The sequence below is a fragment of the Stegodyphus dumicola genome, chromosome 2 (assembly GCF_044657685.1).
Source record: "Stegodyphus dumicola isolate Sdum_Otavi_A_Nest chromosome 2, ASM4465768v1".
NCBI lineage: Eukaryota > Metazoa > Arthropoda > Arachnida > Araneae > Eresidae > Stegodyphus > Stegodyphus dumicola.
The window spans coordinates 226,663,744-226,725,735 of record NC_140769.1 but is presented as its reverse complement, the minus strand read 5'-3'; the positions used below and the strand labels follow the sequence as shown (position 1 = coordinate 226,725,735).

The following is a 61,992-nucleotide window of genomic DNA, read 5'->3' as shown; positions in this document are numbered from 1 at the left end:
TAGTACTCATGTTCCAGCTAAACTAGACTTAAAACATATTCCCCAAAGTTGTATAATAATGCAAGAAATTTATTCTTAAGAGACAAATTGTCATCAGACATTTTCCATAGCATGAGTGTCATCTGGCCTATGTCTAAAGTAAAAAAACATTGTAGCCTGTTTCTTGATAACTGATACAATGTGTATAGGTTATTAAAATTTTAAGACATTGAATAAATTTCTTTAAGTAGTTTTAAAATAACATATAATAAATTTTAAGCCTCATTTACATATAATAAAATAAGTGTCTATCATTATGATACTAAACTTACGATTGAAGGTTGCCACTTTAATAAAGATTTTAACAATTTTTTTATTAGGTCCACATTATTTTTGATATCTTCATCATACATATGCATTAAGAGATCCGTTTGTGTAATAACAGGATAGTCTTTTTTTTTTTTTTTTAATGAAGCACTGAATTACATGTATAAATAATTATGTAGCAGTACATCTCTATATATGTTTTTATTATTTAGAAAATGTTTACTTCATATTTCAAATAGTTGAGGAAGAGAAATATTACTTAATCTTAATATTATTAATAATAATTATTATTTGAAATATTTTTACTGAAGAATAATGGGGGTTTATCAGGCTAACAGAAAAAAGCAAGATGCTAAGGAAATTATTCTGCTATCAATTATACTCACAAAAATAGATGTATTTTATTCCCCAACTTGATGAATGAATTTGCAAAAATAGTAATTTGTACTCAGTTTAGGGTAATTCAAATTAAAAACGTTTATCGCAGAAAATGCAAATTTCTAATATCTTACCTTCATATGTATTAAATGTCATTTCAACGGAGTTAAGAGTGTATCCATGTTGATCTCTTGCATGATTTCTTAACTCTTCAAACGTTCTACATGAAAAATTGCAGGCATTAATAGGACATTTCAAATTTCCTTCAGCCACAACAGGTACTTTATGTACTTCCCGAATGTGTTCATATAAAACCTTTTTCTTTTTGTACTTTTTGCAGCAGTACATACATTCAAATACTGCTATCTTTTCATATTCCATTGTTATAACAAAAAGTTATGTACTACAATAGAAAATAAAAAACTTATTTTGTCGTCAGAAATATTAAAAAAATGAATAAAAACTGTAGCATATATTAAAATATTTAATGTTTGACACAAAAAAATGGTAGCATATGATATTAAAATATTTAATGTTTGACACAAAAAATGGTATAAAATATTTAATGTTTGACTGAAACTAACACGGTTTGCTATTCTGAAACATTTTTCTTTTTCCTTTGTTCAACAAAGGAAATTTCAGCTAAATTTATCTGTTCTCAAAAGGCAATATATGAAAAATAAATAGATTACAAAAAGTTTGTCTCAAAAATAAATACTTTACAATAATTTGTAATCACGTGTTTAATTACAAGCAAACAATATCTAAATTACCAATTAAAATATTTTATCAAAAAATTCTTTTAGCTCACCAAAAAATATCACTGCAGAGCTCAGAAAACAAGCAACCGAAAATGGCAGGTAATCCTGTGGGGTAAATCTAAAACACCCGCTTTTGACGTCACATGTGACGTGTACCGTTGACCAATCAAATTTTCCTGCCGAGTTGAAATTTAGTCGCTCCCGAAGTATAGATGTCGCTTCGAATGGTCGTCTGCTGAACATATGAAAAACATTACTGAAATGGAATTTGTGTGGGTGATTGTCCATTAATTTTTTTTAAATTTATTTTCTTGTTAAATTGTACCGTTTCACACCCGGAATTACTCTTGCAGTCTAGTCTGTGTTATCAAGTCAATGTACATGCATTAAAAAATGAATATTTTAAACCAAAATTTGTTCCTTGTTGCAGTTTTTTTCACAGTTGATGGATTGGTTATACCAAAATATGATGGATCGTCTAAGAGAGTCCATGAAAATGTAAGTGTCTGTTTTTTCTAAAAACATTTAATTTAAAAGATTTTTAAGTATTATATTGGAACTTTGCATTTCATCGTTGAATTTCCGCTTTCTAGTTTATAATGGAAAGTACCGTCCAAAATCAAAAGAAATATTACGTTAATATGTTATTGTATGCCCGATTTTTCAAGTTATTGGATAACAAAAAAGAAGCATATCTAACACTGTATCTGAAGATTTCAGGGTTTCCTGAACAGCTTTTAATGCATATAAATTGTGCTAATGCATATTTTTCTTCAGTCAGTGTGTTTAAAATATTTTCTTTTACTATACATTTGCTGAAACTTAAGCAAATGTTTGAATCCGTATCGATTCTGTGTATCATCATACGCATCATACAGTGTCTCACAAAAGTGATGGGACACTTGTGCTTTACAAAAGGAAACTGTAGTAAATTAAATTAAAAAAAAACATGTAAAAATTTTTTGTGGGTTAGTTTCATATTTTAATTTAGTAACAATTATTACATAACATACATTTTCTTAAAATATTAATTTAATAAAAATACAATTGTTTAGAACTGAGCAAAAAATGGCTCACATAAGTGATGGGATACTTACTTTTCCATCAAATATTTATCCAAAAATTTTACTTTTTAAAAGGTTTTAATATTTTGTTGGATTTCCTTTTACTTTTAAAACATGATTTAATCTTCTTCGGATGAATTCGGCTAATTTTTTTGTGATTTTACCCCATTTTTCTTGAAGCACCGATTTTAATTGTTGTTTTGAAGAAATGGTATGTTTGCGAATTCTTGATTCCAATTCTTGCCAAATATTCTCTATGGGATTTAAGTCTGGAGATTGTGGTGGTGTTTTTATTATTTCAGGACAGTTATACAGCAGCCAGAGTCTAACGTTCAAAGCAGTGTGCTTGGGGGTCATTGTCCTGATAGAATTTAAAATCGTTATGAAGGTTCAATTTTCGTGCTGAAGATTTCAAATTTAGATTTAAAATGTCAATATACTTGTACCGATCCATTATATTGTCAATAAAAACAAGATTACCAACTCCAGCGGACAACATACACTTCCATACCATAACACCTCCTACAACCATGTTTTACTGTTGGCACCAAGTTCTGTTTGCGAAATTCTTCCCTGGGTTTTCTCCACACCAAGATCCTACCGTCAGAACGAAATATATTAAATTTGCTCTCATCAGCAAATATAACTTCATTCCAGTAATCAGAATTCTTATTTATGTTGGATTTTGCGAAAGCCAGTCTGAGTTTTCTATTCTTTTCACTTACAAAGAATTTTTTCCTGGCTGCGCTACCATGATATCCAGCAGATCGAATTACTCTTCTAATAGACTCAGGATTAACAATTACTCCATATAATGCCTGTAAATCAGCAGCAACTTTAGGAGCACTCATTCTTGGATTTTTTTTAATGTTTCGAACGATAATTCGCTTTATTCCATTGGATAGCTTTGATGGTCGGCAAGGTCTTCTTTTATCCTGAACCATATGATTCTTTTTATATGATTTAATGATATTGAAAACTGTTGAATGACTCAAGTTAACTGTTTCAGTAGTTTCTCTAATAAATTTTCTACGTTCAATATGCAAATTAATAACTGATTTTTGAATTTCAGGCAAAGTTTCTTTTCGTTTAGCATTCATGGCTGCACAGAGCTAAAAAACACAAAAATTCCAAAACAAACTGGAGAGAAATACTACAGACGATTTTATAAATTATTGCCCATTGCTTTTGAGTAAAAATACCCCACCCCCCAAATTTTTAATTGCATTACGTAGTAGTATCTACCATCACTTATGTGAGCCATTTTTTCCTCCGTTTTAAACAAACGTTTTAAACATTTATTAAATTCATATTTTAATATTTTGAGAAAATGTATGTTATGTAATAATTGTTACTGAATTTAAGTATGAAACACACCCACAAAAAATTTTTACATGTTTTTTTAATTTATTTTATTATAGTTTCCTTTTGTAAAGCACATGTGTCCCATCACTTTTGTGAGACACTGTATATTTATTTAAATCATATATACCAAATCAAAATATGTATTATCACAAAATTTTCTAGTAGATTTTATTTTTCTACATTTTAATCTTGCATTCTGTAAAAGAATAAGCTTTACATTATTTACTTTTATCAAATTTGGGATTTTTTCATTTGGATGTGTTTTTAATATTTTTAATTACTGGATTGCTTCTTCGTACTCTGAGTAAGTTTTAAATTCATATTCTCAGTTTATATTTTTTTTAATTTTCGTGTTTGTACTTTATTTCAATTTAAATTAGTAAAAAATGTCTTAAGTAAATTCTTTTGCTTGATATGAAATTCAAATTTTTATCCTGTGTCGGGGAGGACTTCAGAATTTTCAGATGAACTATGATAATTAATATTAGTTTATAAGCTAATTTTGAATACAGAAACACAGTGGTTTTCTATTGGAAGGGGGATTGTAATTGAATCTAATGTATCCTCCTCTTGATAATGTTGTACCAGATGTAATTCTTATTTTGCATATTTATAGGATATTCTGATATCTTCTTTTAGGTCTTTGTGTAAAATTGATTCTAAATTTCTTACCTTTTATCTATACTTATGTATATATCTATCTATAAATATGTTTCATAAGAGTAAATTGAATTTAATTAAATAAATTTAATTTAAATACAAATTTAGTTAAAAATTCTTTGCGCCATTGCTGCAAGGAATGAAATTTAAATTTAAACAAATTTTAATTTTAATTTTAACAAACACATATAAATAGATAGTATGAGGAATTTTTATTTAAAAAGAAAATTATCCCAAATTACTTCTCTGCAATATGCTGCTGAAAATCAATCAGTATGAAAAAAAAGTAAGAAATTTAGATCCAATTCCGCAAAGACCCAAAGAAGTGAAATTCAGTACCAGTAAATTTCAAAATTTTCCATAAATATGTAAAATAAACCTAAGTCAGAAGAATTAAAGAAATACAAAACCTCCCCAAAATATAAAAAATCACAGAAATAAATACATAGGAAGAGGAATGCAATCAAATCTGATATAATATTATCAAGAGGAGGTACATCAGACTCAATTAAACCCCCTCCCTTCCAAAGACCACTGCATTTCTGTTATCCAAAATTAGCTGATGAACCATTCTAAATTATGTTTTGTCTCTCTCTATATATATATCTATATATATGTGTGTGCCATAAAAACAAACTGAGAAGTACTGATGTAGGAACACTGAGACTTAAAAATGTACAGTATTGTTGGCCATAGAACATAGATCCATATTAAAGAGGAAGAATACTGATTGCATAGAATACTGAAATGCCAATACACAATGAAAAGAAAACTGGCGGCCGAGGCAGATTAAATCTTCATTTTATTTTCAGTAAACATGTTGCGGCCACAGACAACTTGGCAGGTTATTTGTACCTATTTAAAAATGTTTATATTTTTGATAGATTTGTGATTACAAGAGAACAACAGACCGTAGTCCAGCTAGGCTGAAGAGTAAAAAAGGAGTGCAAGTGCTTCAAAATGAAATCTTAATTCAGAGTTAGTTTTGCTTCTCAATGCATTTTGATTGATTAATTAATACTGCTATAAAATCATTATTGGCTGTTTGAGTATTAGTTCCATTTACATCACCAGAATTAATATATGACATGGATTAATATTAGTGCAGTCATTGTCATATTATTCTAAATTTTTTTAATAAAAAATTCTTTAAAATTTTACAAAATATGAAATAGAAAATAAAACAAATTTGAAATTCAAAATTTGTGTCCCCAAGTGCTCATATTCGCGTGGAAGGCTACGTTATTCTAAATTTGATGGCTCTAGGTACCGTTGTTTTTTCATAAAAAACATGTATACACTCATGTAGATTCTTCATTATTTAGTTTCTTTAAATACAATACAGGGCGATAGCTACTGGCGTAGCCCGTATAGGGTCATAGAGCAAACTTTGTTATGCAAGGTGGACCGGGCTGCACGCTAACAAAACAAAACAGGGCAATAACATTTGGTGGCAACAATCTAAAAAGTTATTTGGACATTTAATGTGATTCGACGCAAAATGCAGTTTTGAGACTAATAATTAATTCTGGTCTGGGTTATTTAATTAATCTAAGAACATGAGTGTATTACATGAAAGTAGCATTCCTTCCTCAAAGATAATTAGACAGAATTCTCGATTATCTGTGTGAGAAATACGCATTTTGCAATTTTTTTTTTTTTTTTTTTTTTTTCATTGCTTCTCAAAATTATTAACAAAGGCAAAAAGTTTACAATTTTGTAAAAGAAATTCACATATTTGATGCACTGAATAGTAACACGAAATTTAGTTCATTCTTGGCTGAAACTATAATCTGGTTTCGTTAAAAGAAGAAAATAGCATCGGGTTTCTTTGAAATTACTTGTAGTGTTGAAGATTTGCAACTATAAATAAAGAAATGCAAGTATTGATTTAAAAAAAAAAAAAAAAAAAATCAGGAAAAATAAGTGTATAGGTTTATTTGAGAGGAAGACTGGTGATGCAGTAACTCAGAACAAAATAGTCTGGAAGTGGTGTTGTACTCAAGAAGGAAAATGAAATAGAAACGATGGTCACAATGAGGTTCTAAAATGTGTAGAGAAGTTGTTAAACTGCATAAAAGATTAAATTAGATTCAAATTCAATGGTATCATGACTTTGTTGAGTGGTCTCATAAGTAGTGTTTGTTCAGTGCTCCTTATAGTATGAAAGAATATCAACATTGAGTCTGGAAAAGGAGAGAAAGAAAATGATAGAACATTTTGCACAAGAAAAATTGAAAGCAATCTTTATAAATTTTTTATCTATTTTAATTAAATCCTGCTTTGAAGAGAACATGGTATGCTTTGTAAAATAAATTTGATTAAAATTTTTTTCTGTATATAGTACTCATATGTCAACTACGATTTCTCAAAACCATTTTCTAATCCATGTATGTGTATGCATTAATCAGCTAAAACGTCGTAAATATTCAAGGCCTGGATTCAATATAAAATGTTTGATTACTATTGTATAACTTCGTGAATATGTGATTTTACTGGAAAGAGAGTTAAATGTTTGGTAAAAGTATATTTTAGGGTACCCCTTGGCGATTTTTGGCAGTATAACTTTGTGAATATGTGATTTTACTGGAAAGAGAGTTAAATGTTTGGTAAAAGTATATTTTAGGGTACCCCTTGGCGATTTTTGGCAGTATGTGGATACCGAGTTTGTACAGTTCATTGACTTGTTATTTTGGCCTGCATAGTGGTGATTTTCGGTGCAAAAATTGCTACTACGCAAGCCAAAATAACTAGTCCAAGATTGCACAAACTCGGTATCTATGTACACATCGACCTATTTTCACTGTAAAAAAAAATCCCCAAATTGCACAACATGTAGACTGTCTGAAGAAGATATTTGAAACTTTTCATGTGGCAAGGGTGAAGGTTCTCCACACATAACCATTAAGGAAATGACGAAGAAATGGCAACTTCTAATTTTAATAATGGAATGTTTAGGGTAATGCTGCCTGCGAAGAAACTTGTTTTTTAACTCAATACTCAGAGGTAAAAGCTTTCACTCCAAACTGTACAGAAACTTCAAATTAATCTTACTACATTAGGCCATTCTACCCTCTAAAGAATCAAACCAACACACGCCACAAAAATACTTACAAAACATCCCATGATTCAAAATTTCCCAGTATCTTGCACTAGGGTTTCCATAACATTCAACTACTCAGGCTACCATAAATGAAACAACAACTTGGCTATAAATCAAACAACAACTTCGCCATAATACACAAGGGGTACCTTAAAGTCTACTCTACCCGTTAAATCTTTTAATAAACTCACGAATCAATATTCTGTAAATTTTAAATGCAATGACATACAGCATTTAATTCTCTCCCTTAATTTATTAGCCCAAAGGGGCAATTTGCCCAGAAGAGCTATTAATTTCATTTTGGTATTTAGTGTTGGTTCACTATAAAATTCTGAATCACTTTTCAAAGTGTTGCCACCAAATGTTAGAGCACTGCGTTATATTTAAAGAAATTAAATCATGCAAAATCTGCATAATTGTATATATGTTTCTCGCATTGTGAAAAAACAACGGTACCTAGAGACATCAAATTTTGAATAATAGTCCTCCACTCAAATGTGGGCATTTGGAAGCCCAAATTGGAATTTCGGATTTGTTTTATTATATATTTCATATTTTGTAAAACTTTAACAAATTTTTGATTAACAAACTCAAACGATTTCAAAGAGTTCCATTAACATTATCATCATGTGTATCTTCAAGTACGGATATTTTATGTGTGAGGTTTCTTTACATTTCTTACTGATACTGTTTTGGTAGCGTAGCAGCATAAAGATGCTACAGTGTAATGGTAATTTGTGTCGAATAACTGTGAATGTGTGAATCACTCTTTAAATCTTGTTTTGAATCTCCCGTGAAAAACGCCCTTTTGGGCGTTATATAAAATCTGAAAGCTTTCAAATTTCTTTCAATTACAGTTCAGTCATTCAGATTTCAAGAAGCAATATCATCTTCTCTAAATGTCATTTGTAAAATGTAGTTAGGTCCTCAAAGATGTTGTTGCTTTCATTCTAGAATTTATCTTGCCTAATTAATATTTGTATATTTTCAAAATGGAAAAACCTAATCGTAAAAAATTTCTAAATTATGCTCATTACACATGTATTGCACTGCACGTAAAATTATAAGATCATAGAATTTCATAAAACCATGCATAAATTTGACTTCATTTTATTTTTTACATGAAAAAGATGTTGATTATGTATATTAATTTAGTTATATAATATATTTTCAGTGTTAAATATGCACTAATATATAACCTGCATGAAAATATCTCTGTCATGAAATCAGCCCGAATTCATGAATGTTATTAAAATGAATAAAGACAATATTCAATAAAGGAAGGACTGTATACAGAATGAATATACATCTCCTCACGTATATGCATCATCACCACAACACTTTATATAAAAATTAAACATGTTGCATAAAATGAAAAACAAAATCCAAGAGGGAGTTTGAGCAATCCAATACTTAAAAAAAGCACGTGATCCGAGTATATACAACTATAAATGTATAACATGAATCACAACCAACATATTAATTAAGCCTTGCATGAATATTAAAAGAGAGCACATATTAAAATATGAAAAATGATTTACTCCATAAGTTATAAATTTATATAAAAGATTATATCCCTTTTATTACAAGCAGATGTAATAATGAAATGATGAGAAAAAGAGGTAGACAAGCTGCTTTTTCCCCTTTGAAATGTAAGGTGAACGAAATGTTTTACCATGCGAGTGGTTTGGTGAGGTATAGGAATAATGTAAGAAAATAGTATATTTGTTGTTCGCAGTGGTGTAGCTGGGTAAAACAGAATTCTAAATTTGCTTAACAGTATGTCTCACAATAATTCAGCTGATTACGACCATATCTTTGTTCATTAATATGAAATGAAAAACTAAAACTACAGTTAATTACAGGTAAAAAAAATAACAAAATCTGTAAATTTACTAAAAAAAGATTTTTTTTTTTTTCTATTTAAAATGAAAATCAGTATGTCTTCTTTAAAAATACCTTTTTTCAAAATATCTAGGTTCTTTTAGTTTAATGCATAACAGCACTAAATAGTTCATTCTACTGAAAAAGAATTTGTTCCGATCACTTTAATTAAAAAATAATCATGCAGGAAGCGAACTCGGTTGTTAATTTTTAGTTATGGTTGACACTCAAAATCATATACTTATAAAATATTTAAAACGATTCATAAAAAGATAAAAATAATAGCATTTTCTTACTTCAAACAACTGGCATTTAAATATGTAAAAATTGTACTTAAAACACTTGATTCATTGCAAATAGCAATCAAGGTACAATATGTAGCTCACAAGCGGCTGAGCAGTAAAGTCCCTGAGCACTAGTAGTTCGGTACCAGGTTCGAAACCCGCGAATGGGCTTGCTGCATGGATGTTTTCATGGTCTTCCCCATGTGTAACGTGTTATGATGAGCCAGTTTCCCTTAGGAAGCTCTCCACGAAGGCATAACTCCCTTCAGTGTAGTGCCTTAGGGCGGAACACGTTAATAATAATTCTAATAATAATGTAAAATATGTGCAGTTTTTCTCCTAGAAAACTGTCTACTCTAAGGGCAGTCTGATGAAGTTTTTATTTTATTAAATTTTAATTAAAAATTTTTATTGACAAATAATAGCTTCAAAATTGCTTGTTAAAAAATTCCGAGGGCAAAGAGTTGCCACAAAATAAAATCTCACTCAAATACACTTAAGTGCCACTGAATTGGGGATAGCTAGTCAATAACGAGTTGGGCCTCCTCTGGCCTTTATAATGGCTGCCAAATGACGAAGAATAGATTCAATAAGTTTCTGGAAGCATTCTGTGGGAATGACTTGCGAAACATCTGATAGAGCTGTCTATAATTTAGGAAGAGTCGCTAGTGTTGTGTGATGAGGTTTCAAAGCTTTCTCCAAAACGTCCGACAGATGCTCAGTAGAATTTAAATCACGGCTTTTAAGTAGACAATTTATGACAGAGAAGTTAGAAGAATGCTCATCCAGCCAGACAGTAGCCAACTAGGACCTGTGAGAGGTAGTTATCTTGCTGGGATACTCCATTTCCGTGTGAATGACAGGATAACATAAATGGATGGAGATCATCGCCCAGCAACTCTACGTACTGAATCATATTTAAAGAGGTTGGTACAAGTACCAAAGATCCCAAACACTGCCTAGAGAAAACATCCCAGACCATGTTTAAGCCAACATGGCCTTGTCTGTCATACAGGATTCATGCCTCTATGAGTCTGACATCATATTCTCAGCCTCTCATCGGTATTTATTAGAATCAGGATTCATCACTCCTTGCTATTCATTTCAAGTTCTATTCTCTGTATTCTCTTGCCCAGGCAAGAAGTGCAGCTTGATGGCAGGCATTCAGCAAAGGTATTTTAACATATAACGTAAATATAGGCCAGTTCCTGAGAAAGTACTCTACGAAAGCATCCCTCCTCTTAGGCAGGTAGCCCTAGTGCATTTTGGCATAATCCAATAAAGTCAGATTCCATACTGACATATTATGGAACTTACTTTCTTCATAACTAACAAATCGACATCCAAATAATTGATTACACGCCATACATGAAAATGTTAACGACACTTTAAGAATAAACGGAAATGAAACAACATGTAATTTTCACTAAAACAATAATCGGATTAAGAAATGTGAAAGAAAATAATTTTATAATTAACAAAGCAATTTTTTAGAGGTAATTTCATGCTGTTATTTATATTTCGTATTCTGAACATTTTTAGACTATATTTTTCATGAAATATTATTAGTAAAACATTATAAAAAAACATTACTTTATTAATGACCTTTGTTAAATAACTATGTAAATTTTTATTTTTATTAAGTGCTATAAGTTGCATTAATTTTCTACTCATTTTCAATTTTTAAATTCTTAAGTTGCCTTCTTACTTTTTCAACAAAAATTTAATAGTTCATTCAAAAATATGAAATATAGTACAAAGTCCAAAATCTGGACGTCCATTATCCGGAATGATCTAAAATCCGGACCTCAAAACCACCAATAACAGTTTTCTCGTAGGCTTTACACATGCGCAATTGATCCTCCCCCCCCCCTCTGTGCAATATAGAACATCTAGAGAGTTTCGATTCTTAATTTCACTTCGACACTAATAAAATACCTTGTTATTGAAGAAGCAGTCATTTTAGCATAAATTTGTACAATCAGTAATTTGTCTCTGTTGCTGCGTATCTACTTGGCATACATCTCGAACCAAAACATTCCACATAGATACATCGTTGATATGACGCCAGCCTGAAAAATAATTATTTATTGTACTTTCCTTTCATCACCGCATGTTTATCAAAACATGACAGCTTGAGTAATGACTCATGTAGCGATGCCTAAACATTTTTTTTTTATGTTAGTAATTCACTAATGAAGGACTATGGTAACTTTTTATGTTGACATTACACTTGGTGATGATTACAGATAAGTTAAATGCGCTAAAAATGTTGATGAGGAAAAATTTACCAAAAATTTTTCATACGCTAAAAATAGATTTTGTTGATAATACTCATAGATCCAAAGATTACATTTAGGGCTATTTGAAATAAGAATAACTGATTTGTTATTCACATAAACCCAAAACCAGCACCAGGTCTTGTATGGATGCACCAGAATTTAGGACCCACATAGATTGCATCAGGCGGTAAAATATTTACTGCCAGCTCTCAATAAGGCTTAAGTATACGTAGGAATTTATTTATTCAGAACTCTGATAAGCCTTAAGCATGTGCAAGAAATAAGTATAATAAATAACTAAACTAATGCAATTCAGGCTTAACTGTCAAATTAACTGTTAAATTAGGATAACGCAAAACAGAGGAGAAATTTTCCAATTAACGGATTTTGTAAAGAAATGTGGAGAAGAGGTAATAAATAAAGATGATATAAGAGAAGTTTTTCATTGTGGTAACAATGCTTCTCAATCATCAATCAATTAATGAATGGCAATCTGTCGTATGGTTCTAAATCCAGAAAATACTTCTAATGATAGTGAAGAAAGTTACTGAAAACGAAAATATTTCAATTGACAAGTTAATCGGAATTCTCAAAACAGCAGTTACAGGACTTCAACAATGTAATTGAACAAGAGATTATGTCTGTCTACAGAATTAAAGAGAAAGTATTAGCACAAAAAAACAAAGCAACTTAAACAACTTATATTGAAAGAAATGTTTAATAAGGTAAACAAATAAATATTAAGCCCTTTTTTTTTTTTTTTTTTTGGTAAATTTTGATACCCTTTAGATCATAAATACTTCATTATTTCATAAATCATGATTTCATATTTTTAATTTTATAACTTCTACATGCCATCTTACTAGATTTAAACTGATGATCTAATATCCGGAAAAATCCCAAATCTGGATTCGCCGAAGTCCCGACGAATCCGAATTTCGGACTTTGTACTGTATAGAAAATAAAAATATACCTCTATCCTTCCTGCACTCCCAAATCATTATGTGATTATGCATTTACAGCTTTTAAAACCAAAAGTATCATGTGTGCGATGTTATCATCATGCGATGATTTGTAGTAAAGACTTTATCGACTTTATTTTTTACCACGATATTTTCGACGATGATGTTTTTAAACCACAAAGTTTTTTAAACGTATTATTTTTTATCACGATATTTTGTACCACGATGTTTTAGAACTGTAATGTTTTCTCTTTGCTTTATTTTGTACCATGATGTTTTCGCCTTGCATTGTTTTCTCCGCGAGGTTTTTGCTGCAATGCTTTCGACAGACACCGGTGAATATAATGTGTATACTGGTGGGTCTAGTGTTGGTGAGAACATCACCTTTGCAGTTTTTTATTGTGTAGCTGAGATATATAATTGAGAAATATAAATTAATATAATTCAGTATATCAGGTAGAGGCAAGTGCTATTTCCTATGCTTTAAAGTGAATACAAATATGCCTAAAAATCGGGAATATAATCAGTGTATATAATACTGAAGTTTATCAACTTTACAGGCATTCTCCTGCCCAGACCAAACAAGTGAACTGATATTAGATAGAGAACTTTATTTTGAATTCCTAGAGAGGCATAAAGTTAATTTGAATTGGGTAAAAGCACATGCAGGTTTAACTGGAAATAAGACAGCGGACGAATTGGCCAAAGAGACTATTTACACAAAATGACATGGAAATCATTGAGCTGACGGGATCAAAGAAGGCTGTGACCCTTGTGAAGAATTATACTGTTGAACCTCAAGATACGAGCACTTCTATATATGAAAAATTTGAGATGCAAGGAAAGTATGAGCGGAAAATTCATCTCTAAATACAAGCATTGACTCGAGTGATGAGTAACGAACCAGGCTGTTGGTATACATGGCGTGTTTCCCAATCCAATTTGACTCGGGAAATACCCTTCTCAGATCACTAAGTGTTCTTTGATGTACATGTTTTGTGTGCTTATAAGTTAATTGCTTTTTACATTTAATGTGAAAATAATTATTTCATCATGAGGGGGCCCACCAGCGGCTGAGCGGTGAACACTGGTAGTTCGCTCCGAGGTTCGAATCCCGCGAACGGGCTGGCTGCATGGGTGTTTTCGTGGTTTTCCCCATGTGTAACGTGTATACGAGCCAGTTTCCCTTAGAAAGTCCTCCACGAAGGCACCCCTCCCTTTAGGCAGATAGCCCTCGAGGCTTTGCCGTAATTAAATAAACCAAACCAAAAACCTTTCATGATGAAAGTTTAGTTGATGTCATATGAAAATTGTGCTGTAAGTAGCAGCCAATGTTTGTCTATGTTTCTTTAGATTCCATTCCCAAAAAACCAAACATAAGTAGGTCTGTCAAATTCTCAGTTGAAATTCAATGACATTTTAATTAAAAGTCTTTGAATTTAAATATACATTTATGTCATTCAGGAGGGATTTCTGCAAAAATAACATTTCACTTCTGTTTGTCTTCTTTTTGGATCCATAGTCTCCATAGGATAGCTACCGTTATGAAAGACTGTATATGTAGAACTAGCATGTATTCCTTTACACACATAGAAAATTATAAATGTCCTATTCAACGAGCCCATTTTTTGAGAACTGAAACTGGGACCAACTAAATCGGGAACAACAAAAGAAGTATTCAGAACGCAAACCTGTATGTTGCTAAAATAGTTATGCTGCAACTCACGATATCACTAAAAAATGTTTATCTGGTAACCCATGTATGCATGCATATATAGCACATCTGTATTTTGCCTGTGTTCAATGAAGAAGTTATATCGAGCAGAGTTTGTCCAATTCCCTGATGTTCTTTTACGTGAAATGTGATAACTGCATAAATAGAAAGAATAACAGCACAGAAAAGGAAGTTTTTTTTTTTTTTTTTTTCCAAGTTAAGTGTTTTATTACGTTGCTTTTTAAATTTTATAGGTTAATGCCTCTTGTATGGAATTCTTAGTGCCCTGCCGTTTTGAAACTGCCTGTTGCCTTTTGTGCATGGCAAAAAATTAGTTATCTCTTCCATGAGAGATGTGAATAATCATAAAGTAGGCCCTTTCTTTAAGGAAAACAAAGTGCATTGTTATAATGAATGTTCTACAAAATCAGTAAAACTACTTCTTATTTGGGCTTCCTTTTAAAGTGACTATTACGACCAGTTTTTGAAACTAACTGCTTTGGCTGTTTTAAATTAATCTGTTGCACATTAAAGAGGTGGCTGCTTTAAAGAGGATGAGTTGGTGCTTGAATGTATATGAATCTGCTGTTATTTGATATGTAACTAGATAAATACCTGCTGTTCCTTGTTTTTAGGAACTTATTGAGTAGGTAGAAAACATGCTTTTTAATTTTTTTTCTCTCTAAAATGATTGACTTTTATTTATTTCCAGTTCCTAAGTGATGAAGATCATTATAATTCTGAGGAGCTTCATAATCCTGAGTATGACCATGAAGCTTTTCTTGGAGAAAATGAAGCAAAAAAATTTGATGATCTTTCTCCAGAAGAGAGCAAACGTCGGTTGGGTAAAATAGTCGACAAAATTGATGCGGACAAGGTAAATGTTGTTAGACTATATTTTTTGAAAAAATATTTAAAATATTGTTTCTTAAATATATTTTTATCTTTGTTATAAGTAATACAGTACAAAGTCTGAAATGTGGATTTCCAGTATCCGAAGTCTTGACCATAAGTAAATTGTTTTCCCTCTTATAGGTTGGTTATTTTAGCATGTACACTTGAAAATACACAAACACAATAATTTTACTGCATGTTGAAATTGGGAATGCAGATGGTACAGTAGAACTGCAATTATCTGAATGAATTGGCACCAGACTCAGATAATCAAAAATACAGATAATTGGATTTTTCCCGAAGAAAGGGTCTACATACACTTTAATTAATTGCTGTATATACTGTATGTTTGAAATGGGAGAAAAAAAAAACTATTTTTAAAGAAAAAAAGGTTTTAATTAATTAAAATGTAAAGGCAACACTTTTACATACATGTCCTAGAAAACTTTCTTTACTATAAATTCTAAGTTTTCTAAAATTCAAGGAAAAAGGTTTCACTTACCTTTGTTCCTTTCAAAGTGTTGCTCGGATCTGAGCTCGCCGATTCCTGTTTTTGATTTCTATATTCAATGAATACTACATCTTATGAAGAAGGAAAAAAAAACTTTTAATTTCATAATAATTCAGTGTTAAGATATACAGAAAAACTAAAAATACAGCGGAACGTCTATCATCTCTTCTGACTGCAAACCATCCCCCTCTTCTACTTGCCCAAAGTTCATAGCAAAATTAAAGTCTTTACATTTTGTTGCGCGCCATCTAGTAACTGTTTATTAATTTGCTTTATAGATTTTCCTTTATATCCATTATCAGCACATGTTATGTAGCATTCTGTATGGTATTTACAAGTGCTAAAAGTTATGACTTGCGCCAGCCAAGCCGTGCATCCGCTTGACAATGAGAAGTTGCATGTGGTCACATTTGGGCTGACACTTCATCTACTTCAAGGCCGGAAAATGCTTAATGATAATCCCATGTCTGCTTCATCTTCCGTATTAAGGTCATCTTCTTCCTCAACACTTTCAATAAGTTCTTTATCATTTAGAATTTGAAACTCCAGGTCTGACGAACCATACATTCTGCTGTATCCTCAGCACTAACTTCCCTCAGCACTAACTTCTGAACATCCAGGAATTTTCAAAATAATGTTTCATAATTCCTCAAGTGACACATCATCTTTATCTTCTCCAGTCTTTTCCTTTTCTTGACCTTCTTTTCCCTTTTTCTCCTATTCCTTCTCTTCTTCAGTTGATTCTGAAAAGTTCTGAAATTCTAAAAGCTATTCGAATAATTAGAGTTTTACTGACATATTATCCTAGTGACCCAGTCCACCAGTGGCTGAGTAGTAAAGTGAACACTGGTAGTTTGACCTGGATTCGATTCCAGGCAAACAGGTTGGCCACATAGATGTTTTTGTAGCTTTCCCTATATGTAGCATGGATACAAGACAGTTCCCTTAGAAAAATCTCCACAAAGGCATCCCTCCACTTAGACAGATAGCCCCCATATGCTTTGCCATTATCAAATGAACCAAACCACTAGCTCATTGACTGTCAAAGTTGTCTACCATTGAACCATGAAAGCTGGTAGATGTCCTGTCAAAATTGTACAAAGTAATACCTCTTTATTGAATAAAAAGTCAGTATTCGACTTGCTTCATTTCTTTGTTTTGTAAAAAGATTTTTATCAATGTCTACTATTTTTTCGAGCTATTTCATTTTACAGGGAGTTATGCTTAGATGACTATAAGTACACTTTGTAAAAAAAAAAAAAAAAAAAAAAAAGACAGTTCTGTAGCTCCCGTTTTACTGGGACAATTGTCGAAATTTAACTTGTGTTTTCCATGTCTCAAAAGCACGACTTAGGATATGTATTAGATTTATTTATAGCATTTAATTAAATTTGTATTTAAATTAAATTTATTTAATTAAATTCAATTTATTCTTATGAAACAATTGCTCTAATATGGGTATATTTACACAAAATCAGACTTTTTCTGAAATAACATCCCTCCCATTTCAATTCTACGACTTAAATAATGCCAAACTACCAAATTTTGTAAAAATCGCACAACTAGTTTTTAAAAAATTAGCTCTCAAAATTTTAGCTCCTCAATATATTTATTAATATCTCTTTTTTTTATTAAAATTATTTGATTCTTCCTTTCACATTTCAAAATTTAGGTTCATTCCAAATAAAATTTACCTATTTTTTATGATTTATTTTTACCCTAGAAGGCCTATTAATTTCGTTTTGGCATTTTGCGCCAATTCACTATGAATGGCGAATCACTTTTCAAATTGTTGCCACCAAATATTAGAGCCGTGTTTTATACTTAAAGAAATTAAATAATGAAGAATCTGCATAAATGTATGTATGTTTCTCGCACTGTGAAAAAACAACTGTTCCTAGAGACATCCAGTTTTGAATAACTTAATCTTCCACCAAATATGGGCATGGGGGGAGCCCTAATTCGGAATTTGTTCTATTATCAATTTCATATTTTGTAACTTTTTAGCAAACTTTTGATTAACAAACTTGCCGATTTCGATTTCCAAAGATATAAGTGAATTTATATATTGCCATGTTTTGAAATTTGGCATATTTTTTTAAAACGGTAATAATATCAAATGTAGTTTAAACACTTTGTTAAAATTATTTGAAATTGGGAACAGTGTGACTTTTTTCCGCTCATGCACAATGTAAAGAGATAGGAATGATGTGACTTTTTTCACTCCTGCACAATGGAAGGGAAAGGAAAAATAGGTTGCCATATATTAAAAAATTCGCCAAGTGGTAAACTGAATTCTTTACGCAAACTGAAAACAATGTGCCCAGGTAAATTTTTTAATTTCTCCATACATTTTGCACCAAATTTTACAAAATTTAATATTTAGGCATATAATTTGAATCGTAGAATCCAAATATGGGAAAATATTGGTATGTTATTTCAGTACAAGACTGATTTTTTGTCAAAATAGCTATGTTAGAACAATGCTATATATAATTCTAATATATATCCTAAGTTGTGCTTTCGAGACATGAAAAACGCAATTTGAATTTTGTCAATCGGCCCAGTAAAATGGGCGATATAAAACTGTCTCTTTTTTTGGGGGGGGAGCGCAGTGTAGGAATTTCCCTGCAGATATTTTTTCAATCTGTTACCCATTTTTGTCAGTTGTATTGAGTTGAACATTCCGTATCCATTAATACAATCTGATTTTGATTGTAGGATTCTATAATTTTGGAAAATAATCTACTGTTTTGTGGAAGGCAGGTCCTAAATTTTAATTATTTTTCTTATTAGAAGAAATACAGCAATAACAGTTAGTTTATATCCTTGTTCATAAAAACAAAAGTTGGCTTATCAAGAACCAGTCACGTTACATCAAACAAAAGCACAAATGCTGTAAGTGTATTGTTGCGTTATGCTAAGCTGGCACTAAATCCCATTGCTTGAGGACAGTATTATAGAGATGTTGAAAACATCTTACACTGAATGCTAAAATGTTTCATCATTACTCAATTAAATAATATTCCATATATTTTTGTGGTTTACTAGTTTCATTAATTTATAATTTTGTTACATTTGGTATGTTGAAAAAATTTTCACACAAATTATTTATAAGTTAACAAAATGTAAAAATGTATTATTAATATTTTCAGGAATTATTCTAATTTAGTTTTACTAAAGAATCATAATCTGGCATCTGTACAAAAAATTCATTAAACTAAAAATAATTTCTATTTTTAATGAATTTATATAGTAAATATGATATATTTTTTGATAAAATTTATACTGATCAACACTTTTCATAATGATTTGCTGAACAATGCCCATTATTTAATCTATTAACAAAAGAAATATATTTTTAACTTTTTTTTTTTTTTGTGTGTGTACAAATGCAAACATTTCAGTGTTAAATTGTATGTACACTCTTTGGATATCATCACTAAATTTAAAATGAAGTATCTTGGTCATTTTTTTGTCAAACTAGAGTCACACTTTTTGTATTTTATTTTTTATAATGAGTATGCAGTTTTCCTATACCTAAGTGTAGGGGCCACGGAAATGTATAAAAAGTTCTGAGTAGCTGCCACATCATGTTGTCATGCTGGCAATAATATTAACAGGTTGACTGCCACGTGTATTTTATGTGGTTTGCCCATGACACCAATTTGAAATTTTTATTATGCAACATATATTCTATTGAAATATTATCTACAGAAGATAATGCGAGTTATATAATCATGCTTAATGCATTTTTCGTGGTGGAGGTCACCGGTGACCCAAACCATTATTGAAATTTATAATTAAAATTTTTACAACTTATTATTTTTCAAACCATTATAGTAACAATGGTACTATTTAAAAATTTATCAGTATTGATATTTACTCTAATTTTGTATTTTGCTATTGGTCAAGTCGCCGATCACTGGTGGCACACACAGCGATGTAGCCAAATCGAGTGCTGGTGACCCCCACGGCAGTCAACGTGTTAACCACAGTTTGGGGAATTAAATTCCAGTCATCCAGTAATATGGCTTCGGGGCATTTACATCTCTATGAGGAAGATATCCCCTGCAACTGCTTTTTCAGTTTAGTCTCTGAGTTCTCTATCAGAATAATATCAGAAGATTTTATTGGCCACGATATTCATTCAATGACTTTCACTTTCAAAGAATTCATCAACAAAATTTTCTCAATGTGGGCAACCATTTTCAACCATAAATAAAAAGTCAAATCCGTATGTACTGAAAAATGTTGCATAAGCTTCTAAAACCTCACCCAGATATCTCTGGCCTTTGACAGATTAGCTGTTGAAAATATATAGGGTCGTATGTCCATCGATCATTATTCCCTTTCCTACCATCAGACCTGCATGGCTGTTTCTTAATGTTTGAAGCAAGATTTCATGTTTGTAATTCCTTACAGATTGAAATCAGATATTAAACTAAACCTTGGCTTATCAGTAAAGAGAACATGGAACCACTGGCGTTCATTCCAGTTCCAAAATAATTTGCACCAGTTAAAGTGAACCCTCTTTTGTTGTGAAGAAAGTGAAACACATAGCTTTGACTTTCTAGCATAAAGGCCTTTTTCATTAAGCCTTCTGTATGCAGTTTTGCAGTGATACAGTACAAAGTCTGTAATCCGGATGTCCATAATCCAGAATGATCTATAATCCGGACCTCAAAGCTACAAACTTTATGCGCATGCGCATATGCACGTTTAATGTATAACAGACTGTATAAGCTAGGCTAAAATTATCTAAGGCATTTCAGTTAATGTTGCAGATTGCGAAGTTCCTTAATCTTCTTATTGGATCCGGCTTATTATTTTTTGCAGACTGTTAGAACAATTTTATAAAAATTAAGCTTGAACTTTCGATTATGTCAAAAAGAGTTATCAATTCTGGAGCTGCCAAAGGATCTACAAAACGAAAGCATGTTTCGATGTCTATTAAACAAAAAGTGGAATTACTGCAAAAAAAATGGATAAAGGCCTATCCGTCTCAAAATTATGCAAGAAGTATGACATTGGAAAGTCCACTATATATGACACAAGAAAAAGGAACTTTTTGTGGAAGGATCTTAAACAACTTAAATTGAAAGAAATGTTTAATGAAGTTAACAAATAAATATTAAGCTTTTTTTTTTTTTTTTTTTGTAAATTTTGATACCCTTTAGATCATAATAGTTCTTTATTAGTAAATTACGATTTCATATTTTTAATTGTATCATTTCTGCATGCCATCTTACCAGATTTAAATTGATGATCTATAATCTGCAAAACCCCCTAATCCGGAATCGCCGAAGTCTCAACGACTCCGGATTATGGACATTGTACTGTACGATAGTGTTCCAATGGCAGCAGCAAACCCTCAGTGTAACTGCTAACCAATAGACTTACTATTATGACAGACCCTTATTGAAAGATCTTGATCTTGAAGCAGTTGTTATTTGTGTACACCCTTGTCTAGGCCTCCTTGGAAGATAGCCCCCTACTCCCCTCCAAAATGAACCTTCTCAATGTCAAAGCTTTCAAAATCTGCCTACAACACAATCTAGCCATAGTTTCTTTCCTTATTTTTGAGGTGATCCAGAGTAATTTTCTCACATGGACCCCATGCATCACAAAGCTATACCCTATCCTTTATTTGCCTGAAACAACATGTTCTCTTTTTATAACAAGTTACTCATTTATAAGTCCATTGTGTGTGTCATGCTTTGTTATGCCTGTCCAGTGTAGGACTTATCGTGTTGCTGTTGCTTATCCTCAAAAGACCTGACAAATGTCACATCAGCTCCAGAAGGTTGTTGACCATAAAAATATCAATAACAGTAAGGGGATCAGATGTTAAGTCCTCCTTAGAAAGTCCGATGCAACCCAGTATGTGATCTGGTGTAGCTGGATGTCCACAGCATTTTTTCCAAGGGAGGTGGATTTTCTGCCATTATCAAAGGAAAGGCAGGTGGCCACTTGTTAGTCTAGTCGGAGCAGTCTGGGAGCCACGGTCACATATGATTTCCAGTAGGGAGCCACGGGATGTTTCTGTGTACCATTGGTGTGTAGGTGGAATGTGCCATATTATATTTAGATATTTCATTCAAGTCAAGTTCTTGGTAATTAAGTGAGGAGCCAGTGACCGTTTCATTTTCACTATCCTCTTTGGCCAATTTATAAGCAACCTCTTTACCACTAATATTAACATGTGATGGGATCCACTCGAGGTGGACGTCATGGGTCTGAGAGATTTCCTTAGTTTGACCAGAATGTGAAAGACTTAAAAATTATCCAATTAAGGACTCATTATTATCAATTAGCTAAAAATATTCACGAGAGAGAGACAGACAAACAACTCTGCAATTAAAATTTACATCAGTGACTGTAATAATCCTAATAATATCAACCAATGGCCATTTTAAAGTCACAGTTTATTATAGAAAATTACAATTACACAATTTATTATGCAATTTATTACCATTCAATTTATGCTTTTCTGTGATGTATTTATTATCAACTCAGCAGATCTCTGATGATTACTAAAGTGCCCCCTATTATTGCAGTGGTCTCTGCATTAATTAGCTATGTCAAAATTTATTTGACCTCTGGTGTATAATACTGTCAAACCATGGGTCCATAACTTCCTCATGGTTCAATCTATGGTTGTTTAAATTACTTGGTGTTAGGCTTTACTAATGAGAGCTAAACAATGAAAACTATTATGTTTCTAGAATTGCTCAGCATTAATTTTAAACATAGATTACTACAAAACACCTTTAAATCATTTATTGCTGAATTGAGTGTTTATAACTTGAAATACATTTTTTGGTAGTATATTGTAATTTAAAATATGATATTAGTGGGTAAATATACACACCAGTTTTAGAACTGAATGAGTAAAAACTTAGAGCAGGTAAGAAACAATTATATTATTGCTTTTTGGTACTTTTCCATTTTGCCGGTGCAAATCTCTCCAAGCAGACTTTATTGGTGACAGTATACAGTATACACATAACAAATGTTAGTTCTAAAAATTTTTTCTTTTGAAGGCATAAACATTTTAATATCATTTAAAATTTTGTAAAAAGCCAATAAATAAAGACAATAAATTAGTAAAAAGATATTAATTTAAGAATTTATTATGCTTTCATGGTTTCATGGTCAACAAGCTGATTCTCCGGTTCATATCACATGACCCCAAGTGATCTCATCTTACGTAAACTACGCTACAAAATTCTAATTCTCTCAGTAATTATCTACATTAATTTCAAGTTAAATCTTAATTTGGAATTTAAGTTTAAATGCAAGAATTATTTCAATTCATACGAATAGCTTATTCAGAAATTATGTAAAACCACAATGCTTTACTTCGCTAGTGTATTCTCATTAGAATTGATAAATTTAACCTTTGACTTTGCCTTTCCTGTATTTTTGGATGAGTGGCGTGATTGCATTCTAATTGACTTAATTACTGCTAATGGCCTTAGGGCATAAAATTGTACTATCTGATAAAAATTCTATGTAATAGTATGCCAGTATTGAAAGAAAAATCAATCTGATAAGAAATGACTGTGACTTGTTTTGAAAATGAGGCGTAAAAGGTTACCAGTGAGAATATTCCATTTGGCATCAGTTGTGCCATTATTGGCGGCTTTATTGGTTGCGCTGGCAAAACAGAAAAGTACCTGCTTATAATGATAAATTTCTTTAAATATAGGATGGTATATCTACAGTGCCTCTAGACCATTCCCATGTTTTAAGACTTCACTGCTTCCAATACAGTTTTCTCACATTATGCTGATTCCTGTGATGCTTTGCACATTGAAAAAAACCTCAGTTCATTTCCACCATAAAAAAAATACTTTTGCTAAGATGCATTGATTTATTCATCTTTATTGAGATCTACTTCTATTTTTAATTTTTTAAACGTTGCGTGGCACACAAGCTACCAAAAAAGCATCCCCTCCCCCCCCAAAAAAAGCCAAATTTTCTGTAAATGGTAAAGAAAGAATGTCAGTGTACATATGGGAAGAAAAATCAGGAAAATGATCATTTTTCTATAAAGCAGGAATGGGACTTTCCTTGCCTACTTGCAACAAGAGCTTTACCATTAGTAGGTGAATTATACTTATTTTTATAAATATATAGAGCTTATCAGATGTCTTCCTAAAAGTCTTCTTTGGAATATTCTCTAATTCTTCCCCCCCCCCTTTTTTTTTTTTTTTTTTTTTTTTTTTTTTTACAATTCGGCATGCTGTGAAGATGTTACTTTTGAAGATAAAGTTCAGTCTGAAAATAGTCTGCAGGTACAAAAATTTGGTGAATAAAGGAAATGTTTAAGAATTTCATCAATATTTGATGTAGTATCTAAAGAAAGTGCTAATGCTTCTTACTATATATTTAGTCTCTGAATTAATAGCAGCACATATTGATAATGTAAATAAAATATTAAATATTAAACTTGAATTTTTGAATAATCAGGATGGGTTTGTTTCTATGCAAGAGCTAAAAGACTGGATTCAACACACTCAGAGACGATATATTATAGACGATTCTGAAAGGCAGTGGAAGAATTTGAACCCAAATGATGAACCTGAAGTTACGTGGAAAACGTATAGAAAAGTGACTTATGGATACACAGAAGGTGATGTAAATATTTGAGCATTTTAAAAAATTTTTGCTATTGATATGAAAATTTAAAGCAGGCAGCCATTACATAGATAACATTGTTAATTGAATGGCACAATAAAACTACACCAGAGTTCAAATGTAAAATAAGATTTTTCTGTTGAAGTAAAACATTGTTTGAATGCATTTAAAGTAAATAGTATGTATGCACTGTAAAGGATTACTTAGATCATATAAGTGTTACTGCTTAGAAATAAGCATGGGGTGTACATTACTCAGGTTTACACTGTAAACTTCATATAAATTTTTAAAAATGCTTTAGTAAAAGATGTATGTACTTTATATTATGTTATAAATTTTATTCCAAATAATTTTTTTAAAATTTATTACTGTTCAAAATGAGAGTGATAAGGAAAAAAAAAAAAACACATATAATTACAAAACAAATAGTACATTACATAAAAGAAACTTCTTTACTGAAAGAAATGATAATAATAAAAGTATTATGTATTATTTAAAATTGCATAAAGCCATCCATAATTTAAAATCAGAAAATGAAGAATATGTTAAAATTATGTTAACATGTTTTTTTAACTCTAATCCTTCAAAGTATTATGTAATTCTAAGTATCTGTTTTTAGAGGAACTGTAGTTATAAAACTATTCGTAGTTTTTAAATATTCAGAATATTTTGTTGTAATTCATTATTAGAGTATGGTATTTTAAATTTAGAATTCTAAACTCAGGTTCATATTAAAATTGTTTTGTTTTAGTAAAATATATAAGAGAATTTAAGATTTGTTTTTTAAATTAAGTTGAAAAAATTAAGGTGATAGAAACTGTGACATATTCAATATCATTAAATTATTTGTATTTGAAGAGAATTGTCATTTATGATTTTCCCCCAAAATTTGTATTTACAGTATTTATTATTATTTTAGATGCTATCGATGATAATGAAAAAGCTCATTACAAAGAGATGATGGAGCGGGATTTACGACGTTGGAAGAGAGCTGATCAAGATGGCAATGATTCTCTCAATAAAAAGGAATTTATAGATTTTGTACATCCAGAAGATAGTAACCACATGAAAGATATTGTTGTGATAGAAACAATGGAAGATATTGATAAAAATAATGATGGAAAAATTTCTTTGGAAGAGTATATAGGTTTGTATTTCTTTATTTGCATTCTTATAATATTTAATCCAAAATTAAATTTTCATGTTGCTTGGTTTTAAAGCTTGATAACACCAAGATTTTTAGACTAATATTAAATATTTAACAGAAAAGAAAATGTTAGTATTATTTTTATAGTTTTTAACATTTTGGGTAGTAAATGTTTTTTCATATAGTAGTTAGTTTTACCAGCATAGATGAAAATCAAAAATTGTTGCCAGTTGATGAACTGTAAGATCTTTTGTTTAGCTTCCATAATAGGAAAATTGTTATCCGTCAGTGTAGTAAAGTGAATCCTTTGAAAAGTCATTTTATTTATACTTCTTAATAATATTATGCAAATGTTTTTACATCATTTGTGTAATAAATAAAATAGGCTTCTAACATCACATATGTATTGATTGCAAAGTAAATGTATTAATCTACTTCTGTACATTATCATTTTGCACCAAAAATGACATCTAATTGTTATGGTGAAACTCTGCAGTAATATTTTTGTTATTTCATAATATGGTCTATTTATTTTCTTCTTTCTCCTCATCTTTCTCAAATGATATTTTGGAAATAGTAATTTTCATTTTAATATTTTGATAGTTTTATATTTATAGCACTTAAAAAATTGTAGAAACAAATATTGGGTTATTTAGAATTGAAATCTTTTTTGTGGTGTATATCTGTATATGTTCAGTTTTAATTTTATTATAGTAATGATTTGGCTTTATCATTTGGCAATAGTAGATATTATGTGTGTTTAAATTTAAAATATCATCTCAGGTATGCAACAACTCTCTACTACCACCAATATTGTTCATAACTGTGATCATACATATGTGATCACGCGATTCTGTCTTCGTGGCCCACAGTATCATATATGTGACCTTAAATTAGCAGCTCAAATTCTCTTCTGTATTCTAAAAATAGTAACTTCTATTTGCACTGCATCATTTCAAGATTAAACCATGTCATATGACTCTTACATAATTCTGATGATGTAAATAGAACTAAAGCAGCCAATAATAATTTTACAAAAGTATTAACTATCCAATTAAAATGCATTGAGAACCAAAACTAACTCAGTCTGAATTAAGATTTCACTCTGAACAAATGCACTTGCTTTCTACTCTTTTGCCTCTTTGCCTGCATCCTGAGAGCTTGTCGCTCAGCCTCTGCTAGCTATTAGCCATTAATTAAAATATAACTGCATATTTAAAATTATGGGGCGCATTTAGCATCCCTAGTCTTCTACAGTTATGTATTAAGAATTTCGTCATTCAAGAATAAGTGATGTTTAACTTTCAAGCTGCTTGTGCTTCTAAAATTCCATCCGATCATCCATTATGCTATAATGTCCAGCCATCTACGCAGCAGTTTTTTCGACCATGACTAAATGTGAATTGTTTTCATCTTTCACCAAAAGTACAAATATTACAAAAGAGCCAGATATATGCATATACATACATACATACACACGTGCATACATATGTGCACACATGCATTCATTCATGAACACATCCATTTATCCATACATACATGCTTGCGTACATACATTTTTAAATCCGTTTCGATAGGAGAAGAGTACCAGTGTTTATTACACACATAAATATGTAAGAAAAATTAAGAATATGTAGTAAAAGATTAAATTAGCAGCTTAAATTCCTTTCTGTATTCTAAGAATAGTAACCTCTATTTGCACTGCATTTCAAGATTAACCCTTTAACTGTCAAGTTATTTTGATGATTTGGGTACACAAATTGTCAAATTTTTTTATTGGAAAAACCAAATGTAGCCGAAATAAACATCTCCCGATATATATTCGGGTATGACAATACGATGCACTCAAAAAAAAAATTACCCCGAGAAATACTCGGGCGTGACATTTTCGAACACCAGTGCTGTGCCCGAGATAATCTCAGGCTCAGTTAAAAGGTTAATCCATGTCATATGACTCTTGCATAATTCTGATGATGTAAATGGAACTAAAACTCGAGCAGCCAATAATAATTTTACAGAAGTATTAACTATCCAATCAAAATGCATTGAGAAGCAAAGCTAACTCCGTCTGAATTAAGATTTCACTCTGAACATAATGCACTTGCTTTCTACTCTTCCGCCTAGCTTGACTGCCGTTTGTCTGCTCCTTCTATGAATATGTCAGGAAAATTAAGAATATGTAGTAAAAGATTAAATTAGCAGCTGAAATTTCCTTCTGTATTCTACAAATAGTAACCTCTATTTGCACTGCATCATTTTACTATAAAACAAACCGTGGATTAATTTTGAACGACTGGCACTAAATTGCATTTTTAATCACTTGCAGCAAATCTATTGTTTGATATTTTTTTTTCACATTTTCATATTGCATTCATATTTATTTTGAATTGAAACGTTTAAAACTTGTAACACACTTGTTTTGGAATGATTCAGTGTAGATGACTTGCTGATTTCTTGTTGTGCATATAGTGACGGAGCTGTAGCTATCTTGAAGATTAGCACGTGAAGGCATTAATTAACTAATTTCTTTCACAATTTCGGTGATAGTACTTCGGTGAAGCACAGGTACACATCCTACTTGACTCAATTGTGATAAAATCGAATTGAGAAGTAATGACCAGCAGGAATTTTGATGGTGTAGAAGTGTTGATCCATAATGAATAGAAAATTGGAAGCGGGGGTAGATTAAATCTTCATTTTTTATTTCAGCAAACATGTTGGGGCCACAAACAAGTTGGCGCATTAGTTGTGTGTATACCATAAAGTTTTACATTTTAGATAAATTTGCAGTAATAAAGAAGGAGCTGACAGATAGCAGCCCAGCTAAGTCAAAGAGTAGAATCAAGTGCATTATGTTCTGGGTGAAATCTTAATTCAGACTTAGTTCTGTTTCTGAATGCATTTTGATTGGTTAGTTAATACTTCTGTAAAATTATTATTGGCTGCATTGAGTTTTATTTCCATATGCGTCATAAGAATTATGTAAGAGTCATATGACGTTAATCTCGAAATGATGCAGTGCAAATAGAGGTTACTATTTTTAGAATACAGAAGGGAATTTAAACTGCTAATTTAATCTTTTACTACATATTCTTTATTTTTCTTACATATATATAACTTTTTTTACTAAAATAAAATCATCTTCTTTATACATATATTTATATATTTAAATAAAATGATTTCACACACAGATACACATATATATATATATTTACACACACAATACATACACTGTGAAGAGCCAAAACATTATGAGCACCTACTCAATATCATGTTGTGCGACCTTTGGCCTTCAAAACAGCTGCAGCTTGCCTTAGCATCATGAACGTCACAAGTTCTTGGTAGATGACTGGAGACAGGTTGTACCAAACGTCTAAGCAGCAGTCACGCAAGGTCAAGATATTCTGGCATGGTGGTGTTTAAGCTATAACCTGCCACTCCATAACATCCCAAATGTGCTCTATTGGGTTAAGATCTGGCGAGTTAGGTGGCCAGGTCATTAATTGGAATTCATTTTTATGCTCCTCAAACCATTCCAACACAATTCGAGCCTAGTGACATGAGGTGTTCTCCTGTTGGAAGATTCCATTTCCAGTTGGGAAGCCAGACTCCATGTAAAGTTGCAACTTTTCCATAGTTATGTTCAAATGTTCTGTTCAGCAGCAACTAAGGGCCCCATGAAAACGTTCCCCAAACCATAATACCATCACCATTAGCCTGTGTATGATCTGCTCTACAGGGGCAGAGCAACTGTTCACCTGGAAGACAGCATACCCTGATGCAATCATCAACGTGATGGATGATAAATCATGATTCATCTGACCAGGCAACTATCTACCACTTATTCATGGCCATTCTTGATGTTTCCATGGGCACTGTAGACACAGTTAGCAAAGATACTTGATCAAAAGAGGCACGCGAGTGGGACATCTGCAGCACAGTCCCATGTCCAGCAGTGTCCACTGAACTGTTTGTTCCGAAAGACTTGCACTTTGACCTACATTTGTATTGGGCTGTCAGATAAGCCACTATCTGGCGATCAAGTGACAGTCTCCAATTTTATTTTTCTTTCATGAGACATTGAAAATTTAACACTTTGGCACCTTCTGCTGTTTTTACTGTCATTTGACCACTCCGCAAAAAAATGAATAATGGCAGATGGTGTCGTGCAGTTTTGGAGATGCTAGTTCCGAGTGTTTGGGCCATTACAATTTGCCCCTTATCAAAGTCGTTTAGATCGGAGGCCTTTCCCATTATTCGCAAAAATAAGTGCAAAAAAGATTCCTTACCTTCTGCGACAGCAGTTAAATACCATTCCAACTTAATGATATGCCCGCTACATCATCTAAATGAGTTCATTGAAAAATTTGTGGATGGTCATAATGTTTTGTCTCGTCAGTGTGTATGTACAAAACTTTTTTACTTCCTTGTACGAAGTAAAAAGGAAGTATTGTAATCGTGAAAAGTTTTAGGCAGCATATTTCAACGAAAATATCCATTTTGACTGCTATCGAATGCAATTTAACGATGTTTTTGTGTGATATCTGTACGTAAGGACAGAATAAAAGACTCTTTTCCTTCAAAAAAATTATAAAACTGCTTTAAAATTAATTCTGAAGAGAATTTTTCGTGGCGTCTGTACGAACGTATGTACGTACGTATCTCGCATAACTCAAAACCGAGTAGCCTCAGATCGTTGAAATTTTGTATATGGGACTGCTATAACATGCAGATGTGCACCTCGTATTTTGGTTGCAATCGGCTGCACCAAACCTATGTAAATATATTTGTATATATATACAGTCTGTTACCCGGCTCAGTGATCTCAGTTTCTTTACTCTTGTATGTTTGTAAATTGTACATTTTTTGCTTTAAAAATGATTTAATTATGTTGTTCTTATCTTCTGGTTAAGGTTTTTATGCCTTTCGTAAATCTGTATGCAATATTTTTAGAATTATCAACAATTTTAAAGTTGTTTAAGTGCTGCTAAGCCTAATAATTTTTTTGATGGCGGCCATTGCTTTTTTACATTTGAAACAGCAAAATAATGGATTTGTTGCTTTATTATTGCAAATTAAATCATGTTTAATCCTTTCTGGAATTTTTTTGAGGAAATAAGTGTTTAAGATTTACTTCGTAATTTTTAATACAGATATTTTGAGTTTTTATGTATTTTTGCCTTGTCGCGAAGTGAGAACTGAATTAATTAAATGAGAAATACTCATTCGTCTGTGAGAAACTGTTTCTTTTTTGTTTTGTTTGCTTAATTTCTTTTATACATCATTCTAGCTTTATTATAGTATTTGAATAGGACATGTGGCAACGATTAGATAATTCTTTAAATGATATAAATTTTGTGCATTCTGAGTTATAATATGAACGAAATATAATACTGTTAAGTGAACCTAGCGCCAGAGTGTCGCTATGGTAAACAAATACAGTGAATTTTAAAGAATGCATTTATTCTATTGTGGTTTATGCGCTGTCGGCGAAGTAGATTTAATTCAATCCAATAAGTTTAAACGAACAAGCAAGGAACAATGTGTATAGTTTAGTATTCCGTACAAGGAAGTCATGTGGTGTACACATCAGATTTTTTTATTAAACTGAAATCGTTTTCTTTAAAAATCACATTTTTCTTTAATATCATGAAAATTTTATTACAGTATATTTAGATATTTATTATCAATGATATTAAACTGTAAATTTTAGCATGTTTATTGTATATATGATTTTAAATGAAATTAGGCTTAATGGGGAAAATTGCCAATCCCATGCTTAGATATACTTTTGGGGTGCTTCTTTCTCTTTTTGATGGTCCTGAACAAGTTAAGTAACTTCTTCATGCTAACAGAATATAGGATTCATTGATAGTAGTCTTTTGTTGTTTCTTACATGAACAGCTATATGTAGATGCAGATGATGCATATCAACTTGATCAGAAGTTAGAAAATTTGTCCTGGTGTCATTTGGTATCATTAGTGCCACCAAAAAAATGCATGCCATTTTGAAAGACAGTTTGATGACCTTTTTCTTTTTTGACGAAGTACTTTTCAGTTAATATCTTGCATGCGAGTTTTAAATTTTGAATAAAAAAAGGTAATGTTTTATGTTTTCTGACATTACAACTATTAATTCATGAGCAAGTTCTAAAATGTCCAGTTATTGAATAATTTGTATGTAATATACAATTTCATAAATACAGAAATTAATTTTCATTTCATGGATAATATTCATCTTTTTGGGGGGAGGTTATATATTGTATTAGTTTATTTAAATAATTTAAAGTTACCATTATTAAATTATTAATCATTACAAAATTGATTAAAATTATGGTTAGGTGATATGTATAATGATGATGATGATCTGGAGGATGAACCAAGTTGGGTGCAGTCCGAGCGAGATCAATTCAAACTCTTTCGCGACAAGGATAAGAGTGGATTCATGGAATTTGAAGAAGTCAAACAGTGGATTCTCCCAGATGATTATGATAACAGTGACGCAGAGGCAAAACACTTGGTGTATGAATCAGATATAAACAGAGTAAGCAAACTAAATCTTTTTATTTTCTGTACATACTTCTTTCTTCAATTTAATTTTGAAAATGAAATTAAAATTTAAGGGGGGGGGGAATGCGAGCTCAAAATTTTTTAATCATTTGACTTGTGTATAATTAAATTTAAGTTACATAAGAAGGAAATAAAAATTTAATTTACATTAAGTATTTTGTTTAAACTAAAATTTAATTTTTCACTGAAATGATACTGTATGCTAATATACATTATCTGAAAATCTTTTAGAGGTTAAAATGTAGTTCAGCTGTTATTAATTAATTTCTGATTATGAATACTGATTGCTGATTATTTAACTGTGATTGGATTTGTATGCAGTTGAAAAGTGTCTTAACTAAAGGCCTAAACTCATTTCTTCCATTAATCCTTAAATGCATGAATTTTTATTTTATTTTTCTAATTCAAGTCAAAAATGCATTAGAATTGATATCAAATAAAATAGGGAAAATACTAAAAAAACTAAACTAAGTTTTTATTCCAATTTTTGAAAAAATATTATTGTTGCCAAATGCGTACATTATGCAAAAAAAGGGGGATAGGAAAATGTGTAATAACAATTTTATGTAATAATACATACCTTATAAACTTGTTCAAACATTTTTAAAACTTTGAATACATCAAAATAACAGCAAACACAAAATCAAAAATTCATAAACATAATAATGTCCACATCCTACACATCAACTAACAATAATAACAGTTACACCATTAGTGTTACACTGAAACTTTCAAAACTATCTATGTAAACAGTATGTATCCAGTTGGCTGCACTATGCAACATATTCATATTTAGTCATGCAAGTCAAATCAAAACACAAATTTTAGCGTACTGCATAGTGTAACCAATTAGATATATACTGTTTATGGCAACATACTCATATGGCAATTTCATGCATTTATAAGGGTTAAACCAGTTGAAAAGAATAAGTTGAGAAAGCTGTAGTGTAAATTTAAGAATTAGCATTCAGTTTTACTATCAGTTTATAGTCTGAAAAAGAATTCCTTTTGGTAAGAAAACTATAGCAAAAGTACATTAGATATGCCTTTAGAGATCAAAGATTAAAATGTAACAAAAGATTCAATAACATGGTTATCTTTTTTCATGGTATTAATATTTGCCCTAAGCTGGTAATATTAATTCAGAGGTAAAGCCCAATGGGCAGGTAAGTAAGTGTGCATTGCTGGTAACAAAAAATTACACATTGATTATCAGGCACTAAGGTCAAAAAGAAGAGAATTGTGATAGATGGTTTTGGGCCTTTTAATAAGCTGATACACCATAATTAAGAATGCCACGAATTTCTTTGAACGAATTTTAGGGCACTTCATCTTGAGAAATGTATTGTGAGAGGTAGTCAGGATATATGAATGAACAGATTTAACTTTTAAGTCCTTGTGTATAGTATAATTTTTCACAAACCAAGTGCACTGGTGGTTATACATAAGCATTTATTCTGAAACATTTATGGAGAATTTCATAAGCTATAATCCAAGCTGTTGTTGCATATTTATTGTTGTCCCTTGCTGCATAAACTCAACTAACAAGACACCACGTCTATCCCAAAACACATTTGCCATAGTTATAGTCCATGCTGTTGAAGATAGACCTTACACAGTCAAAAGTCTTTAATCCGAAATGATCTATAATCCAGATCTCAAAGCTACAAACTTTCTGCGCATGCGTCAACGCATGCACATAATACCTTTACACATGCGCATAATACGTTTACCCATGCACGTTTAATGTATAACGGACGGTATGAGCTAAGCTAAAATTATCTAATTATATATTTCAGTTAATGTTGCACATTGCATTGTTCCTTAATCTTTGAATTGGATCTGGCTTATTATTTTTTGCAGACTGTTAGAGCAATTTTATAAAAGTAAGCTTGAACTTTCCATTATGTCAAAAAAAAAATTATGATTCTGGAGCTACCAAAGTGGTGCGCAATGAACTGGAAGTTGATTTGTCACTATCCTTATCTTTTTATTTGGCTTGTAATTCCTTACTAAATGTAGTATTTCATCTCGATTTACTCCGTCTTTGATATGATTTAAATCAAATTCATCGTCATTATAAATATCATGAATACACATCCAATAGTTCCAATACTTTTCCAATAATAATAATAGAATCCAATAGTTTTAATTATTGAAATTTTCTAATTTCGAATATGCGTAATGTATGCTTTACGCATGCGTGCGTTGAAAGAAATGTTTAATAAAGTAAACAAATAAATATAAAGCTTTTTTTTTTTAAATTTTGATACCCTTTAGATCATAATTGCTCTTCATTTCATAAATTATGGTTTCATACTTTTAATTTTATAATTTCTGCATGCCATCTTACCAGATTTAAATTGATGATCTATAATCCGGAATCGCCGAAGTTCCGACGAGTCTGGATTAAAGACTTTTGACTGTAAATGTTTTACACAGTAGAAGTTTGGAGTCTGTTGCTAGGATGGAATTTCTTTCTAATAATGCACAGTGTTGCCAACTTTGCTGATTCCGACCATACTCCCATCATCAACCTGATTTACATGTTTCTCCCGGCTTTCTCTTAATCTTAAAATTTCTCATTATTTTTATATAGCATGACTATTTTCTTTGTTGTTTGCTCCCTAAAAAAGGTGTCTTTTGGAACCAAATGACCCCAGAATCTAAACATTAGTCAATGGAATGGCATCACACGGCTTCGCCAGTCAATGTCAAGGCCAAACAGACAACAGGGTTCGTAGCGGTGCTTATAAGTGCTTATAAGTCCTTATATTTGAAAATAAAATATAAAGGCCCTTATAGGTGCTTACTTTTTCTTTAAAGCCCTTATTTTTTTGTTTTTAGTGCTTATTTTTTGCTTTTAGTGCTTTTTTTTTTTTTTTTTTTAATGAACGCGCTTTTTTTTCCTGTACCAAAGCCGAAACTAAATAACCAACTCTCCTTCCTAATATGGAATGTCAGATGGTGAATCATACTCCCAGAAACAGCTTTTCCCCCTTTCTCTGCATTAGCATAACCTTTGGTGTGCATGAAGAGTACAGACAGGTGCCCATCTTTCTATTGGTCAAAGAGTTGGAAAAGCAGTAGAAAATTCTGGTACATTCGGCATTCTTTTCCTCCCACCCAAATACTACACACGTTTCAATTTCTATCAAGATCTTAAAAATTTGCATTCTCGTTCTGCTTGGTCAGTTCATATTCATGTTTATTATGATCGTTATGCTTATATTATGAGTATATGTATGAATGTTTATAATAACATAGTTGCAGTAACTGCTGAAGTATAGTAAACTTCCAAAAATGATTGTGTTTTAACACAAATTAGCTTTCTAAGGAATAATATTCGGAATGGCTTTCATTTTTTTGGCCAATACATTATACAGTACGAAGGTTGGGAGGCTCTCCCCTTTCCCCGCAAAAGCTTGAATATTCGCTGCAAAACAAGCAACAGACCTTTTTTTTTTTTTTTTTTTTTTTTTGTCACTTACCTATCTGGATTGAATAGGACTAAAAGTTCTGTGGTCTACCAACCCAAGCGAAGAAGGATTCTATTCCGGAAATTTAACGCCGTCTTTTGAAAATTAGAATGAAAAACACCCCAGTTATTTAGTTCTTTATTCTCCCAATACCGGCAGCTGTTGATTTCGATTGTATAATATCACATAATTCATGGCTCACGTATTGTGCAGTAACGTTTGCGATATTTTGCAGAGATAATTAATTTTGATGTTCAGTCCGAGATTTATTTTATAAACACTTAAAAGCGTTTTACTGTGTTTGCTACGCAGAATATTTTTTAGTTCCGTTTATATAATGCACATATATGTTTTATATGATGCACATATCAAAATGTCAAAAGCATTTATTTAGCGGGAAAATCTAAAGAGTGGCTACAATCTACCCCCCCCCCCCCATCCGCTTCGCTCCTCTTTTTCAAGTTAAGTTCGGCTGTCCAATATTCGCCAATTTCCAAGTATGTGGGTTAGTTAAGCTTTTATTGTTAAAGGATGACTGCATGAAGCAAATTTCTCTCTTCTGATTTCAGAAATGTTCGCTCTTTTTTACCTAAATTACTTTGCTTGCAATATCTGTTAAGGGAAAACTGATATACAATGAAAATTTAGAAAATGTTCAGAATTTAGATTTAAATTATTTAAATATCAATATGAGTGGAAAAATAAATTGTATTTATTATTAGGTTCCAAGCGAATACAATAAATATGCCTTATTATTATTTATTTTCTCTATTTTGAACTGAAATTTCATCATTAAATCTTGTAATATAGTTTAGTTCTGAGTAGTTTTTTTTTTTTCTCTCATTGTAAACTAGTTCTGTAAATTGAACTGTTATTTAAAATTTAAAAAAATAATAATAATAATAATTATTTTCCATGGTTGAGGTAATGCTTATTCTCTCTTAATAAATACTGCATTTCTCATATTTTAAATTACAAGTCTAATTTTTAAGGTTATGCAGTTGTGTATGATGTAATTAGACAGGTGCTTATTTTTTTTCTTAAAATGTGCTTGAAAAGTGCTTATAGGTGCTTATTTTTTTAACTAAAATGTGGCTATGAACCCTGGACAATCTCAACACACAAAAGTTATGGCAAATGTGTTTTGGGATAGATGTAGTGTCTTGTTAGCCGAGATTATGCAGCAAGGGAAAACAATAAATACAGCCACTTACTGTGCTACCCTGACTAAACTTAGATGTGCGATACAGAATAAGCGACATGATCCTCTGCTGTCTGGAGTTTTGTTGCTGCATGACAATGCCAGACCCCATTCTGCCATTCACACCCAAAATCTGATCAGATCTTTTGGATGGGAGCAGATTAACCAATCATCGTACAGTCCAGACTTGACACCGAGTGATTTTCACTTGTAGAAGTTCCTCAGCGGCAAGCTCTTCACCACAGATGACGAAGTGAAAGAAGCATTTTGAGACTGGTTGTCCTCACAGACAGCAGATCTCTATGACTTAGGCATACAAAAGCTTGTAGAACATTAAGACAAATGTTTAGAAAAATATGGAAACTGTAGAAAAATAGGGAAACATATAAGGTATTAAATAAAAAAATTTTTTGATAAAAATCTATAATGGTTTATGTTTTATAACAAGTCAGACCTTACTTTCCAAACAACGTACGTACATCGAGTAACATTTACCTGGATTTTGAATCTCCACTTGGTGCATCATTCTTTGATTCCATAATGCTTTATATCTGTGTAAATGGATGCTTAAAACTGAATTATCTTGTATAGTATCATTTGCGTAAATTGCTGCTTTACAGTGTGTGAAAGTTTTAAGTCATTACTGAAAACATTAAATAAAACTAGGCCAAAGAGTGATCCCTGTGGTACTCCCAAATGTGTAAGTTTCATATTTGAGAAAAATTAAATTCGAATATGAAACCTATACATTTGGGAGTCAGCTTTAAAGTTAAGTTCCTTATATTTAGGTATTTTGCAATTATGTGAATTATTGCAAAGTTGCTAGCCATAAGCTTACAGATAAGACATGCATGCCAAATCTTATTGTGGAGGCCTTCTTGAAATCTAAAAAGCACATTGCTGTAGTGTTTATACTGTTGAGACGTTCAGAGATTGTTTCAGATGCTGACAAAATTTGATGAAAAGTGGAATGATTTGTTTGGAAAACAAATTGAATGGGTCTGATGATTTGGTGCTCATTTATAAAACTATTAATTTGTTTGAGAATATTGGACAGATTTCTGACCTTACACAGCAAGCATATTTATGGCTCTGTAACTCATGGAGTTGATCAGGTCTTTCCCAGGTTTCTTGAATATAGTGATGACTGTGGTTTTCCAGCAATCAGGATAGCAAACTTCTCTAAGGCATGCATTAGAAAGATTGCACAAAAACACAGTGCATTTGCATTGAAAAGTCCATAGTGCTTTGTTCAAAATGTGAAAACCACAAGCTGTACAAAGATTTAGTTCTTTGATTAGGGACTTAAGTTCAGGGAGTGAAATAGTGATGAGCTTTTGAAATGGAGGCCTGCTTAGGAATCTCTTAGTAAGTGCATCCATATTTTCAGAAAATTCAATGGCCATACTGTGAGAAACTGGAGTTAACTTATTTTCTCAGCTGTCATCAACAGCATTTGCCATTTCTCCTTGGGTAAACACAAAACTAGAATTTCTGGCGAAAGATTTAATGTGCTCTTCTGGTATTTTTTTTTAAAGGATATGCACTGTAAATTAAGTAATACTTCCATGTTATTATGGCTCACATTAATTAAATGATACCAAGATTGTTAATAAATCAACAGGTGTGTGTGTCTCAAATCCTCATTAAATGCTTGAGTTTTTAAGCATCTTCCTCATCCTTAGTAAACCAGTTTCTTTCTTTCTTTTAAGAGACACAGTAAAATCGGAATATGATGATAATATATGGTGTGTTCAGAGTTTTTTCCTGATGGACAGATTATAAATGACCATGATTAGAACTGTCGGCTGTTTGGCAGTGGTTTGCAATACATGTTGGCAATTTATTTAAAATCATGGAAATGTTTAAAACTTAGAGGTCATAATAAAAAGGAAGTACCAATAAATAAATAGGCAGTTTTGAATTTATTTATTTATTAAACAATGGAAAAATCAATATTACTTATTAATATCAATTTAAAATATTTAGAAATTGCACTATTGATCTTTATAAGCTTTATTTTTATGAATCATGGTTACAGTCCTAATTATGATCGTTGTTTCTCCTTTCCAACTACCCAAGTTATGACTGATCATTCAAAACTGTCAACTCCATCAAATTTATTAGTTTTATAATCATCACTGTATTCTGTTGTAGTTTAAATAACTAATATTTTATTTTAAATGCCTTTTTGTGTTGCTAGTTAAGACTTCTTAAAATATTGATCATTTCTTAATAATATGTGTTTTCTAGAATAAGGAAGTTGTTTATACCATTCCTGGAAGTTTTAGCATGAAAAACATGTTAGTGTACTTTGTTAATCTGTTTGAAAAATTTGGAGGATTGACTTCTAAGTTAAAATAGCAGTTGTGATATGTTTCAATAATACAGAAAGTACTGATATTTATGGAAATCATATATTTTAAGCAGTCACAGTCAAAAAATCACAACAGAAATTTCTGATGTTTAGAAATTAAGAATGTAATATTTCCTAAATATGATTTTACTCCTAGAAAATATGTTAATAAATATGAATTTTATGTATTATTTAGTTAATTTTTTACATAAGAGAATTTTCTTTACTTTTTTAAACTTCTTAAATCTTGTTTTATCTGAGGTTGTGTATGTTTAAATTTAATCTATTTGTATAGTTTTGTTCAATCAAATTGGTGATTTAATTAACCATATTTAGTGACTTTTGAGCTTGTTCCTGGCTTACAAGAAGTTCCACAAAAAAGATGTGGTTGTTATTTGAAAATTATTTAGTGAACATTTTATTAATTATTTTATTGTCTTAATAAATGCATGAACTTTTTCTTTGGTATATCATATAATTTCTTCATTATCATTATTTAAAGGATAATCAATTAAGTAAAGAAGAAATACTGAATAAATTCGATCTGTTTGTTGGAAGCCAAGCCACTGATTTCGGAGAAGCTCTTGTAAGACACGATGAATTTTAATTCATTGTGCTTAATACAGTCAATATTAAAAAATCTTATCAATTTACATACTCTTAGCTTTGTGCACAGTAAATCTTTGTACTTAAGTTCTTAATAACTTACGCATTTTTGAAAGCTTTATGTTTAGTTTTAATATATTTCGTTATACTTAAGTCAGTTTTGTTGCTCATTTTGTTTAAGTTTGCTAAAAACAATTCATAAATAATTAAAACAACAGAGATGTACAATTTGGTTGCATTTGTGGTTTTTATTGCTATCTGTCATAAAATATATATGAAATTAATGTTACAATGATTGTTAGATAAATATGATTTTTCAGTTGCTGATATGCTTAATTGTATTTCACAAAAATTGGTTTGTGTGTTCTATCATGGACTCTGCTAAGTATACTCAGTGATTAAATTGTAAAATATTTACATATGAAATGTTAAGTTTACAACTCACATTGCTCTTCCAGTACAAAGACAATAAGTGCTACAATATATTTATATAAATGGAAAATTCAAAATTGTAATAACTTTCTACTTAATGATACTGTACATAATTTTATACTTCTGCTTTATGAATATTATAGCATATTATATTTTTGTTTGTTAAATATTGTAAGAAAATTTGCCATGTTTCAGCAGTTTGTGTCACATAACAATTAAAATATTCCCATGTGCAGGAATATTATCTTTAAAATTAAATTAATTATGAAAGCTTATATTATGAATTATTTTAAGTGATGGAAAACATTAAAAACTGTTTTAAATCATAGAAAAGTTTTGGCAGTTTTTTTTATTGTTATTATTTATTTATATTTTTATTAACATTTCTTAAAGCAAAGTTTATTATTTAAATGAAATTTAAAATTGAGCAGCCAATAACTTTTTTAAGATTTTTTGTTTTGCATATTAATACGTTGACTGCTGTGGGTGTCACCGGTGACCGGCACTCGACTACAGCACCGTGGGTGCCTCCGATGACCGCCAACGTGACCAATAGTATAATACATAATTAGAGTAAATATCTCGATAAATTAAATAAAATGATAAATTTTTAAATAGTAAAATTGTGCTTTGAAAAATAATAAATCGTGATAATTTAAATTATAAATCGCAATAATGATCTACAGCACCTTGGTAACCCCCCACCATGAAAAAGGCATTAAGCACAATTATATAACTCACATTATCTTCTGTAGATAATATTTCAACATAATATACATTGCATAATAAAAATATCAAGTTGGCATCACGGGCAAACCACGTCTAATGCGCGCGGCAGTCACTGTGTTAAATTACTTTTGTATATTGATCACTTAAGTGTTCCATTTGCTAATTTATATTATGTGTAAAGCATTGAGCATAAAAATAAAGAAAATTCATACAAATAATAAAGCATAAATTTATTGCATTTATTATATTATTATTAATAATTAGCAGTATTAGAGATTAAAAACAAAAAAGTATGTATTTTGTTTAAAATTATTTTTATACATTAATTTGTTTAAGTATATTTCACTTATTTTCATGATATTTTACTTTTTTGTTTTATTTGATTTGTTTCCCCACTTTCTTACTGTAAATCAATATAATTTTTTTACGAGAGTGTTTCTGTTTCTTTCATTGTTGCTTTTTCTGTATTATATTTATAAAATGTATTCTCCTGGTGTTATAAGATCTGCTTTGAATGTAAGCAAAGACAACATGCATTTATAGGAAACGAAGATGCTTAAAAAAATTTTTATGTGCAATATTTTTTAAAATTTTCCTTGTGTAAATGAATATTTTAATAATTTTTCTTCATCATATTATTTATGTTCATTCACTGTTTTGTGTATGTTGTTTATAGTTGCATAAATCAGGAATTATTAATCACCTGTATGAATTCTTTAATATAAAAAAAATAGTTCAATGCAGGCATGTAGTTTTTAAGTGTTGTATAAAAAAATTCCGAAGTGTTATACACATATAACATAATTAATTGCACATATTTAATAAAATAATTTTTATCATGCTGTTCTTCATAAATGCAATAGAAATTTTATTAAGAAATAAAATAAATAATATCTAACTATATTATCTGTAATCAAAGAAAGCTTACCTTATTAACTAGAATATAACTAGTATTTTTTATGGCCTAAGACTATTATGATTAGTCCTTTAAGAGTTTTATACTATTTTACATATGTGTGTACATTCATACTGCAGCTTTCTCCTGGTCAAATTATGTATGCCAAAGTTATAAAATTACAGAAATTTGACAGCTTACTATACAGCTGAGTAAAAGTATTAAGCTTGTGTGTTATATAATTCTTCCCTTCTGTGTTTATGTATCCACATTTTATATGTCGAGTTTAAAAGGAAATTTGTAATGTTGAAATCAGTTTCTTAACCTAGTTAGTGGTTTATTGACAGTATATATAAGTTTATTTTTGATATAATTCGAATAAAAATGAAAATAAATTTTGTTTCTTTAAACAATATGTAAATGTTAGTAAAATTTTTTATTGAAGATTATACAAAATGAGTTATAGACAGATATTCTTTCAAATAATCTGAATAAATATGAAGGTGATTTTTCTGAGGGAAAAAGAAAAGAATCTAAGTTTTCTTGAATTTTTACTAGTATTAGTAATAATCATCAATGAAAATAACAAAAGTAAAAATGCAGTCACGAATGTATTAATTTCCCTTTCCTGGTAAGAGAACCTATATGAATTTCATTTATTATTAGTGAATATAAATGAGTGAATGCAAGTTTCTACTTAACCCTCGGAGCGTTATAACCGGCTTTATCTGGTCATCAGAAGTTTTGCTGCTTGGCATATATTAGCATGTATAAGATATTTTGCTTTCTTACTTTCTTTAATAATGTAAATATCATCTTAATGAATGTATGTTTATGAAAATACAGACTAAAATAAGTAATTTACAAACTCAATTAATAAATGTTGTTTAAATACCGGTCTTCATGATGGATCTAAAATCCTGTGCCGCTCAGAAGGTTAACTCAGTTTATATGCGTGAATTGCAGAATACACCATGAAGGAGAAGAGACATTTTTAGCTATTTTTAAAACAGCAGTAATCCGTGTGTACATTTGTAGTATTTATCATTATATTAAAACACAACCAATAAACAATTGAGACATTCCTTCCATATGAAATAATGGTAAGTACATCAAGCGCATTGTGCAAAAGTCCAAGCAAAGACACAATGTATTTTCAAAAATTTCTCACTTCCAAACTGTTTTCTTTATAAGTGAATATAATTTAATTTGATGACAAAATGATTCATATTTTAAAGTATCTGTATAATTGTATTCTAGTTATAACTTTTGGATGAAATATTTAAATCATAATTAGTACAATAATTATAACTTAATCTCATTCACTTTTGTATGTAGCCATTTTCTGACTAGGGGGCTTCTCAAGTATAATATTTTATTGCATGTTTTCCTGCAAATTTTACTGATTTGTGGCACCAATTTTGCTAGTCTCTGATGTCCTTTTTCTTTGATGACACACCTTTGCATCTACTGCTGCCTTCTTTGCCATTTATCCACTTTGCATAAAAATTAATGATGACAGATTGTTAACAACCTACCAATTGTACAGTTCAGGAATACTCGTTCTGAGTCTTGAGACTATTACAATTTGCCCTCTATCAAATTCACTTAGATCAGCAGCCTTTCTTATCACTCGCGAAAGTAAGTGCAAGAAAGATTCCTTACTTCTCCAAGCAGCACTTAAATACCATTTCCACTTAATCATGTGCCCTCCAAGTCACTCAGACAAGTTTATTGAAAAATGGGGAGATGGTCATGCTTTGGCTTGTCAGTGTATATATATTATATACATGTATAAATCTTCAAAAGGTTTAGCTTTGAATAAATTAAATATAGATATAATGACTAATTATGATGAAGAAAATAAATTTTAATATTTATTTCACAACTACATGACAGTAGAACTCTTTATTAGAAAATATTTCCTAAAAGTTAACTAAATAGGCTTGGAAATTTTTCATGTAATTAGAGATCATTTTTACCAAATTTCTGTAGATTTTGTTTCTTTCAATGTTAGATTCAGTATTTGAATTAAATCTTTAAAGGCTTACACAAAATTAAATCCTTTGTTCTTTTTCAAAAATGCAGGTCAAATTGATTCCTAAAACCTTAAATATATGAACTCCTTATCTTGATAACATTAGATGCATTAGTCTTTTTGCCTGCTTTAGGAAAATGTCTTGAAACTCTCTTCATTAAAAGAATAAATTGGTATTTGAGACAGAAATGTTTTTATGATGATTCTCAGTTCAGGTTTACTCCTCAGAAGTCTGCTGAAGATGCCATTATTGTCTTTGTAATATCTTGCAGTGTGGAAAGAAAATAAAGTTTACTACAACTCTTATTTTCCTGGATTTCAAAGGGGCTTTTGATAATGCTTGGTGGTGATTTATCTTAAAATTCTAAAAGATGCTGGTATACCACATAATATCTATAACCTGCTTAAAAGCTTCTTGAATGGGAGGACCGCTGAGCTTCAGCTTCGGACTGAAGCTAAGGTTTATTCTCTAGGAAAAGGCTGTCCTCAAGGTTTTGTGTCAAGACCTACTATCTGGAACATGATAAATTATCTGTTAAGTCATCTTGACAGTTGTTTAAAAATTGAATTTGCAGACGACTTTAATTTTCCAAGAAAAGACTTTGAATAACATTCTTTTAAGAGCACAAGAAGTTCTAGATTTTGTCTCCAATTGGCGATTTCTCAGAAACCCACTTTCAATCCCTCAAAAAGTAAAGCTATGGTTGTTCCTAGAAAGTTTGATGAACAAAATATCGCTTCTTTGGTACTCGATGATTCTTCGTTGGAATTTGTAGAAAATTTTAAGTATCTTGGTGTCATTCTTGACCAAAAATTAACATGGAAAAAACACATTGAATTCTTTTCTGCTAAATGTGAAAAAATTATTAATGGCTTTCACTGAATCGCCAGAAATAATTTTGGAGTAAGCTACTATATTAAGAAACTGATATATAAGCAGTGTGTTGTACCTTTCATTTCGTACGGCTGTCGTACTTTGGGACATATTCTTGCAAAGAAGGTTCAACAGAGAGTTCTTCTTTGTATTATTAGTGGTTATAGAACCTTAAGCTATGAGGCTACTTTCATTCTGGCATGAGTTATGCCTGTTGATTTTGAAATTGCATATAAGAATAATATTTTTGAGTCATTGGCAACTGTGGAAGACTGCATAAATGGAATTGTCCCCTTCACTGATCTTCCTCATCCCGCTCTTTAGAGCCATAAATTTCTGCAGTTCTAAAAAGACTAATGAAATGAGTTTTTATATGGTTTTCTTTACAGATGGCAGCAAGATGAACAACAATGTTGGCCTTTGTTCTTTTTGAAGTCCATTTCGAGGTTTGTTAATTTAAACACCATATACGAAGTGAATGCACAGTTTTTCAAGCAGAACTTCTGTGAATTTATTATGTCGTCAAAGGGATCAAGGATATCGAACAAATAAGGTACCTTAAGCACAACATCCTTAAGGTACCTTATTTGTTCTGATCCTCTTTAACTTTTGAACAGTATTATCAGTTGTGACAAATTAGTTATCGAAACCCTTTTAACTGTAAGTTCACTTAGAAATAGAGGAATTGATATCCATTTTGCTTATGTGCATGCTCATCACAATTTCTATGGAAATGAAAGAGCGGATTTCTTAGCTAAAGATTCCTTAAATTTATCCATTGCTATCGACATTAACATTCCAAAGAGCTATTGGAAATCCTTTCATTATAAGAAGCTTTTAGCTAAGTGGAATGAGGAATATATTTCATCTTGTAATGCATTCAATTTACCCAGTGCTATCAACATTAGCATTCCAAAGAGCTATTGAAAGTCCTTTCATTATAAGAAGCTTTTAGCTAAGTCAAATGAGGAATATATTTCATCTTGTAATGCTGCAGTCACCAAAATGTTCGTTCCTTCTATTTACCATATTGAGTCTTACTTGAGTCTTTCCTCTCTATAAATTTTTAAAGTGTTTCAGTTTTTATCTGGTCCTGGTAAATTTGCAAGTTACTTGTTTCGTTTTAATCTAAGACCAAACAATCCTCAGGATGTGGAGCATTTGATTTCCTCATGCCCTACATTGATGGCAACTAGATTATGCTTACAGAAACTATTTGAAAATGTTCTGAGTCACTTGGCTAGTGAACTTATCTGTTTTTGGTAAGTCCAGACTGCTGTTCTCTGCTTTTTTTCATTTTATTTATGCATGTATCTTTTAATGTTTTAGTTGACTTACTTCTGTAAGCCCCGTGTTGTACATATGTGGTGCATGGGGAGTGTGTATGCTTTCAAATAAAAAAAATATTTTTAAAAAAAATTGAAAACCTGTAGGTAAGACAATTTTAGAACTGCCTTTTAAATCCAGCTATACAATGCCAAAAGTTCAAATAATTGGTCATCTGACTTAGCTTAACTTATCAGATAAACTGAAGGTGAGGGTGAAGGCCTCATCCATTTGAAAAATAGGAAGCGATTTTTCAAAAGATGCTATATTAGCATCTTTTGGATCTAATTATCTAAAGATATTACCTATGAAATGAATGATAGTGATGTGAATTATAAAATAGAGAATAGTGCCATTCATCCAGACTTGACTGTAGCAGAGACTTCCAAGAACTGCTAGAAAATTCAGAGTGTGACACTATTATCAAGAAATTTAACTAAGTATATTAGGATGAAATAAAAATTAAAAAGTTCCAATTAGTATCAATTATTTCAATTATTAATCATTTTTATGATCAAATTATATGTAAATTATTTGAACTCATATATAAGCCAACCTTTAAACTTCAGCAGCAAAAACATTTCTACAACCTCTAGGCTTATATATATGAAAATATTTATTTATTTAATTTTGAGAACATATTTTGAATTCAGTATTTGGTGCTTATGATCGGCAAATGAATGAGTGCTGTGTTTGAGGCACCATCCACTGATATTATCCCCAGGGTGCAATGCTGATTTCATGTTACAAAAACTATATCTGATGCAAATATTGAAACATATGTATAAGAAATTTATTATTGTTCATACACATTAAAAGGTAATTTTGATATATTTCTAATGAAAGTTTAATATTTTATATAAATTTTAAAAACCATAATGAAGCATATTATTTTAATGCTCAACAAATGAAGTTTAAACACAGATCTTAACATATTTCAGTATTTAATCAAATCAAAACTAATTTGAAACAAGCAAATTTTTATAAATTTCAAAACATGTCAGGATATGCAATATTCTAACATGTTTTTAAATATAAGAACTGTTTTTTTATATAATATGAGTATTGGGAAAAGCATTTGCAATATAAACATATTATTAAACTTGGGGGTTATGTTACATAAAATATTTGCTATCCTAATAAACATTCATCTTCAAAATAAAGTCTAATGATCAAAACATAATTTGATTGATTCCACTTTGCAGAACATTTTGAAGGGTCAACATGCCTAGGAAAATCCAAATCAAGGTAATATTTCCTTGTCTTGCATATCAAGGACAAAGCAGAAATCTTCAAAGTGATATCGTTTCTTGAAATGGTTTCAGGTAATTTAATTTTTATTAATAAACACTCACAACTGTTTGAACCAGGCCCTTTACCACTCAGCTGAAGTAAAAGAAAAAACAAATACGTATTATTACATATTCACATGTCACTTTATTATAAATCAATCTAGTTAAACAATTATTAATTTCTTGTTACAAATTTAATTTTACTAGTGATATAATACAAATATAACTATTCTACATTCTATGTATCTGTATTCAATAATTAAATTATTTAAGGCTCTTGTGTGTTAGCTGCAGATTAATTTAGAAAAATAAAATCATCTTAATCTTATACAAATGTCATCAGCTAAGATACAAAAAAAAATCCATAATGGCAATTAAATATTTATCAATTAAATATTAATAAATGACAATATGCATGTGTATTAAAAATTAAATGATTTAAATAAATAGATTGAAAGGAAATTTATGTTAAAGATAAAAAAAAAAATTAAAATATATAAATAACTTTTCAGTTCCTTTTAATACTGTATATCTTTTTATTCAGATATATTTACCTTATTTATGGCGCTATCGATTCTACTGAAATTGCAGTTTTCTTAAATAACTAAGAAGTACTAGGAATGGGTTCCAGCTGATTTAAAGTTCTGTATGCTAGTACTAAACTGCTAGATATGGTTACTAGCTTTCAAATTATGATATTATCAACAAATTGAAAGTTGCCCAACTTTAAGAACTCAATCAAAATTTTAAAAAATTATTTGCATAGATTATATGCATCATAAAGTATAAATATTATTATTTTATTAAAAACTTTCTTTGTATATTATTTTATTAAAAACTTTCTTTAATTTGAATATTTAAGCATGATATTTTAAAACTGGCATTCTATTGTAGGAAAAATACTGTGCCATTTGTTACAAAAACCCTCCCCAAAATAGGCATGTGCTATGCGCATATCAAGTTATCACGTAAATAATGTTTGGCAATGTCATGACTTTGTCACATACCTATTTTGGGGACATATTGCTTTTACCTTGTCAGTACTTTTTCAAGACTTTTTAGCTTGGTACACATAATCAAGAAGTACCAAGAATTCTGCCATTTATCTTATTTGTAGATTTAGAAAACTAATATTTGACAAATATATCCCATGTCTTGCTTCTAAGCAGTATGAAATCATTTTGTGCCAAGTTAATGCACAAGCATCTTAAAAGTTAAAATAGGCTAAAATCTTTTAAAACTAGAATAGATATTTATTTTTTCATTTTTTAAGTTATTGTAGTCAATTAAAATCGAATTTAAAATAACTTATGTTATAAAGTCAAAAGTCTTTAATCCGGCCTCGTCGGACTTTGGCGATTACGGATTATAGATCATCAGTTTAAATCTGGTAAGATGTTATAAATTATGCAGAAATTATAAAATTAAAAAGTATGAAACCGTAATTTATGAAATAAAGAGCAATTATGATCTAAAGGGTATCAAAATTTACAAAAAAAAGCTTAATATTTATTTGTTTACTTTATTAAACATTTCTTTCAATGTAAGTTGCTTCGTTTTATGTGCTAATACTTTCTCTTTAATTCTATAAACAGACATAATTTCTTGTTCAGTTACAAAGTTTCGCTGTTCAAGTCCTGTAATTGCTGTGTCGAGAATACCAACTAATTTGTTAATCGAAATTTTTTCGTTTTCACTAATCTCTCTGTCACTTTCTTCACGCCTCTATCCATTTTTTGCAGCAATTCCACTTTTTGTTTGATGGACATCGAAACATGCTTTCGCTTTTTAGATCCTTTGACAGCTCCAGAATCAGAAATTCTATTTGACATAATTGAAAGTTCAAGCTTACTTTTATAAAATTGCTCTAACAGTCTGCAAAAAATAATAAGCCGGATCCAATTCAAAGATTAAGGAACAACGCAATCTGCAACATTAACTGAAATATATAATTAGATAATTTTAGCTTAGCTTATACCATCTGTTATACATTAAACGTGCATGCATAAAGGTATTATGCGCATGCGTAGAAAGTTTGTAGCTTTGAGGTCCGGATTAAAGACTTTTGACTGTACAAAGTAAATAAATAAATCATGCTAAAGATCATAACTTGTAAAATAGCTATCAATATAAAAAACTGAAAAAAATTATTAGTAATAGTGACAAAAAAATGCATTATAATTAGGATATTTTGTAATTTTTTTTTAAATTTTCTGAAGACTTTTAGTCAGCTAAAATAAAATTAGAAACTAAAGAAATCTATGAACCAGATTTCATATTAACTCCATTAATTCACATAAGACTGAATTAAGGAAACAACACCAAGACTGTTTGCTTGTAGAGAAAGCTGTCTTGGAAGATTTTCTAAAGGGTAAACAAGCATATTTGTGTTATACATTAAACAAAATCAATATTTACTTATTATCCTGCCATGCAAATGCTGATGTTTTCAATTAGCAGTTTTGCACCAAAGACAGCATATTTCATATTTTGCTAAGCAAAAAGATTCTGAGGTATATTTTATGCTTAGTTTTCCTCACATAGGTTTTCGAATATAATTTACAATCATTAATTGAGTACGGAAAAGGGATTGAAATTTAGAATTTCCCATTATATGGGAGAAGTTGCTGTGCATTATTTTCAATAACATGGAAAAGCATTGGAACTCATCTTATATTTTTAAAATTTTCATTTCATCTTGTCTACTTCTGACATTAAATACAAAAATGACCTCATTGTAGAAGATATAAACTATCTGATACAAAGAGTAAGTTAAGAATGTAAATAGGCATCTTCAGATTACAATGATTGATTGTACCAACTGTGACATTTCTTCAGACTGAAGCTCAGATATTTCATTTTCATTTGTATAGCCAAGGTTAGACTGTGAGAAAATGTAAAATCGTTAAGTGATTATTTCCAGTCTCATGATAAATTAATTCCTACGCAAATTTGAGTTTCAAATGTTGTAGCTGAATCCAGTTCCTCTAGTATGCTGAACTTCATTATGAATTATATAGAATGTCTGGGAAAAAACTGATGAAAACGATAGTGGTATAAATAGAGATATGCATGTGATGCAGCTGCATATGAGTTTAAGATTAAAGTTCAGATGAGTGAGAATGTCTAAGGAATAAATAAATGATTTTGCAGAAATTAAAATAGTAAGGTGCAAATTCTAACAAATTAGAATTTTATTTATTTTTGATGACTTCTATCACCAGTTTTATCAATCACATTAATCAGCCATAGTATTACCTTATTATTACCGAACAATTAGAGTTGATGGAAAGAAGAGTATTAGGTAGTTAGAGAAACTAAGCCCAAGAGAAGAAAAATTTTAGCATGTATATATTTTGTAAAATTTATGCAGCCAAACAATTTTGTTTGTGAAACTTTCAATACAAATGTAGTTTTTAAAATTAGATAGTGAACTCCCCCCCCCTTTTTTATGTAATTAAAAGGGCTTATATTTATTTTGGAAAATTATTGACTATTTCATATTTGTGAAATAAATAATAATGTAATATCAGTGCGATTTCTTTTTGTATGCTTACCTATTATATTGTTTGTCTGTAACTTAACAATTCATTTATTCATTTCTTAAAAACATAATATATTAATAATTTTGATAAAGAAACTTTAAATCAGTGCAAATTTCACATGAAATTTAAAATAAAATTTTATATGAAATCTCAGATTAGGGCTTTTCTCTTTAATCCTAAACTCTACATGTTTTTCCTGAGGTCTGTATTTTGCATGTTATGTTTTTTCTCTACAAATTTATTTATTTGTTCCTGATACATACTCCAATGAAAAGAAAATATCATAAAAATCTGCTTCTCAAAAGCAAAAAAACTAGATAAAAAATCAATTGATACCAATAAGAAGGCTCCAATTTTCACTTTCTTTAACTTCATTGATCTAAAAATAGAGGAAGGGACGTTTCATAATTTTCCCTGAAAAAGATTCTGTTATACATTTTCCACCTCGTTACTCAATAAACGCATGCTTATATTATTGGAGAAGTTAAACAAGAATCAGCGTAATGTTTGTAAATTTTGCAGGTCTAGTTTCAGTAGTTTAAATACAGAACATCCTTTTCAGCTGTCTAAGTGCAAATGCATTTAGACAGCTGTATTTAAACTATAAAAACGAGTCTTGCAAAATTTACAAACATTACGCTGATTTTCATTGTTTAATTTCTCCAATAATCATTATCTGGCATGTTATTTTAACCTTAATTACATGGTTATATTGCTTAATAATTAATCCAGGCCCAACAAAATTCATGGTCATTGCAAAACTTGAATTTTTGTAACTTACATTTTATCCTGTCAACTGCAAAACTATCCCCAAGCAGTGCAATTTAGCACCAGTTATGGGTAAGTATGATGTAACAACACACTGATAACATTTGCACTTTCACTTGATGAATCAACTGTTTCTTGATAAGCCACATTGTGTTTTTATGAACAAAGACATAAATAAATTGTCATTGTGTTTTTCCCTTGCATTTTGAAAAAAATGACTAAAACTTGGGACCTGCCTTCTACAGACAGTAAGCAGCAAATTATTTTCAAAATTATGTAATCCTTATGATAAAAAAGTATGTGTAAATAGGATATGGTCAGCTGAATATTGCCGACAAAACACTAATAGATTGGAACAATAGTCTTGTACCCCCTGTTTTGTGGTGATTTTTTTTTTTTTTTTTTTTTTTTTTTTTTTTCCTTGATGCCAGAAACAGTGCCAAAAGGCAGTATTTTCAAGATGGATGGCACTGAAAACAAGGCTTTTCGCAAAATTTCTGCTATTTTGAATCACGAGGTGCAATACAGTAAAATATGTACCAAAATATAAATTGTAAAAGTAAAATTTGAATTATAAATGCTAAATTTGATTTACATAAGCTAGAATATTAATAATATACACTCAAATTTGAATTATATAAACATTTCAAGTTTTTAAAAAATTATTCTGTGTCACCTAAAAACACATATAAAATATATGAAAGACTCTAATTTCAAAATTGGAAATAAAGAAATATTGCATAAAATAATGCAAAAGTAATCAGATTGAAAGGAATAAGGGTAAAATTCTGTTAGAGTGGCATCGCGGCAACAACCACGGCAAATATCTTGGCTTGAGAATTTAACATTTGAAATATCGTGGCTCGAGAATTCTAGTTTTCATTTGAAATAGCTTCGCTTGTTATTTTGAATATTTTTTATTTACATTTAAAATATCGTGACTCGAGATTTCTAGTTTTTGTTTAAAATATCATCACTGTTTCCCCCCCCCCATATTTTGCCATTTTTTTTAGTACGATGGTTATGAAATTTGGCAGTTACCAGTGATGAAGAGGCTGCCATAAGATTCTTCAGGATAAAAGAATAATTCATAGCAATGGACTTTGTTTTCAGAATCATCTGTTACCTTTTGACTTAAACAAAGCTTCTATATGGCATTGTTATGTATGTTCTTGCTGTGAAAAAAAAGGATTAAGAACCAAAACATGGTTTGAAGGCCTGTGTCTCAATGCCGTTCGTTTCATCTACCTGTGGTGTCAAGAACTCATGTTGATTGAATTTTGCAAACTTCACTTAGAAATGAGTCATAATACGATAGTAGATTAGAATAACTACTTGAAGGAGGTATGCACAAATAGTTTGATGTCTCGTAACTGAATTAAAATTTGTAGAGCCAACAAAATCATAGAAATAGATGAAAGTCTTTTTACAAGAAGGAAAAACAACGTTGGACATATTCTTCTTGAACAATGGGTATTTGGGGATTTATGTCAGGAAAGCAAAAAGTGTTTTCTGGTCTCCGTTCTGATCATTCTGCTACGACATTGATGACTGCCATTCAAGAAAATATCACGGATGGCAGCATTATATTTTCAAACTGCTGGAAAGGATATAAGCAACAAGAACTAAGAAATGGTGGGTATGAACATTTCACTGTTAATCAAAGCTATAATTTTGTAGACTCTGAAACTTGATGCCATACCCAAACTGTGGGGCAATGCTAAATGGAGAAATAAGCATCAGGAAGGGACTGCTTGCTACCATTTAGAATCATATTTAATAGAATTTATGTGCTGTTGACTATATTCAAAAATTCAATTTTTTTCTGAAATATTGAATAATATTTATAATTTTATGCCACCTGTTTAGATTGCATTTTATTTTGTTTTGATATTTTTTATTTATGTGTAGAATATTCTAAGTTACAAAATTAAAAAGAAAAATTTACTCTTAAAGAAATTTAAAAAAAAAAAAATACTTTTTACAGAATTTTTTTTATGCTTTTGAACTCTATTATTATTTTATAATTTAATACTTGGGAAGAATTAACAGCAAAAAAGCATGGCACATTTTTAACTGATGCTGCTCTAATGGAACAGTACCAAAATAAGTCATGTTAAGATGCCATAACACTACGGGGCAACAGCTATGTCAGGGCTACCAGAAAAACAAAGTTATTGCCAGAATTTGACACCATATCAAGGGGCAACTGACTCTCAACTTCACCCGAATAGTTATCTCCAGGAAGTTTGTACTTATAGCATTCTAAGCAGAGTTTTCTGTAAAGTCAGAGTGCCTTACAAAACAATAAAAGTCATTTCATAAAGCATAAAAATGACGCAAGTCGAACACTGACTATTTGTTAAATAAAGTGCCATTAGTTCCTTGAGAATCACACAGAAATGTTTGATACAACTTTGACGGGATCTCAAGCAACTTTTATGGTTTGATGGTAATCACCTTTCTCGATCGATGGGATCATACGTAAGTACTGGATTTTTTTTACACTTTTTTTTTTAAGTGCTGTAATTCATGGCAAGCGAAGAGATGTTTTTCGCATCGTGGTTTCTATATCTGGGAAAAAATACGAAAAGTTTGAATACCTCTATGTAAGTGCCATTTATAATTTATATATATTAAATATATATCTGGGCCAGCGTTTCTTAGTCTGTGATCAACAGACTAAAAGTGGTCCTCCTAGATTTCTAAAACAAGACAAAACATAAAATTCAAATTAATATACTGCGTATACCATAGTATAGCTGAAAATCAAGTTTAGAAATCAGACATGGCAATCATCTATCACTTTTTCCTAAGATTGATATTTTATAAGTTTTATTATCGGTTATCTTACCTACAAATTTTCCATTCTAGTCTTAGCTATAAAAGAGAGATTTCAAGTACTGTGACTATGGTGCTTCATACATCAAAACATTAAACAGCTATGCAAGAATTGGTAGGCAATTCCATCTAATATGAGTATCAATATTTAGATCACAGTATGGTGGTTGCTCAACTACTTACAACACCCAGCTGCTAAGATAATAATTATTATAAATGAATATAAATTTTCTACTGTTAGCTTAATTATTTAATACCAATATAAAATGAATTTTAATTAATTTAAGTTTAAAAAAATGAGTTGTTTTTGTGTCTGTGATGAAACCTATTCAAATAGTACCATGGGCAAAGATGACAGCCCTGGAAATATACAAAATGTTATCAGTAACTGTTTGCAACATATGATAAAAAAATTTCTTTCAAAGGGGATAAGAGTAAGATGGTCCACAGAACATTTTAATTTTTAAAAGTGGAAAAGTTTGAAAATGCTGGGTTAGGTGGTATTTTATCTCATACCATACATTTAAAAGCATCACTAGTGCAAGTTGATTCTGTAGTCTCCGTAACTCAGGCACACAAATTCTAAAAAGGTCAGATCTGCTCTGCAAAGTCTTTCAGCAAACAAAACATTTTGAATGCTTCTTTCCAGATATATAAATTGCAATGCAATAAACACACTGATTTCAGATAAATTCTTTCTCACCATTTCTTTCCTGGACACCCTGTACTGTAATCCATCAGAAGCAGCTATAATTTTACATTAAGTAAGACTTTCTTTTTAACCTGTAACCTTCAAATCATACTAAATAAACTTAGTTTGATTATTGTTTTTATTTCATTTGTAATTTACTAAATGATAGCTTGTTGTTAGATCACATAGCTTTAAATAACAGATTTTTATTCGTAAACAGTTTAAATTTCAAGGCATAAAGTTTTATTTTATGATGTTTTTAGATTAAATGCAGAATGTTTTACAGGAAATTATCTATCACACCTAAAAAAAGAACGATAAAAAAGCTTTTTAAATTCAAGTGGTTTACATATTTTTAATGGATTTACAGTAAGAATCATCTTTTATGGAAGGAAAAAAAAAGAACTAAAACGAACCTGTAAGAATACATCATCAGCAGTCACATCTTGTTGATAAACCATTACATATTCAGGCCTTTCTTTTGTCTGAGCTTCGTCATAATCATCATCTAGTACTTCATCATCAGACCAAATGTTTTTTGATTGTTTAGAAATGTCATTATCTTTAGATGTTTCTTCTCCATAATTTTTTAAATTATGAATATCATATGCCACAGAATGTGGATTCTTCTTATGCATGTTAGTTCCAGCTTTACATTCTTCATCTTCAGAATCTGTATCACCGAGATTCAACAGACTTACTAAATTTTTAATGTCAGATTTTCTACAGTCCATTTCACAAGTATGAATCTAAATATTTTTAGCTATATAAGATTTGGAACTAAAACCAAATAGTTGGTATAAAAGTTACTGCTCTTATTTCTGAAGTACTTTTAAATACAGATACCCATCAATGACGCTTGCCTAACATGTTATTTTATTTTTCATAACACCGAAGCAAATACAAAGATAGGAAGAAAATGCAGAGTAATGAAAACTTAAATTTCTTTCAAACAATAATTAAACTATCAGCACATATCATCATAATATTTAATCCTGATTATATAAGTATTCTGTTTTTATTTAACATAGCTGTAGCAATCGATTCTGATACTTAATGCAACTAAAAACAAAAAAAGCAGCACTACGGAAGTACAACAAATATACTCCTAAAATGATGATTTTGTAGCTTATATTCAGAAATCCTTTTTTTTTTTCATTAAAAGCACAAATCTTTTTCTTTTTTATGTGTATTCCATAAAAGAAGAAACGAACAATAGGGAAATTGAAAGAAATTTTTCAGTTTGTTACGCTACTGCTGATAGTGTTTCTTTGCCAACAGAACTCGGAAAACAACAGCTTAGCAACCGTAACTAGGAAACATGAACCAGGCTTTTCCTGCTACTTGGCGTTTATATATATATATATATATATATATATATATATATATATATATATATAAACGCCAAGTATATATACGCCAAGTATATATATATATATATATATATATCAACCAACGCGCGTAACGATAGCGGAGGCAGTGTCTAAACATCTGACCTTTATTAGTCCAAAGGGGCTTTGTTCCTGAAGGACTATTGTTTTCGTTTTGGCATTTTGCGTCGAATCACTTTTCAAATTGTCGCCACCAAATGTTAGAGCCCTGCATTAGTTTCTCACATTGTGATAAAACAACGGTAACTAGAGTCAACCAATTTTGAATGATGTAATCCTACTGCCAATATGGGCATTTGAAAGTTCAAATTTCAAATTTGGAATTTGTTTTATTATTGTTGCGAGCTCCATGATTGTTAACGATATTCAACAGCTTTTGTGTTTCTTTTTAGACAGAGTTTTGTTTTTGTAGTTTGGCAACAGTAAGAAAGATTAGAATAATGTTTTCATTTAAGTGTGTAAGCAAATAAAGTTTGGCTTAAGCAAGAAAATGCAATTGCTTATTTAAAAATATTTCTTTTCAAGTGTTATAGAATGAGTCAGATTTAATTTAAAGGCGAGAACGACTGAATGAAATAATATTCAGGTAGATTCAACGCAACATTAGTGGTGACAACCGGGACGTGATCTCATTGGATTTTGAAGGTAAATACCGTTAAACTTTTTTAGCATGGAATTATTAGTAAAGAAACGTTCGCCTGTTCGAGCTAATTTTACTAAAACTTTTAATACCTCGAGTGATTTATTAAATCAGGAAAAACCTAATGAGGTAGAAATTCGATCAAATTTTACTAGTTTAAAAAGGATATATGCTCAGCTTTCTAGTTTCGGTTCTGAAATAAGTGATTTATTAGCTGCAGATGCTGATGCAGAAAAATATGAGCGCGAGTATTTGATTATTGAAGAATACAATGAGAAGATGGATAGTATTACAGTAAAAGTAGACATTTGTATAAATAGAATTTTAAAATATCAGTGTAACCCGTTAGTTTGTTTTCCCGTTCAAATTAAAAGAAAACTGAACTTATTGAAGATTGAAATCATTAAATTTACCGGTGAAATTAGGGACTGGCTTGCCTTTTGGAGTCAGTTCCAAAGAATTCATGAAGATGAAAATATAGAAAATGAGGATAAATTTCAATATTTAATACAATGCACGTCGGAAGACACGAGAGCTCGTGATATTGTTAACAGTTATCCGCCAACAGGTGAAAATTATAGTAAAGTGGTAGAATGCCTAAAATCTCGTTTTGGTCGAGATGAATTACTTATTGAGTTCTATGTACGAGAACTATTAAAGTTAGTCGTAAAAAATGCTACAGGCAAGAACCGAAAATTAGACACTGTTAGACTGTAAGATAAACTGGAATCCTATTTGAGAGCTTTGGAATCCATTGCTTTGACATCGGATAAATATTCTGTCATGCTTTTCCCTCTCATTGAATCTTGCATACCGGAGGACATTTTTAGGGTGTGGTTGCGAAATCTAATAGTTAGTACACTGGATGAGTCAGCGGAGAATCCATACAATGAGAAGCTAAAAAGCTTGTTACTGTTTATGAAAACGGAACTAGAAGGAGAGGAGCGAGTTCTCTTAGCGAAATCTGGGTTTGCAGATAAATATGAAAAAGAGGAGAAAGAAAAGATGAATAAAGCTCTTAATCAACCGACAGCTTCAGATTTATTTTCAGGAGTTTTCGAAAAGGGAAAACAAAACGTAGCGTGTGTATTTTGTAAGTGTGTATTTGGTAAAGGCACACGAGAGTAGAGATTGTTTTAAGGCTCAAACTCTGAATTTCCAGCAGAAACAAGATATTTTAAAGGATAAGAAAGTCTGCTTTATATGTTTAAGAGCTGGACATTGGTCAAAATTTTGAAAGACAAATATTAAATGTATTCTTTGTGGAAAAAGACATTTGGTTTTAATGTGTCCAGAGCTGAAAACTAACAAATTAATGAATAATTCTCTTAAATCTGAAGAATCAAACCAAGCGATAACAGCCTGTCAAATCATTGTTACTCTGGTGAAGTTCTACTTCAGACGTTACAGGTTAGATTGAAATCAGAAAATAAAGAAAAGCAAGTACGGGTACTCATCGATAGTGGTTTCCAGCATTCATACATATTGAAGACAACTGTAGAAGAGATAGGTTATGGAACAAAATGGTAAGAGGATTTTGATTCACACACTTTTTGGAGGATTAACGACAGAGATGAAGGAGCATCGTCAGTATGAACTTTACATTCAATCCTTAAACAATACCTTTTCCTGTAAGATAGAAGCTTTAGATCAGTCTATTATTTGTGGAAAAATTCCGCGACTAAAAAAAGGAGGATCATGGGAAAAAGAGTTAAAGGGAAAAAAAGATATGGCTTAATGATTATGGAGAGAATTTTCTCGATATCGAGATTGATTTGAGCTGATTTTTGTGGTCATTTGTTTACGGGGAAAACTCATTATCTGAAGTGTGGCTTAGTAGCATATGAAACGTTTTGGGTCTGGCTGATTATGGGGAAAATATTTGATGAGAATCCTGTTAACACCTCTGCAAACTTAATCACCTCTCTACTGATAAAAAAGGCATCAACTGCTGATCTGTCGAACTTGGATAATCTAGGCATCAGAGATCCTGTTGAAATAAAATCTAAAGAAGAGACACATCAATTAGTTAGTTCCAGTGAACGGTGAGAAGGGATAAAGAAGGTCGTTACATCGTGAAGCTGCCTTGGCTAGAAGAACGGGAGATTTTGAAGGAAAATAAATTGGTTGCAGAGCGCAGGTGTACATCAACTGCGGAGAAACATATTAAGGAAGGCAGATATGCAGATTATGATGCTGTTTTCCAGGAATGGTTAGCGGCGAATATTATTGAAGAAGTACCACATGAGGAAGAAAATAAAATCTTCCTCATCCTTCCATTATTTTACCTCATCGAAGCGTTTTCAAGAAAATCTCCAACACAAGCATTCGACCTGTTTTCGATGCTTCATGTATATCCGGTTATTCTGCATCACTTAATGATGTTTCAGAGAAAGGACCAAATCTCTTAGAGAAAATCCTTCCACTGCTACTGAGGTTTCGAGAAAGATCGATTGGCATCAGTTCAGACATAAGAAAGGCCTTCTTACAAATTTCTGTTGCGGAAGAAAACCAAGACTATTTGAGATTTTTATAGTGGGAGAATTTTGAGGAAAAAAAATTAAAATTTTATCGTCATAAAAGGGTAGTCTTTGGACTCACATGCAGTCATTAATTTTCATTTGGAGGAATGCCGTGATGATTTTCCAGAAACTGTGCAGAAGAAATGCCTTTTATGTGGATAACTGTGCAATATCTGTATCTGATAAAAAGGAATTACTGCAATTTGTACATGAGGCTAAACAAATTCTAGCTTCAGCATGTTTTGACTTACATGGATGGGAATGTACTTCATTAACAGAATATAAAAGGGAAAAGGAATCTCCCGTTCTTAGATTATTGTGGGACAGAAATAAAGATATCCTTTTCTGTAACATGGAAAATGGTTCCTTTAAGAAAGTACCTGTAACAAGAAAATTATTCTTTCAGCTGTCAACAGTATTTTTGATCCCATTGGAATGTTGTGCCCAGTAACTGTATGCATGAAGATGCTCATACAAGAAAGCTGGACTCTTAAATTAGGCTGGGATGAAGTATGTCCTGAAAGTGTTTGTAAAAGATTTTCACTGTGGGTGGAAGATCTTCATTTATTATCGGAAACTAAAATTTCAAGATATGTTGATTGCGATGGTGCTCGAGATGGATTAAGTCTTCACACTTTTCTAGATGTTAGCAAATCTGCTTACAGCGCAGTTGTATTTCTTCGTAAAGAAAACCGTGATGAAGTAAAAATTCATTTAATTCAAGCTAAGAGCAGAGTAGCTCCCTTGGTGAAAGCAACAATTCCCAGATTGGAATTATTAGCCTGTTGTGTAGGAGCACGCATTATATCTTACATTATAAAAGAAATGAATTTGACAGAAGTCCCAATCACATGTTGGACAGATTCTTCAACCGCTTTGTTTTGAATTAAGACTGAAGATAATTGGAGTACTTTCGTTAAAAGTAAAGGCAATTTGAAGTATCACTCCAGTAGATTCATGGAAGCATATTCCTGGCAGTCATAATCCGACAGACTTCCCATCCAGAGGTTGTTCTCCAAGATTTCTACTTACATCGAGATGGTGGGAGAGACCAGAGTAGCTAAAGCAATCCGAAGACAACTGGCGCAAATCTCAAATTCAAACCAATAGTGAAGAAGTTTACGAAGAGCGAAAGAAGGGAGAAACTGCTTTAGTTAACACTTCTGTATCAGACGAGCGATAGTACTTACGACGATTTTCCAAATACTCAAAGATTTTGAGACTAATAATAGCCTGGATATTGCATTTCTACAATAACTGTAAAAATTTTGAGAATATAATGAAGGGAAAGTTGTCTGTACAGGAAATTTCGTGCCAACTGTTTCTCATAAATGGAACGTTCCTTTTAAATCTGAAATTTAAAAGGAGCAGTGACTTTAAAGGAACTTATTTTTGACTAAAAACTAGATGTGGCAGATAAATTGTCAAACCTTCTCGTTATAAGTGATTTTTCTTAAGTATATGTTCTGTATTATTATTTAATTTATATTGTGAGTATATTGAGTGTTATGCAAATCTACTGAGTAGAAAGTTTAAATTTTTATTTTTATTTAATGTTTTGATTTTCATAGACCATTTTAGGAAAATCAAAAGGTGGGAGTATGTTGTGAGCTCCATGATTTATATTTGTTAACAATATTCAGCAGCGGCTGTGTTCCTTTTTAGACAGAGCTTTGTTTTTGTAGTTTGGAAACAGTTAGAACAATTAGAATAATGTTTTCGTCGAAGATCGTCATATAGGTTGAAGCTTCCAAAAGCAGCGCTTTCGCTTTCTTCACATCTGATGGGAGCATCTGGGAAGGAAAGGGGAGGGCCGTTCGACTGGTTTCAGTGGC

General features: G+C 30.9%; 2 protein-coding genes across 4 annotated transcripts; one reads left to right on the top strand and one right to left on the bottom strand.

The window, feature by feature from the left end:
* The first annotated feature begins 1,513 nt into the window (after window positions 1–1,513).
* Window positions 1,514–42,644, top strand: LOC118199563 (calumenin-A-like). The gene is made up of 6 exons (XM_035371452.2): window positions 1,514–1,943; window positions 15,476–15,640; window positions 24,647–24,809; window positions 25,734–25,961; window positions 32,303–32,505; window positions 40,070–42,644. The coding sequence occupies exons 1-6, from the start codon at window positions 1,839–1,841 to the stop codon at window positions 40,172–40,174; spliced, it is 969 nt and encodes a 322-aa protein (XP_035227343.1). The 5' UTR covers window positions 1,514–1,838; the 3' UTR covers window positions 40,175–42,644.
* Window positions 42,645–47,392: 4,748 nt separating this feature from the next.
* On the bottom strand, window positions 47,393–57,361 carry Dnaaf6 (Dynein axonemal assembly factor 6). 3 transcript variants are annotated; one of them, XM_085811832.1, is made up of 3 exons: window positions 56,021–57,361; window positions 51,641–51,683; window positions 47,711–47,853 (listed from the first exon to the last, which is right to left on the bottom strand). In XM_085811832.1, exons 1-3 carry the CDS (start codon window positions 56,336–56,338, stop codon window positions 47,843–47,845), a joined length of 372 nt encoding a protein of 123 aa, XP_085667958.1. In that variant the 5' UTR covers window positions 56,339–57,361; the 3' UTR covers window positions 47,711–47,842. The 3 variants fall into 3 exon arrangements, 2 of the variants coding, with proteins under 2 accessions (XP_085667957.1, XP_085667958.1); XR_015039793.1 differs by having other exon boundaries at window positions 47,819–47,853; window positions 51,641–51,718; XM_085811831.1 differs by lacking the exon at window positions 51,641–51,683 and having other exon boundaries at window positions 47,393–47,853; window positions 56,021–57,342.
* Window positions 57,362–61,992: the final 4,631 nt, after the last annotated feature.

Bases quoted from the DNA above. Each gene is read 5' to 3' on its own strand.
- Dnaaf6 (XM_085811831.1), bottom strand. From the start codon at position 56,338: ATGGACTGTAGAAAATCTGACATTAAAAATTTAGTAAGTCTGTTGAAT. The intron at 47,854-56,020 runs GTTCGTTTTAGT...CTTTTACTTCAG, and splicing joins CTGATGATGTATTCTTACAG to CTGAGTGGTAAAGGGCCTGG.
- LOC118199563 (XM_035371452.2), top strand. From the start codon at position 1,839: ATGAATATTTTAAACCAAAATTTGTTCCTTGTTGCAGTTTTTTTCACA. The intron at 1,944-15,475 runs GTAAGTGTCTGT...ATTTATTTCCAG, and splicing joins CTAAGAGAGTCCATGAAAAT to TTCCTAAGTGATGAAGATCA. The intron at 15,641-24,646 runs GTAAATGTTGTT...TTGAATAATCAG, and splicing joins ACAAAATTGATGCGGACAAG to GATGGGTTTGTTTCTATGCA.